Source organism: Callorhinus ursinus, unplaced genomic scaffold, assembly GCF_003265705.2.
Source record: "Callorhinus ursinus isolate GAN/ISIS: 27379988/994484 unplaced genomic scaffold, GSC_fseal_2.0 scaffold6, whole genome shotgun sequence".
Lineage (NCBI taxonomy): Eukaryota > Metazoa > Chordata > Mammalia > Carnivora > Otariidae > Callorhinus > Callorhinus ursinus.
In genome coordinates this window covers 15,425,948-15,498,036 of record NW_027397068.1, presented here as the reverse complement: position 1 = coordinate 15,498,036, position 72,089 = coordinate 15,425,948, and the positions used below count along the sequence as shown (strand labels likewise).

The window sequence follows — 72,089 nt, the reverse complement described above, 5'->3', positions numbered from 1 at the left end:
TCTCTAAAAAAACTGTCTACATTTTTTAAAAGTTATTTTAAAAAATCTGGACATACTTTAAGTATATTTCTGAATTTCTAAAAATCAAATTGCAGTATCATCAACAATGTGGACAAACTCTAACCTCAAAACAAACACAAATTGGCAGGTACTGTAAGCAAACAAAAGCCCAGTGTAATCCAATGTAAAATAGATTCTCCACTCATTGTAAAGTTTGTGTGTATATTTTAATCCAAAATAGGCACTACTCTTTTTGAGCCTGTTCTGATATATTAGGTATAGAAATAGCAGTAACTGACTTCCTTTTAGCAGCTGCAGTGGACATACTCTCACTTTGAGGGTATGGTGAGTTCCAGGAGATTTAACCAATAAATCTATACAGAAAATTGTGGTGAAAACTTTTTGCTGTAATAGTCTATAATCAAAGAACTTGGAGAGAAGATAGTTCTAAAAAGATGCATGGAAACTGAGTTTTATTTAATATCTGCTAAATGCCAGCCACAACCACCATACCTGCATATAAAGGCTAAAACTATGATTCTACTTTTTCTGTCCTCACTGCAACCCTCTTAAATAAGCATTGTTATCTTTATTGTACAGATTTAAAAAAAAAACAAAACTTCATTGAAGCTAAAGAATGTTTACAATTTCCTGCATTTTGTGGTGGTAGAACTATGATTTTACTCTGTATCTTGTGGCCTTTTACATATAGCAATATTAAAAGAACATTAATCTGTAAACTTTCTAGAAGACTGTATAACATAGATCTCATAGCAAAAGTCAACTTTATTCTAGTTCTGTCTTCTCAGATAAATATTGAAAAGGTGAAAAGTCATATAAGGCCAATTGACAATCTAAAATTGATATGGTCTTTCCTGATATGGTCTTTCTTGTCTCTGGAGGCTTTGGTTAAGGGTACCTGAAGAAAAAGAATGTCTTTAGATATCGCCTGATTCAGTGGCAAAAGTGGTAAGCCTTACTAGTCAACTCTAACATATCGATAATAATCTATGTCATCTCTTCACTTGAACCATTACTTGAGCATCCTAGGAACAGTGTTGGTTGAAGTAGTATTCCACAAATAGCCCAGAAAAAAAACCAAAATGATAGCCTCACAAATGAAATCCTATGGGAACTGTATAGCTCAAATTAATGAATTCTAAAGGCATTTAATTCTTTAAGCATTTTCTCTACCAAATAATTTTTTATATCTAGTTTTAATAGTAAAGCTAACCTAAATTATTTATTTAGTTAACTTGAGAAAACACTGCAAAAAAATTCTAATAAAAAACAAAAGTTTAATCTCAGGCATATGATGAAAAAGCAGCTGTGGTCTGAGGAAAAGAATATTTAGACAAGGCTTAGAGGTCTTGGGTTTGAATTCCCATTTATCCATTTACCAGCTGATTTTCACAGATAAATTATTTGTCCTTTTTGAACTTTGTTTCCCTCTATGAAAATGTAGATGATAAAACATTCCTTAAATGAAGCTTTTTGAAGTTTGCAACCCAATAGGATTTTTGTACATTTAGGTATATTTTTAGAGGTTGTATATTTCTTAAAATTTTACACAAATGTCTTAAAAGTATCAGAACACCTCCTAACAGTTTAAAAATTACCAAATTAGACTGTTTCAAAATAATTATAAAAAATTGACCTTAAAGGACTAGACTATAGTTCAGTGAACAATTGATTGTTAAATGTGAATCTGAACTCAGGACATTAGAATAAATTATTGCCTTTCAGATATTGTGCATATTCAAATAATCAGGTGTCCTGAAGCCATGCATTTCTCTACTTCACTTTCTTGTTTCTGTTTGTATAACTATTGTATTGTGTAACTGAGGGCAAGGTGATGTTTATCTGTATAGCCTGGCACAGAGTTGGTTGTTGATAAATGTTTATCAGAATAAACAGGAAAAAAGCAAACTGTTACCTACATTAATATGTATAATTAACACAAATACTAAATAATTAACACAATTAACTTATATGCAATGCTAACAAATTTGGCAGTTAATGAAAAGAAATGTACAAAAAACTTGCTAAAAATGAAATTTAAAATTATAAAAACTCAGAGCATTACTGTCAGGCACTTTGCAAATGCCTCACAAGCACTTAAGGCACAGCTGGTGAAGAGCACCAGACTCTCTGGAAATATTTATGTAACTTATAATTTCTCAAAATGATTTCTTGCAAAACAACAGGTTGGGACTCTGTGTGAAAGTTATTTTTTTCTTTAATAAACAAATAAATAAGAAAATTTGGGTTAAACAAGACAAAACTATGTCTTAAATGCAGGACTGCTGAATACTTCTATGTTAAAATGTCATGTGACTATCAAAACAACAGAATAGCCTTTCCTCAATATTTTTATTTTTTATAGGACTTTTCATCGTTAACATAGTGGGCTTTGTGTTTGTTGTTTGGGGAAGAACCTATTATTATTTCTCACAGCTAGAAAACACATGGAATGTAATTTGTACACTATCTAAAGAAATTATATAGAGTTGTCCTTTGTCACCCTGTCATGAGGAAACACTTGTAGCTAATGTACGCTCTAAAGGGAGATCTGTAAAAAGTATTGTAAATATTTTTTAAACTTTTTTTTTTTTTATAAATTATATACTTGCTGCCCAGAATATGGCAGATATAGTTCTAAGTATTGAGTATACACATATCTGTTAATCCCTCTGGTGCTTTTATTTTTTTATTTTTATTTTTTTAAGGATTTTATTTATTTACTTGAGAGAGAGAGCACATGAGAGGGGGGAGGGTCAGAGGGAGAAACAGACTCCCTGCTGAGCAGGGAGCCCGATGCAGGACTCGATCCCTGGACTCCAGGATCATGACCTGAGTTGAAGGCAGTCACTTAACCAACTGAGCCACTCAGGCGCCCCCTCTGGTGCTTTTAAAGCTTGCTTACTAGACTGTACTACATAAGGAAAAAAGAAATAATGAGCGTGAGAAGTGTTAAGAGTAGAACAGGCACAAAGCACTAACGAAGGCAGTGATAAGCCATGTCAGAAGAGAGGAGCTTGAGGAATTCTGGAGTCAGTGGAATCCTACTTGGTCAAACAGTGAGCCTTCCTATTCTAGGAAAATTGCAAGGGCTTAACTTTGTTTTGAGGTTGATGTTGTTACTGATTATTGAGCGTTTTGGTTCCTTGAGTCTCTGTGATAATGATCAGAAAGAGTTACTTAAATTGCTTTGATTCACAGGTAATTAAATGACTCTCTACCTCACTGTGTGCTATGAAAGATTACACAATTTATCTTGTCTAATAAGGCAGAAAAATAGTAGTGATATGCTATTACAGTGTTTTATTTTTTAGCACATAAATTAGTGCTAGAAAAAGACATGAAAGAAAAATATTTGAATGTGTAATATCTGCTTTTAAAGCAGTTTTGTTGAATGTTAATTCATCATGCTTTTCTCCACATTGCTCTATGGGTACTAGTTATGTGACTAGCCATGGATATATACATTGTTTATAGCAAATGAAATGGTGAGTTTGAGCTACTGTTTTTCCCTTGAGAAATAATATAGCTAAAGATTTTAGCCATTTCAGAAATCAGTGTTTTGCCTTAGTAATAATACTGTGTTTTTCAACACTGAGAAAGTGAAGGTTTGACAGTCTTTCTATCAACATAACTGAAAGGCTCATTGCCTGAATAAAGTTATCTATTTTGCCATTGTCCTTCAAAAATTGTGCTTTGTAAAGTTGTTTATTATATTTCAGTAAAAATACATTTTAGATGGATACAGATTCTGGTATCTAAACTCTAATAATTAAAGAGTATATATTCTAAATGTGGAAAATTTTTGAATATTTCTTTCACAGTAACTACCATAAACTTACTAATGGAAGAATCTTCCTACAGTTGTAGTTATTGATATCCAGTGTAGGTTGGTATCATGCTATGTAGACATAGTTATTTATAAAGTAAGTCACAAAGTGCTCACCTTAGGCTCACATTTAGGCAAGATTTTTTTTTAATTTTTTATTGTTATGTTAATCACCATACATTACATCATTAGTTTTTGATGTAGTGTTCCATGATTCATTGTCCGTGCCCAACACCCATTGCTCCACGCAGAATGTGCCCTCCACAATACCCATCACCAGGCTAACATATCCCCCCACCCCCTTCCCTCCAGAACCCTCCGTTTGTTTTTCAGAGTCCATCGTCTCTCATGGTTCGTCTCCCCCTCCGACTTACCCCCCTTCATTCTTCGCCTCCTGCTATCTTCTTCTTTTTTTTTTTTGTCTTAACATACATTGCATTATTTGATTCAGAAGTACAGATCTGTGATTCAACAGTCTTGCACAATTCATAGTGCTCACCATAGCACATACACTTCCCAATGTCTACACCCAGCCACCCCAGCCCTCCCACTCCCCACCACTCCAGCAACACTCAGTTTGTTTCCTGAGATTAAGAATTCCTCATATCAGTGAGGTCATATGATACATGTCTTTCTCTGATTGACTTATTTCACTCAGCATAACACCCTCCAGTTCCATCCACGTTGTTGCAAATGGCAAGATCTCATTCCTTTTTATGGCTGCATAATATTCCATTGTGTATATATACCACATCTTCTTTATCCATTCATCTGTCGATGGGCATCTTGGCTCTTTCCACAGTTTGGCTATTGTGGACATTGCTGCTATAAACATTGGGGTACATGTACCCCTTCGGGTCCCTACATTTGTATCTTTGTGGTAAATACCCAGTAGTGCAATTGCTGGATCGAACGGTAGCTCTAATTTCAACTGTTTGAGAAACCTCCATACTGTTTTCCAGAGGGGTTGCACCAGCTTGCATTCCCACCAACAGTGTAGGAGGGTTCCCCTTTCTCCACATCCCCGCCAACATCTGTCGTTCCCTGACTTGTTAATTTTAGCCATTCTGACGGGTGTGAGGTGGTATCTCATTGAGGTTTTGATTTGGATTTCCCTGATGCCGAGTGATGTTGAGCACTTTTTCATGTGCCTGTTGGCCATTTGGATGTCTTCTTTGGAGAAATGTCTGTTCATGTCTTCTGCCCATTTCTTGATTGGATTATTTGTTCTTTGGGTGTTGAGTTTGATAAGTTCTTTATAGATTTTGGATACTAGCCCTTTATCTGATATGTCGTTTGCAAATATTTTCTCCCATTCTGTCGGTTGTCTTTTGGTTTTGTGGACTGTTTCTTTTGCTGTGCAAAAGATTTTTATCTTGATGAAATCCCAATAGTTCATTTTTGCCCTTGCTTCCCTTGCCTTTGGTGATGTTTCTAGGAAGAAGTTCCTGCGGCTGAGGTCGAAGAGGTTGCTACCTGTGTTCTCCTTTAAGATTTTGATGGACTCCTGTTTCACATGTAGGTCTTTCAACCATTTGGAGTCTATTTTTGTGTGTGGTGTAAGGAAATGGTCCAGTTTCATTCTTCTGCATGTGCATGTCCAATTTTCCCAACACCATTTGTTGAAGAGACTGTCTTTTTTCTATTGGACATTCTTTCCTGCTTTGTTAAAGATGAGTTGACCATAGAGTTGAGGGTCCATTTCTGGGCTCTCTATTCTGTTCCATTGATCTATGTGTCTGTTTTTATGCCAGTACCATACTGTCTTGCTGATGACAGCTTTGTAATAGAGCTGGAAGTCTGGAATTCTGATGTCGCCAGCTTTGCTTTTCTTTTTCAATATTCCTCTGGCTATTCGGGGTCTCTTCTGGTTCCATACAAATTTTAGGATTATTTGTTCCATTTCCTTGAAAAAACTGGATGGTATTTTGATGGGGATTGCATTGAATGTGTAGATTGCTCTAGGTAGCAGTGACATCTTCACAATGTTTGTCCTTCCAATCCATGAGCATGGAACGTTTTTCCATTTCTTTGTGTCTTCTTCAATTTCTTTCATGAGTATTTTATAGTTTTCTGAGTACAGATCCTTTGCCTCTTTGGTTAAATTTATTCCTAGGTATCTTATGGTTTTGGGTGCAATTGTAAATGGGGTCAACTCCTTGATTTTTCTCTCTTCTGTCTTGTTGTTGGTGTATAGGAATGGCACTGATTTCTGTGCATTGATTTTATATCCTGCTACTTGACTGAATTCCTGTATGAGTTCTAGCAGTTTTGGGGTGGAGTCTTTTGCGTTTTCTTTTTTTTTTTTAAGATTTTATTTATTTATTTGAGAGGGAGAGAGAGAATGAGAGATAGAGAGCACGAGAGGGACGAGGGTAAGAGGGAGAGGCAGACTCCCCGCCGAGCAGGGATCCCGATGCGGGACTCGATCCGGGGACTCCAGGATCATGACCTGAGCGAAGGCAGTCGCTTAACCAACTGAGCCACCCAGGCGCCCCTCTTTTGCGTTTTCCACATACAATATCATATCATCTGCAAAGAGTGAGAGGGTGACTTCCTCTTTGCTGATTTGGATGCCTTTGATTTCTTTTTGTTGTCTGATTGCTGTGGCTAGGACTTCTAATAATATGTTGAATAGCAGTGGTGAGAGTGGACATCCCTGCCACGTTCCTGACCTTAGGGGAAAAGCTGAGAGCTTTTCCCCGTTGAGAATGATATTTGCTGTAGGTTTTTCATAGATGGCTTTTATGATATTGAGGTATGTACTCTCTTTCCCTATACTCGGAAGAGTTTTGATCAAGAAAGGATGCTGTATTTTGTCAAATGCTTTTTCTGCATCTATTGAGAGGATCATATGATATTTGTTCTTTCTTTTGTTAATATATTGTATCTTGTTGATTGATTTGCGGATGTTGAACCAACCTTGCAGCCCAGGGACAAATCCCACTTGGTCATAGTGAATAATCCTTTTAATGTACTGTTGGATCCTATTGGCTAGTATTTTGGTGAGAATTTTTGATCCATGTTCATCAAGGATATTGGTCTGTAATTCTCCTTTTTGATGGGGTCTTTGGTTTTGGGATCAAGGTAATGGTGGCCTCATAAAATGAGTTTGGAAGTTTTCCTTCCATTTCTATTTTTTGGAACAGTTTCAGGAGAATAGGTCTTAATTCTTCTTTAAATGTTTGGTCGAATTCCCCTGGGAAGCCATCTGGTCCTGGGCTTTTGTTTGTTGGGGGATTTTTATGACTGCTTCAATGTCCTTAGTGGTTATAGGTCTGTTCAGGTTTTCTATTTCTTCCTGGTTCAGTTTTGGTAGGTGATACAATACACCTATTTCTTCCAGGTTATCTAATTTGCTGGCATAGAGTTGCTCATAATATGTTCTTATAATTGTTTGTATTTCTTTGGTGTTGGTTGTGATCTCTCCTCTTTCATTCATGATTTTGTTGATTTGGGTCATTTCTTTTTTCTTTTTAATAAGTCTGGCCAGGGGTTTATCACTCTTGTTAATTCTTTCAAAGAACCAGCTCCTAGTTTCGTTGATCTGTTCTACTCTTCTTTTGGTTTCTATTTCATTGATTTCTGCTCTGATCTTTATTATTTCTCTTCTCCTGCTGGGTTTAGGCTTTATTTGCTTTTTTTTCTCTAGCTCCTTTAGGTGTAGGGTTAGGTTGTGTATTTGAGACCTTTCTTGTTTCTTGAGAAAGGCTTGTATTGCTATATACTTTCCTCTTAGGACTGACTTTGCTGTATCCCAAAGATTTTGAGCAGTTGTGTTTTCATTTTCATTGGTTTCCATGAATTTTTTAAATTCTTCTTTAATTTCCTGGTTGACCCATTCAGTCTTTAGTAGGATGCTCTTTAGCCTACATGTATTTGAGTTCTTTCCAACTTTCTTCTTGTGATTGAGTTCTAGTTTCAAAGCATTGTGGTCTGAAAATATGCAGGGAATAATCCCAATCTTTTGGTATGGGTTGAGACCTGATTTGTGACCTAGGATGTGATCAATTCTGGAGAATGTTCCATGGGCACTAGAGAAGAATGTGTATTCCGTTGCTTTGGGATGGAATGTTCTGAATATATCTGTGATGTCCATTTGGTCCAGTGTTTCTTTTAAAGTCTTTATTTCCTTGTTGATCTTTTGCTTAGATGATCTGTCCATTACAGTCAGGGGGGTGTTAAAGTCCCCCACTATTATTGTATTGTTGTCAATGTGTTTCTTTGCTTTTGTTATTAATTGGCTTATATAATTGGCTGCTCCCATGTTAGGGGCATAGATATTTACAATTGTTAGATCTTCTTGTTGGACAGACCCTTTAAGTAGGATATAGTGTCCTTCTTCATCTCTTATTACAGTCTTTGTTTTAAAATCTAGTTTGTCTGATATAAGGATTGCCACCCCAGCTTTCTTTTGGTGTCCATGAGCATGGTAAATGCTTTTCTACCCCCTCACTTTCAATGTGGGGGTGTTTTTGGGTCTAAAATGAGTCTCTTGCAGACAGCATATTGATGGGTCTTGTTTTTTAATCCAATGACAGCCTGTGTCTTTTGTTTTGGACATTGAGCCCATTTACATTCAGGGTAACCATTGAAAGGTATGAATTTAGTGCCATTGTATTGCCTATAAGGTGACTGTTACTGTATATTGTCTGTGTTCCTTTCTGATCTATGCTGCTTTTAGGCTCTCTCTTTGCTTTGAGGACCCCTTTCAATATTTCTTGTAGGTCTGGTTTTGTGTTTGCAAATTCCTTTAGTTTTTGTTTGTCCCGGAAGCTTTTTAACTCTCTTCAATTTTCAATGAGAGCTTAGCTGGATATAGTATTCTTGGCTGCGTATTTTTCTCATTTAGTGCTCTGAATATATCATGCCATTCCTTTCTGGCCTGCCAGGTCTCTGTGAATAGGTCTGTTGCCAATCTAATGTTTCTACCATTGTAGGTTACATATCTCTTCTCCTGAGCTGCTTTCCAGATTTTCTTTTTGTCTCTGAGACTCGTAAGTTTTACTATTAGATGTCGGCGTGTTGACCTATATTTACTGATTTTGAAAGGGGTTCTCTGTGCCTCCTGGATTTTGATGTCTGTTTCCTTCCCCACATTAGGGAAGTTCTCTGCTATAATTTGCTCCAATATCCCTTCTGCCCCTCTCTCTCTTTCTTCTTCTTCTGGGATCCCAATTATTCTAATGTTGTTTCATCTTATCGTATTGCTTGTCTCTCGAATTCTGCCCTCATGATCCAGTAGTTGTTTATCTCTCTTTTTCTCAGCCTCTTTATTTTCCATCAATTGGTCTTCTATATAGCTGATTCTCTCTTCTGCCTCATTTATCCTAGCAGTTAGTGCCCCCATTTTTTATTGCACCTCATTAATAGCCTTTTTGATTTCGACTTGGTTAGATTTTAGTTCTTTTATTTCTCCAGAAAGGGTTTCTCTAATAAATTACACTTTTTCAAGCCCAGCTAGTATTTTTAAAGTCATGATTCTGAACTCTAGGTCCCACATCGTACTAATGTCCGTATTGAGTAGGTCCCTGGCAGATGGTACTACCTCTTGTTCTTTTTGCTTAGGTTATTATTTTTTGTCTTGTCATTTTGTCCAGAGGAGAGTAGATGAATTAGAGAACAAAATGCTAACAGGTTAACAACGTCCCCAGCAAATATACTCTATACAAATCAGAAAAGACCTGAAACCAGGGGAAAAGAAAGGGAAAGAAATTAAAAAGAAAGAGAAAAAAAAAGAAAAAAAAAGATAAACAAAAACAGAACAAAAAAAAAACAGAATATGATCAAATATGATCAGGCTAGTGCATAGATCAGTGCCACACACTAGATTTTGGGCGTATTTTGGTCTGTTAGAAGAAAGTGTCTCCTAAAATTTTAAAGGAAGAAAGATTTCTGTATGTACAAAATAAGGGTTGATACAAAGAAGGATGGAAGATGAGTGTAAAGATGAAAATTATAAAAGATTTTATTAAAGGAATAGATCAGATAAGAAGTTGTTTGAAAAAAGAAAGAAGATTAAAATAAAGAAAAGAAAACAAAAGGGAGAGAATGTGATCAGGCAGGAGACTAGAACAAAGCCATACACTAGTGATTTATGGTATATTTTGATCTGTTAGAAGAAACTGTATCTCAAAATTTTAAAGAGAGAACAACTTACATATATATGCCAAAAATAAGGGTAACTACCATGAAGGGAAAAATATGACTTTAAAAATGAAAAATATATATATTTTTTAAAAAGGGATTGATAAGATGTTGGTTGAAAAAGGGAAAAAGAAAAATTCAAAAAAAAAAAGTTAAAAAAATTAACTTTGAAAAACTAATGAATCATGGTAAAGAGAGACTCCCGTCTCTCTGGTCTATGGCCTCAGTCCGTGCTCACCCGGCCTGTGACCGAGCATTCTATGTCTGGCACCTGACCCCGTGTGGAGTCTCCAAACCCAGCAGATCCCTGCAGTGCCCTCCCTCGCCGCTCCTTCCAGGGGAGGAAGGTGAGTCTTCCCGGCTCTGCCTCTTGTTGGGTCCCTGCTGGAGGAGCAGTGGCCCGACTGGGCCGCGGATCACAGTCTATGGCAACCCTGAGCTGAGAGCCCGCGCCTCGGCTCCATCTCTGCAGCCGGCTTCCCCGCTCTGATACCTGGGAGCTCTGCTGCACTCAGGTATCCCCGGTCTTTCTGTGACCTCGAGGGTCCTGAGACCACACTGTCCTGTGAGGGTTCCACCCCAAGCTTAGCCACTGGAGCGACGTCCCTCAGCCGAGCCAACTTCTAAAAGTTCCGAATTTGTGCTCTGCGGCTCTATCACTTGCCAGAAGTGGCCGACGGAGGCCCCCTCCCCCGCCGTCTATCCTCCCAAATATAGCCTCAAATTCACTTCTCCGCACATCCTACCTTCCAGTAAGTGGTCGCTTTTCTGTTCAGAGAGTTGTTGCTATTCTTTTCTTCGATCTCCTTTTGAGTTCGTTGATGTTCAGAATGGTTTGATCCCTGTTCAGCTGAATTCTTGAGACCAGACGAAATCCAGGTCTCCTACTCCTCCGCCATCTTGCTCCACCCCCTCCCTAGGCAAGATTTTCAAGTGAGTGTGGGTGTTTACTTTCAGATTGAGAAGAGTGAGTGGAATTTTACATATCGTTACAGAGGACAACTCCCATATTAACAAACATATACTGGTCAGAGATACACAGCCATCTAGGGCTACGTGATAACCTTGGCAAGGGAAGCTTTCTATGGAGAACAAGATAGAAAGATCCCACTTGGACACTAGGAAAATCATATACAGCTTGTAGACTAACTTCTTCCAATTAGGAAAACATTTTGATTGTAATGGGACAGACTTCTTTGTTGCTATTGCTGTTGTTACTCTCAGCCAAACCCTAATTCCAATAATTCATTTGCCATCAGAAGATGCTCATGATAGATGGTATATGGGGGAAACAATGGATATAAATAATGTGTAATTATGTGGGAAGTGTGTGATAATAGGAAGGAGGGTGAGGAGAAAGAAGTAGGAAGACTTGAAGACTGGAAATAAACAGATGTGTTCATTTTAGTGTTTGTCCTAAATAGAGATTATTAGTAACTGAATTTTCTTTGGATATTCTATATTTTCCTATGAAATACAATCTGTATTAATAAACTTATAGTTAGAATATTACAGTTACTAAAAGTTTTAAACACTGATTATGCATAGAAAAAATGAGGAAATTTAGCTTGTACTTCACTGGCTGGGTCCTGAAAGAGTCTCACCCTGGTTTCTTTGTTCTCTGTCACACTCTGCTGATGATGAAATGTATACATATTCTTCACTGGTTATAAAAAGGACAGTTCAAAAGGTGAATAAAGGGTCATTATAAACATTGAGTGAACAGTCAGGGAGAGCTTTACCTATATCACACATTTACCACTATCTGTATTAAAGTTCCTTAATGGAAGTGCATAATAGATTTAGTGCTACAGATTTTTAGAGAAAATTAAGCATGCAAAGAAGTATAGACTGTTGAGCAAACGTACATAACCTCCAGTAAAAGAGAAATTTATAATGTTGTACTATGAATTTTGCAGATCACAATGGTACATAAGAGGCTTGTGGTGATGTCACCCTGCGACCCTCAGTGAAAAGAACACTTCAGTAAAGAAGGTTGTGGATGATCATGTTTCTCTGTTGTGCATTGAATTGTGTCCTTACAAAGATTTATATATTGAAATACTAACAGTCACATTGGGAAGAGCATCCTTCGGTGATACCTCTTTTTTTTTCTTTTTTTTTTAAGTTAAGTCCAAACTCTACTTTGCCTACCAGTAATCTCAAAGCCTGGCCCCATCCCACCTCTGCAGTTGACTTTCTAGCATTCTTACCTTATTAGTCTCCTGGTCTCATATAAACAACTTGCATTTTTTAAAAAACAAGTCATGTTTTCCCTCTTTCCTTCATCACACTTTTACACCTCCTGTTTGTACTTGTGGAAGTGTTTTCCTCTCTTCTACTTTATCCTATTCATTCTTCAGATCTCAGTTCAAATGTTTTTTCCTTTAAGAGACATCCCTGCCCATGTAAGCTTGCCTTAGCAGTGCTCTTTCTGTGTTCCCCTTTAAGTACCCTTTACTTATCTATGTGAGAACACTTATTCATTTGCATTTTATTATCTATTTACTTGTCTATATTTTCTTCTATTATGTAAGTTTTTTGGAGTGTAAACTGTGTCTTTGTCATTATAGTCTCTCAAATATTTAGCCTTCTAGGCTAAATAGGCCCATAATAAGTACATGAAAAGTTACATATAAATGCATGAGTGATCAATAGAGTGATGCCAAACTTCTCATGGTAATTGGGTGCTCTTTGTTGGGCCAAATTAGCTTCATTATAAGGAAATTGTTATTTATGGTGAAGGATTTAAAAAGGCTATTGATATTTTCTAGAGGTAATGAAGTTTTTTGAGTGAAAATCTAACTGATATTTCAAAAGGCAAATCTTTGTATATGATATATATAAATTTAGAGTATATGGGAAAGTCTTTCTGAATGATTTGGTCTTACAGTTTGAACATACTTTGCATGAAGGTGACTACAAACTAATAAGCATACAAAAATTTTTGTTTTGACAACTGAAAATCACGGAGTAAATCTTATTTACTGCTACAGTGCTCTACCATATTATGTTATACTAATTAATAACTTTGAGAAATTTAGAGGCTTCAAATAATCTGATTTCCTGACGTGATAGAGTATAAATCCTGAACACTGTCAGTACCACAATAAAAACTTTAAAGTTTGCTCTAAATTAAGTTTAGGGAAAAAAAAAAAACATTTGATTAGGATTCAGTAAACCTCTACTTTAATCTTTATTATCACTAGTCATGTCTCACTCAGCCTTTCTGGACCTCAGATTCTCCATGTTCAAAATGGAGAAATCATGGGTTGTACCCATTTCATAAATCACTATGGAAAATCAGTGCAACAATATAAGTGAAAATCATGAAGAATGAAGTCATAAACAAATATAAGAGTTTTTATTGATGCTATTAGGCTAGGAAGCATCTATAGATAAGTCCTCTGAGATAGTAGAACATTATAGGAACAGATAGTAGAGATGGAAGATCTCATTTAACCATTTAGAAAGTGACAATTTGATAGTTTCCTTTTATGGAAGGAGCATGGAAGCAATATTAATAACATTCTTAAAAACATTCTCTCTCTTTCTGTGTCTCCCTCTGTCAAATAAATGAAATCTTTAAAAAAAAAAAGTGAAAACAACAGTATTCTTTTTTTTTTCTTCCTGTGAGACAGTTTTATTGTTGCTCCAGTCAGATTCCACCCTATCTACACACTGATTCTCCTGAGTTTTGGGGAGGCCGCCCCAGCAGGGCTGGGTCCCCCTCAGCCTCCCAAACCAGAGCCTGGTCATGGGATCTCTCTGAGGCAGGGGCTTTGGCCTTCTGGTTGCATCCAACATCTCTCTTGGGCCTGTCCATGCTCTGGGCTGGGCTGGCAACTTGGCTATTCCTCCAGTCCCCGCCCCGAGGCCGCGGGTGCCCGGGGTGGTGCGGCTGCCCACGTCAGTGGGGCTTGGGGACATGGCTGTCCACGTAGAAGTTCCTGGTGATTTTTGGCAACGTGAATTCGGCCCCTTCCAGCTCAGGAGTCAGCACGATTTGGCAGCCCAGCCGGGAGTTCTCCTGAAGAAGGGGGGCCATGTCCAGCATGTTGTCCTCCCTCTCAGCAGGAGGAGGCAGAAGGTCCAGGTGGTCCTCGTTCACGTACACGTGGCAGGTAGAGCACACCAGGGAAGCTTCACAGGCCCCTTCCAGGTCCATTCCATGGCGCTGCGCCAGGTGGAGAACATTGTCCCCCACTCTGCTGCTCACCGGAATCCGTAGGCCTGACCGGTCTATGAACACCATGTTCACCACGTCCCTGGGCCGCTCGGGGACGCCAGCTTCTTCTTCCCCCGCCGGGCACGAGCCTGTTGCTCAGAATCTTCTGGTTGTCACTAGTGCCGCCACCTCCCCCGACCCCTGAGAGTCCCCAGGCTGGCTCCACCAGGCTCCCCTGGTCGCCCACCAGAAACCCAGCACTCACACCTCCCCAGGCCACAGAGGCGGACAAAACAACAGTATTCTACAGTTCATAAAAGTCTACATATTTTAATTTTTTATATAATTTATGTTAAATGTTTTAGGAATACAAAAGTAGTATATATAATCTATTTATTTTATGCATCATGTTTTGGAGCTCCTCATAGGTAAGGAGTATATTTTAAGTACATTTCATTAGTGAGGAAAGTGAAGCTCAAATTTATTGAGACATACCAGATTCATGAAGAAAAGACATAAGTAGGACTAAACAGTTGGCCTTTTGTTTTTATAGCCCATGCTCTTGTCTGTACAACCCGTTAATTCTTTTACTAAAAGATAATTGCTGCATATTGACGTTAGATGACACAATGGACTTGGTGCTCAACAGCACTAAGAGTAGTGTGGCTGAGGATTAAGTCTCGTGATTTGTACCAAATGGCAGTCCTTTCACCTTTTGGACAGAGACTTTGTAGAGGTTGATATAGGCAGCTATGAATATTTAATATTTTTAATAAAACCAGTTGCTTTCCTTGCTCTCTCTATAATTTCATGAATGAGACTACCAGCAAAAATACTGGAAAACAAATAGTTTTCAGTATGTCAGACATTTGATACTCCCATCTAGATAAAGAGGAAGGAAAGGAGTTATACTTCCAGGCCCCAAAGCATGATCTGAGTAATCTGTTATTTCAATAAATCAGCAAATAAATAAAGTGTTTTAAGTTAAATATTCTATGTTGTTAGGTGTTTTAAAACCAAAACAGAACTTTCTTTAACACTTATTTTTTAACTATCACTGAATGTAATTCTGATTAAAGAATAGCCAATTCTTTTCAAGGACTATTGCTTGAGACCTTGAGGTCAAATCAAAGGTCATCAGTTTGGAGAAGTACCATTTGAAATCTCCTTATAAGCCTAAACTAGTGTTTCCTTATGCACCTACCAGTCACCTCCTTTCTTATTCCAGGCCCTTTGCATCAATGTTTCTGAGGTGGGAGGTGAGCAACTACAGTTTAAAGCTCTCCTAGGTGTTCCCAGTGCACACTTCCTGGAGAACCACTGACCAAGTAACAATAGTACATCACTAAAAGAGCACCTCATTTTGTTCTTTTGCAAATGATTTCCATTAGGACTATTTCAATAAGACTTTAAGGCTTCTTCTAATTTTCCCCAGACTAGTAATGGTTCGCAGTCTAAAATCCTCTTTATATTTACCTCTAGAATCTATCCACATTTCTAGTGAGGCAAAAATCTTCCTGGTAAGTATAAGCCTTTCTGTTTATCTTTTCAACTTTACCTGACAACCCATCAAAAAAGAAAAATGTTCCCTTGAATGAATGTCATAACTTACACACAGTCTAATACAGGATGAAATTTATATTAAAAAAAAAAACTATCTTTCTCCCTTAGATAACATTTTTTTCTCCTAAAAAATTGAGATTACAACAGGAAAGATGCATGTCTACCCATGGTAAAGGGTATATGTGAAATGATGTACTCTTATTTAGGTAATAATAGATTTACATGCATATACATTTTTATTTGTATCAGATATAATTCACACATTATTATATATTGCACCAGAGGCTTTTACCTTAAATTAAAACTCATAAATTTTGACTATGTTGCATTCTATTTTATTTACCTTTATTGGCATAAAAGTGTTGAATTTTTATACAATGCTCTTAAAGAGATGGAGCCCTCTACTTTCATTTGGACTCTCTTAAGGCTTTGAAATGTTTGTTTTCACTTGACTCATCCCATTGATAAAAGAGCAGAAAGATCCAGGAGAGTTATCAGTGACAGGTTACAGAGCTATTTATGAATATCAACCACTGACTCCACACTCAGAACCAAGTAGTAGAAGAATATGGAAATGTCTCTACTCTGTCGTGTCTGGTATTATTTCTAGACTGTTCCCAAAGAAAGCTTATTTTTGCTCTTGCCAAACCAGAACATTTATATTAGAAAATCACCTTCTATGCAAAGAAGCTATAACCAATATACTGCAGATTTCAAAAGGATGTAAATAGAGAATTTATAAAATTATCTATAGTAGTTCAGTTCAAAATTTTACCTTAGACATTCCTTACAAAATTGTACTTTTGTGCTTCAAATCCAACCCATGCTATAGTATTTAACCTTCCTACATTTGTGCTTCCACTCTCTGGCTATCCCCCAGGCTCTCACTCTTCCATCTGTTCATGGTACAGAGCACCGTGCCTCTCTCTCTAAACTTCTGTTTCCTTACTTGTATAACATCACCTATTAATTATTTAATAAGGTCTTCTAGTTTGATTATCTCTTTTGTGCTAAGTAAACAAGTTTTTTAAAGTGCCTCCTCAACTTGTTTTGAATGGACACTTCAAACTAGTTTTATTTTGCAAAATATTTCCTTGCTGAAGATCTGGAGGAGTGACTTCCAGTCTGTGAACACCAGAGTTACTGCCAAGTACTCTGAAGTCCGTACGTATACCAAAATATTTATAACATACATGTGGAATGACTTTGCAAATGTGTGCTAATGAAATGCATGTCATTAAAAATAGCAGCTATTAGGGGCGTATTTATTTAAGCCAGTAAAATATAAATATCACATGAGAGGTATCTACAAAATTTTCACCTAAAGTTTTTTGGAAGATACTTAACTGGAGAAGGCACACCTGAAATTCCAGTTACTTCATTCTCAAATAGAACTAATGTAGTCCTATTCTACCACCACTGCCCCCTGTCCCCAACCCCAGCTCTAAGTAGTTGATTCTTAGCTGAAACTTGAACTAAGTCTCTTCTTCAAAACACATCAGAGATCAATAATAATATGAAAGGACATCAGTGATTTTCCCCACTATATCAAGCAGATCAAGACTGGATATTTTCATATTCTCTCTTCTAGTGACAACACCACACAGGTCTTCTATTATTGATTCCTATTTTGACTCAAAAATCACAAAATTCCTGAGAATACAGAGAGTCTCTCCTATCAGAAGATAACAATTATTATTGGGATAATGTGGTAGATATCATCTTTCTTTAGGCTCTTAAGCATCACGATTGTCACAGTTGTTCTCAACCAAGGCTAACTGGTTTAGGCAAAAGCTACCTAAGACTTGCCCTCTCAAATCCTGCTCTGTACCAAGCAAGCGTTAGTTATGTTACCTAGTGACAAAAAGGACTTCAGACTTCCATTCCTGCCTACCCTATTTTCTGAGTCCAAAAATATCATCCTTTGAGAACAGAAGAGGGGGCGCCTGGGTGGCTCAGTCAGTTAAGCATCCGCCTTCAGCTCAGGTCATGATCCCAGGGTCCTGGCATCCAGCCCCAGGACTGGTCAGGCACCCCACTCAGCAGGGAATCTGCTTCTCCCTCTGCTTTTCCCCCCTGCTAGTGCATGCATGCTCTCCCTCTATCTCTTGTCTCTCAAATAAAAGCTTTTTTGGGGGGGCAGTTCCTTTTTTTATTTAAATTCAGTTAACATATAGTGTATTATTAGTTTCAGAGGTAGAGTTCAGGGATTCATCAGTTGCATAAAACACCCAGGGCTCATTCCATCACATGCCCTCCTTCATGCCCATCACCCAGTTACCCCATCCCCCCAACCCACCACCCCTCTAGCAAACCTCAGTTTGTTTCCTTTGCTTAAGAGTCTCTTATGGTTTGTCTCCCTCTCTGATTTCATCTGTTTTATTCTTCCCAGGTTTTTGTTTTGTTTTTACTAACCAGAATCATGCTGTATGTATTGTTCTTTGATGTGCTTGTTGGAGATGTTCTCAGCCTAGCACACTCCTTTTATCCATTATCTCTCTCTCTCAAATAAATAAAATCTTAAAAAAAAAAACTGAAGAGAAAAAAAAGCAATTTGTACCTTGGCATCAGTGATATTCTTGGGTTTATTAGATATCAGTAATAATTTGGGGGGTCACATGATGGGAGTCATATCATAAATAGCCTTAGGAAATTTGTTTCTATAGCTCTGGCTCCTGGATTTTTACATCAACATCCATCCAATGCTAATAGAACCGGTGCCATTAGAAAAGTCTAACTACCCTTAAAAGGGAAAATTGTTACAGAGAAACAGAGATATATGGAAATAGATCTTTTCCTTTGTTTTGCTAACTCCTCTTTCTCCACCTATATATTTTAACATTGAGAACGAAAAAGAATGTTACATTTGTAGTAGGAAAGCTTAATCCATTGACAGCCTTGTAGAAGATTTTGTTCTAGACATATTCCTTTAATTCAACATAGATTTTTTTTAAAATAAAATGTATGACATCAAAATAGAATGATTTCTTATGCTCAGATACTAATAATCTGATCAGGATCATTTCTTGCTAAATTGTTATTTGCTATCATGAATAAAACTGCATTGCATTTTGTGAATCGAATAATTAGAGACTCTGGTGTGTCATAATATGTAGTAATTACAGTACTTCCAAAGATTTGGTTACTCTTTTCCCTGAAGTCATGCTGCCTTTTCAGTCAAGTACAAAGTATCAAATTTTGGTCATGGCAAAACTATGATGAACATTATTAAGTGTTTGTAATTATTATTATTTTTTTCAGTCCATTGTATCTCAGGATATAAATATATGTAACAAAAAAATTAACTGAAATAAGTACTTTTTATTTTCCACTTTATATATCCCCACATGATTTCTGTGGTAGAGATCCAATTTCCACCTGGAAAAAAACTAAGGAAGAAAGTGGAAATGATTAAGGCAATGTCAGCAAACAAATAATGAATTTGGTTATTTTTTCCAACATTTAATTGATTCAGTGAAAACAATCCACACACTAATTGCTTCACCAAAATTAATAAATCACTTGAGGCAATCAGTTGCTTAGCTCTAAATTTCACTTTAATCCTAGGAAGGATGAACTGAGCCAGGAAACATACAATCCAGTCTTAATTAGTATTTTTTAGTTGAGAATTCCAAAGTAGTGTTTTACCAATAGAGCTTATTTTTTTGAAATATCTTACACATCATTATACACGATTTTAGGGAATAATCCCAAAGCATCTTAAAGTGTTTGCCAAATATTTTAAATAGTAAGTGTGAAAAAAAGCATAAACTTTAAAATTAGAGATCTAAAATAGTTGGTGTTATTTTTGACATATTAAATCAATATACCAGTTATTCTTCAGAATATTTTTTTTCTAAGAATATACTTGATTTTTCTAATAGCTACATTGTCTTCCATTAACTTCATTCATTCATTTAATGAACATTTACCTTCTGTAATTTTTCAGTTGTCCACTAGGTAGGCCCCTACAAGGGTTTCTTTCTTTTCTTTTTTCTTTTTTTTTTTAATTATGCACTTTTGTGACCAGCATTTCATATTTTAAGATGTTTGTTTCATTGGGATATATTTCCAAAATATTGACTTGAGAACATTCTATGCCTTTCTTTTCCAATAAATATTTCATAAGCTTTGGTATATATTATTTGGTCTCCAGAATAACTGAGCAGATTTACAACCCACTAACATGATTTAACATGTATGTGCCTCTACATGGCCTGGCAAACCAAGTTAATGATTTTTATTAGATTAACAGATGTAAAGTGAATCCTTAAAATTATTTTAACTCACATTATTATGCATGACTTTTATTATTAATGAAGGTTCTTTCTCTAAGTATATATATCTCCTTCACAATAAACGTTTTTTCTGTCCTTTGTAAAAATTTGTCCATAATGATTTATCTTTAGAAATATCTGTGTATGTATCAGTTCTTACAAATTTTTAGAATAAGTGTGTCATATTTTCCATTGTTATATTTTTTTATTACATTTAAGCTAAAGGTTGAATGATTCATGTTTATATGGCTGTATTAGTTATGACTTAGTTGATTTTATCTATTTCTTAAATACTCCTAAATTTTGTCTTGTCTTCTTTGTATTGCTTCTGTTTTGTCATTGTCAGAATAGCATTGGTCTACTTAAATATTATAATACCTTTGAAATTAAGATTTTGGAATTTTTTTAAATTCCTTGTTTAGTACCTATTCCGTGTAACTGCATCTTTAAAATGGTGTAATCTTCAGTAACAAATATTGTGGACTCTACCCTCAGGATTCACTTGATTCATTATTTTAGTATATTTCCATAAATTGCATAATCTGTATCCTGGTGGTATAATTCCTTTGTAAGCGCCTATTATGTGCCAAGTTATTTATTCATTGACTCTTCACAAGAGTATGAAGCATTCTTCAAAGTCAAATTTCATCTCTGTCAAAAAAAAATTCATCTCTGTCAGAGTCACCTAAAATGTTTCAACAAGGACCACTGAGTCAAAATCTCTGAGAATTTGAGGATTAGGCTGGAGGGATCTACTTTTTGTTTTGTTTTTGTTCTTAGTAACTTTTACTGGATTTTGTTTTCTTTTCTAGACCCCAAAGTCTGAGGACTGCTATTCTATAACACTATCTTAAACACTCATTCTAAGTATGAGGAAATAAAGTCTAAAAGGAGTTAAATGTCTTACCTAAAGCCACATGAATTTAGGAGCATGGAATCAAGATTACTCCAAGACTGATTATCTAACCTATAGTACCAACTCAACCCCCGAGGGGATGCCTAAAGAGACCTGAAGCTTTTTATTCTATCTGAGCTAAAATTAACTAGTTTGCTTTGGGTGCCTGGGTGGCTCAGATGGTTAAGCGTCTGCCTTTGGCTCAGGTCATGATCCCAGAGTCCTGGGATCGAGTCCCGCATTGGGCTCCCTGCGCCTTGGGAGCCTGCTTCTCCCTCTGCCTCTCTCTCTCTCTCTGTCTCTCATGAATAAATAAATAAAATCTTTAAAAAAATAAAATAAAATTAACTAGTTTGTTTTGATTCAACTGCTTATTAAGAACTAAAATTTGGGGAGTGCCTGAGTGGCTCAGTCAGTTAAGCATCTGCCTCTGGATTGGGCCCTGATCTCAGGGTGCTGGGATTGAGCCCTGCATCAGGCTCTCCACTCAGTGGCAAGTCTGTTTCTCCCTTTCCCTCTCCCTCAGTGATGTCTCTTTCTCTCTCTCTCAAATAAATAAATAAAATCTTTAAAGAAAAAAAAAGAACTAAAATTTGGGTTTTGAGTAGATCTTGCTGGCATTGAGGCTAAAAAGATGACAGTTCTAGTAAAAATAATTATTCATAGAACATATACTTTTAGAACTGTAAATATCACCATCATACAATCTATGAAACAAACTATATATCTAGGTCATAATTAGCATAATATTATACCCATTACTATATGCTTTGGTGGATATCTGGTAACAAAATAACATGAAAGTGCATGTTCCTACACACACACATCCCCCCAGCTTGAGAATTATTACTCCAACCTGATTCTTTTTAAATACATATTTTCACATATTTGATATAACAATGTCTATCTCTATGGAAATTCATAGTTATATCTTTAGAAAAGAAATCACGCATATTACAGAAAGAATTATAAAGTCTAACAAAATAGTTATTTTGCAATAGAGCAGCTTTGATTCTTTTTTTTTAAAGATTTTATTTATTTATTTGAGAGAGAGAGAGAATGAGAGAGAAAGCACATGAGATGGGGGGAGGGTCAGAGGGAGAAGCAGACTCCCTGCTGAGCAGGGAGCCCGATGCGGGACTCGATCCAGGGACTCCAGGATCATGACCTGAGCCGAAGGCAGTCGCTTAACCAACTGAGCCACCCAGGCGCCCTGAGCAACTTTGATTCTAATAAGTAGTATGAGGTAGGTAGGCAATTCTATAATTTATGGCCTGTGGCCAACATAAATAAAGAAATGCTATATTAACATAAATAAGTCTATAAACTAGAAGGTCCTTTATTACTTTGAGAGAAAAACCACAGAAATTTATAATTACATAATTTTTAATAAAATATAAGGGGCATAAAACAGGTTTGAACAAAAAAAAAACAACAAGAATCAGGGGCACCTGGGTGGCTCAGTTGGTTAAGCATCTGCCTTCGGCTCAGGTTACAATCACAGGGTCCTGCTTTTCCCTCTCCCTCCACCTTCCCAACCCGCTCATGCTTATTCTCTCTCACTCTCTCTCAAATAAATAAAAATCTTAAAAATAAATATTTGAAAAAAGAATCAGATTCATATATATATATATATATGTATATATATATATATATATATACATATACATATACATATATTTTAAGAGATTGAGAGGGCAGGGGCAGAGGGAGAATCTCAAGCAGGCTCCACGCCCAGTGCAGAGCCTATGCGACACAGGGCTGATCTCACAACCCTGAGATCACTACCTAAGCCGAAATCAAGGGTCTGACGCTTAACCCACTGAACCATCCAGGCACCCCTGGATTCACATAATTTTTTTTTTAATTTTTATTTATTCATGAGAGACAGAGAGAGAGAGAGAGGCAGAGGGAGAAGCAGGCTTCCCACCGAGCAGGGAGCCCGATGCGGGACTCGATCCCAGGACCCTGGGATCATGACCTGAGCCGAAGGCAGACGCTTAACCATCTGAGCCACCCAGGCTCCCGGATTCACATAATTTTTAAATAGGCGACAGGGAACTCTAACAATTTTGAACAAGAAGTAAATATTTTTAAAAATTCTAATGATATATCAGAATCAATAAAAATGGGAGTGAGAGTAAATATGGTAGAGGATCAAGAAAACAGAAGGGAAGTAAAAATTAGACAAAAGGCAGGTAAGAGAAATATGTAGATTATCATCATAAAACTTTGTATTGTACAAAATGAGTGATAACAGTAGATAGGCCAGGGGTCCTGTCTGTGAGCAGAACAGAAGTTAAGCATAGCGGAGTTCACAGTGATCAGCCCATATGTGGAGATGGCCAGCATCATGAGGACACCTTGGGATGTCTCTAGCACTGTGAACAGGGCCTACTTAGGTACTGGCAGTGGTAAATTAGGTAGGAAGTAGGAAGTTAAGGGAAAAAGTCAGGGAGGTTCAATTTAATTTTCCTAGCCAAAAAATTCCTCAAGCAGAGCTACTTTAAAGATTGGTATCTCACTCTGACCCAGTGAAGTAGAGACATAAGAAGAACCACACACTGAGATAAAAACAAGAAAGGGGGGAAACATACAGTTAGAATAATAAGTTCTCAGGTATGTATGAAGAAAGTTGCAGTTGCAGGTGGTGGGCCTCTGAGGGTTATTACTTACTGCCTTAAAAAAATGGTAGCTGATTCTTTTCACAGGTGCTTATTTTTTATCCTTAAATTATAAAAGCATCATTTGTCATAGAACTGAGAAGGCAGTGAATGAAGAGATACAATTTTGTATATTGTAGTGACCTTGACTAGAACTTTATTATCTCTAAAATTGTATGGAATCAATCACATAGTATATAGCTATGAAATCATACCTTGTTTGTAGGTATACAAGGATATATAAGTGATTGAATGAAATCAGTCATGTGACCAGAGGATCATCACATGGAACATCTACAATTTTAAAATAATAATTTATTAATTTTCACCTCTATGTCTAATGCTTATTTTCCTGTGACTAAGAAGGAAACACAAAGTATAGAGACATAGAGCTCAGTTCTGTACTTAGATACAGAACTGTATCTCTGTACATACCTGAACTGGAAATTTTGCTCCTCACTCCCTTGAGCAAACTGCTTAACTTCTATATTTCTATGTCCTCATCTACAAATTTGAGGATATTTATAGTACAGAACTCAAGAGGTTGTAGAGAAAATTTAATACGAGAATATATTGAACATATTAAGCATTCACTAAATGTTAGCTATTATTATTAAGAAGGTCAAAAGGATCTACAAAGCTTGAGCTTGTGCTTTATCAGAAAATCTCTCTGGAATGGAATCATTACCATGCCATTTCTCTCTCAATATGACGACCTCTTCATATTATAAACCCCACAGAAACCAGCCTCTCTGTAAATAGCACATAGAACTGACAAAAGTACCAAAAATGTTTTTTATTGAGGTCAATTTTAGGGGAAAATTAGATAAAACAATGAATTCAGCATGTATTTAAAAGTCCCTGAAGAAACCAACCATCTATATTTGAAAGCTTTGCTTTTAAATTAGATGATATTCCAAAAATGTTTTGGACAGAAACAGCAGAATCCGTCCTTCCCCCATCTCTGCATTTCTTTACCTGAAATTCAACAATTATCTTCACAACTGCTTGACTTGTTGAACTGGATGTCAGAAAATATGTTCTAAACTTCATTACCAGGCTAATATTGCATTGCTGTTGACAAAAACAGTAAAGATTGATTTCTTGAATGATATAAAAATAGATCATTTCATTATCTTTTTAACACCTTTTTGGGGGATTGATACAAAATAAACTGCACTTATACAGTTTTCTAAGTTTTCATATATGTATAAATCATATTATCACAATCTATGTAATTAATATTTCTAACACCCCCTAAAAATGTCTCTTTGTAATACCTCTCCCTCATCCCTCCAGGCCCACCCCCATCCTAAGCAACCACTGATCACTATCTGTCACTTTATGATACTTTTTAATGACACTTTCTGTCATAGTTTGCTTTTTCTAGGATGTTATATAAATGCAAGCATATAGTGTGTACTTTATTTCCCTACTTGATTCATTAAGTGTAATTCATACTGTTGTGTGTATTAATATTTTGTTCTCTGTTGCTGAAAAATGCATCCCATTGTACGGACATAACAATTTGTTTATACATGCATCTGAGGATGATGAACATTTGAGTTGTTTCTAATTTTCAGCTGTGAAAATTAAGGCTACTATGACACTTGTAGAAAAATCTTTGTATGAACGTTTGCTTTCATTTTTCTTGGGTAAAAATCTAGAAGTGGAATGTCTGGGTCAAGTGGTAGGTTCTCGTTTAATTTTTTTAAGAAACTGTCAAACCTGTTTTCCAGGTATTTGTACAATTGAACATTTCTCTCAATAGCATACATATGAGAATTCCAGTGCCTCCATATCTGCATCAACATTTCAAATGGTCATACTTTAAAATTTTAGACTACTAATATATGTGTAATAGTATCTCATTGTGCCTTTTAATAGGCTTTATTCTTTTAGAGGAGTTTTGGGTTTACATCAAAATTGAGCAGAAAATACAGACCACCACCATATGTTCCCTTCCATTCCCTACACACAGCCCCCCACATTGTGAGCATTCCCCAACAAAATAGTACATTTGTTACAATCAGTAGACTTTTTGACACATCATTATTACCCAAAGTCCTTAATTTATATTATGATTCACTCGTGGTGTTGTACATTCTGTGGGTTTAGACAAATGGGTAATGATCTTTATCTATCATGGTATCATACAAAATATTTTCACTGCTTTAAAACTCCTCTGTGCTCTGCCTATACATCCCTCTCCCCCACCCACAAGCCCTATCTATCAATGATTTTTTTTATTGTCTCCATACTTTTGGAGACACATAGACACATCCTTTTCTAGAATGTCATATAGTTAAAATCTTACAGTATGTAGCCTCTTTGGATCGGCTTCTTTCATTTAGTAATAAACATTTAGGGTTCTTCCATACCTTTTCATAGCTTTATAGCTCATTTTTTAAGTGCTAAATAATATGCCATAATATTCCATAATATGTCTGGATGTACCAATTTATTCACTTACTGAAGGACATCTTGGTTGCTTCCGAGTTTTGGCAATTATGAATATGGCTGCTTATTGTGGTTTTAACTTGTTTTACTGAAATGATGAATCATGCTGAATACTAATTATGTGTTTGTCATATATATATTTTTGACATGTTTATTTAAATTTTCCCTTTTTTGTTAACAGCTTGATTGAAGCATATATTGTACTAACATAAAATTCACCTATTTTAACTTGTATTGTCCAATGAAAGAGTTGTTCAGTGATCATCAGGAGAGAGTTCCAGTACATTTTTATTGCTCCCAAAAGTGCCCTCATACCCAGTGACAGTTGATTGCTGCTCCCATCCCCCGTCCCAGAATCTGTTCCCCTCCCTAATTATTCTGGTTTCTTAATGCATATAAGATTTGCTTCATCTAGAAATTTCATATAAATGGACTCATATAAATTATATTTTTTCCTCTGGTTTATTTCTCTTGCTGTAAAATTTTTGAGGCTTATGAATGTTATAGGGTATGTTGTCCCTTTTTATTTCTGAAAAGTATCCCATTATATACTTCATTTTTTTTATCCATTCACCAGTATTATCCTTTTGGCTAGATGCTGATTTCAGCTGTTTTGAATAATGTTGCTATGAAGATAAACAGACAAATCTTTGGATGTAAGATTCCAGTTTTCCTTGGTAAATACATAGGAGTGGGTTCCTGGTTCATAGAGTAAGTATATACTCATCATTCAAAACAAACAAACAAACAAAAAAAAACCTGTTTTCCAAAAATGGCAGTACCACTTTACATTCCCTCCCCAGCAAGGTATAAGGGTACTGCTTTCTCTACTACATTGGCAACACCTGGTATTGATAGTTTATATCACTATAATTATTCTATAGAGGTGTATATTGGTATTTCATTGTAATTTTAATTTGTATTCCCTAATGTTTAAGGATGTTGAGCATCCTTTCATGTTCTTTTTAGATATCCATACATCTTATTTTATAAAATGTCTATTCAAATTACTTTCCCATTTTATAAATTCACTTGGTGATGCTGTATAATTGATTTTATGTCTTTCTGGATATAGTTTGCTAATATTTATTAAACTAGTGAAACATCAGCACCTGGACTTTTTGTGGAAACATTTTATTTACTAATCCAATTTCTTTACTTGTTATAAGTTTATTGATGTTTTTACTTCTCCTTGAATAAACTACAGAGATTTTGACTTTTCCAGATATTTGTCCATTTAATTGAAGTTGTCTAATTTTGAGGCATAAAGCTCTAACTTTTCATTTTTGCAGGGTCTGTAATGATGTTCTATACACTTCATTTGTCTCTGTGTATATATATGTGTGTATATATATTCTAAGGTTTTATATACACACATTCCTAGAGGGTCTAGCTAAATTTGAATTTTACTCATTTTCAAAGAATCAGTTTTTTGTTTTATCAATATTTTTATTGATATTTGTTGATTTTTTTGATCACCTAAAATGTATTTAGGTTTGTTTTATATCTTAGCATTTGGTCTATCCTGGAGAATAGTCTATATGCTTTTTAAAAGAATATATATTTGCTATTATTGGTTCAAATATGAAATTCCACTTAATACAAATTGTTTTATAGTATTGTTCAAAACTTCTTTATTACTGATTTTCTTTCTAATTGTTATCTAAATCACTGACAGGGGAATAATGAAATCTCCAACAATTGTTGAATTGTCTATTTCTCTTTTCAAATTCGTCAACTTTTCCTTAACCTTGTTTGGGGTCTGTTCTTTGGTACATATTTTTTGTATTTCTTATGCATATCCAATGTATAAATAAACTTTTAGCCATTTTGAAATGTCCCCTTTTTTCTACTAATAAATCTTTTCTGAGATCTACATTTTCTAATATTAATATAGTCACTCCAGCCCTCTTAAAATTCTGTTTACATGGCCCATCTTTTTGCATTCCTTTACTTTGATTTTTGTGTATCATTGACCTTTTTGTGTCCCCTATTGATAGCATAGCCATGTCTTTTTTTCTTAGCCATTTTTCCAATATCTACCTTTTGATTAGAATGTTTGGTCCATTCATGTTTAATGTAATCACTTATGTGGTTTGATTTACATCAACCATTTTGCTATTTGTTTTCTGTATTCTTCCTACTTATTTCTTTTTCTTTATTCATTTGTAAAATATTTTTAGTGTACAATTGCAATTCCACTGATAACTTTTAAAAGATTTATTCTTATATTTAATGTCCAGTATCTTGAAAAACATGTTTTATATATATTTTGTACTTTTTTTTCTTTATTTAGAAAAAGAGTGTCTGTGAGAGAGTTGGGATGTGGCAGCAGAGGGAGAGGGGAGAATCTTAGGCTTCATACCCAGTGTAAAGCCCCATGTGGGGCTCCATCTCTCGACCCTGAAATCATAACCTGAGCCGAAATTGAGTCAGTTGCTCAACTAACTGAGCTACCCAGGCGTTCCCATTTTCTACTTTATTAAAGTTCTTTCAAGCAACCTCTCTTGTTAGTTCACTCTGGCTGGAATTGGAAGTCTATTCATTAGGTTTTATTTGTATGTTAAACATAGTAGTTACAAAAATTTCATGTTGAAAAGGAGTTTCCCACATTTTATTCACATCATTGTAGGATAGGGAAACCTCACCAAAAAATTGATTCCTTTATCCTTCCTTTTTATACAGTAATAGTTATATGTGTGCTATCTAAAGATATTAGAGATCTTGTCATGCAGTTTTATAGTTTTTCTTTCAACTGTCATACATGTTTAATATATATATATGTATGTAATATTTACCCTTTGTAATTCTCTCCTTTATTTCTTTCTCCTCTCTATCCCTTCCTTCTGATCTCTTTATCTTCCAAATTAAGTTTCTCTCTGGCATCATTTCCCTTCCATCAGAAGAACTTCTTTTAGTATTTCTTTTGGAACCTTTTCGCTGGTGACAAATTCTGTAAGTTTTCCATTATGTGTCTTTTAGTTGGTGTTTTTAAACCATTTGTATTTAATTATTATATAATTATGATTTTTTAATTGTATCATTTGTTTTCTCTTTGCTTCCTGTATTTTCTGTTTCTCAGTTTCCCTTTCCTGCCATCTTTTGCGTTCTTTCAATATTCTTTAGTATTTCATTTCCATTTACCTATCATGTTTTTTAACTAATTCTTTTTTTCTAGTATACATTTGTTCCCCTGAATATAGAATTCTAAATTGTCACTTTTTTCTTTTAGCATTTTTTTAAATGTTAGCATATTTCCTTTTGTCCCCATAGTTTCTGATTAGGGAAAAAAAAATCACAGTCATTTGTATCATTGATCCTTTATATGTTTAATTCGTCTTGTTTTCTGATTGATTTTTAAGAATTTTTCTGTATTTTTGTTTTTCATCATTTTTATTATGATCCATCTGGGGAGGGAATGCTTTGACCTTATTCAGTTGTATATCTCTAATCTTCTTGAATCTCTTATTTGTCTTTCACCAGAACTGGGAAGTTTTTACTCATATTTCTTCATTTTTTCCCATCACCACACTCTTCCTCCTTACCTTCTAACTCCCTAATGACAAAAGAGTTGGGTTTTTTATTGTATTGTGTCACAGGGTCCTTATTTCTCTTATTTATATTCAACTTCAGAGTCTTTATCATCTTTATTCTGCTATTGAATTAATCCAGTGAATTTTATATTCTTGTAAATGCATTTTTAATTCTAAAATTTTTATTTATTTAATCTTTATGTTATCTGTTTCTCTGCTGAGATTTTCTATCTTTCTATTTATTTTAAGTGGGTTCACCCTTACTTCTTTGAGCATGGTCATAATAAAAGCCTTCAAGTCCATTAGTGATAGTTTCAACATTAGTACCAACTTTGCATGTCTTTTTTTTTTTTTTTTTTTTGGTTGAAATTATCCTGGTTGTTTGTATGCCAAAACTTCTAAATTGTGTAATAGAAATTTTGGATGCTATGTATGAGATGCTGGCTCTTTGTTTAAATCATATTTTTTTCTTTTGTCTGTTTTTGTTATGACAGGGAATCTATCAGATTAGATTCAGTCTGAAAGTTCTAACCTCCCTTCTGTAGTGTGCAGTTTTAATGTCAATTCAGTTTTCAAGATGTTTATATATGTTTATGTGTATGTTTATCTGTTACACAGATCAACCTCATGTGCCCACTAGTGGTCAGTCTCAGTCTTATGTGGTGATCTACCATATGGTTCAGTTGTCAAAGCCTATTTATATTCTTTTGGGCCAGATTCATTCATGCAAGGCTCTGAGGTAAACCCAGGAGATTTTACACAACTTTATGAGATTGTTGAGTTTTCACCACCAACATTATCTAGTTCCATAGAAGCTTCCCTTCCCAGTCCTTTGGCCAGAAAGCTGGTGCTTTGGATTTTCTACTCTGTTGCTCATTTCTTATAAATGAGGCTGCATATAGAGCTAAAAAGAGAAGGACAAAGAGAGAAAAAAGGGCAACAAGAATTCAATCCAAGATCTTAAGGCGGCAATGCAACTGGATAGATAGAAGGATTCCCCTTCAGGGTTTTCATGCCTTCCAGTTGATGCTGACTTCACCTCCCAGCCCCAGCAAGATTCTTGAGGGCTGAGTCAAGAGGAATGGATGAAGAGGGAAAATCCCACAGAATTTTCTCCATTCTATTCAATTCTTAAAACAGAGAGGGATTCTTTGAGGATTTTTTCTGTTCTTATTTAGTGCCTGCCTCTGAATTTCATGCTACCTTTGAGTCTAGGCTGGGTGATACCAGAGGAACAAAACTCACCACTGATTTGTTAGTACTTAAGATTATGATGTCTTTCCCAGTTTTCCTGCTCACATATTTACCTCAAGGTCCTTAGATAGCTGTTGCATACAAATTGTCCAGGGTTTGATTTCATTCAGTGAGAGAACAGGATGCAGTGAGCTTCTTCCATATATGGAACTGGGTGGAACTCCTTTAGGTTCCAAAACTTGAACACTTTGATACTTTTTAAAGAAGTCTTCCTCAATCTAATCCTTGAAATAAGAATATTTAGAATATAATATAAATATAATATGATATATATATATATTTAGAATATATTCCCCCTCATACTGTCAGTTGTTGGGGTTAATAGTATACTTTTTTTTTATTCTTTTACTAAGGATGAGGAGTGCTGGGGGTAGTGAGGATAGAGCATATGCTCCCTGGATGGTACGGAAGACATAGTAGAATTTCCAAAGCTAAAGGGAAAGAAAAACATACTTTATGTATGACCCAGAGATAATACAAATATCCCTATCTTGTAGGGGTTTGGTTTCTTGACTCCACACTCAGATGACTGCCCTAAAGGAAAATCATAGAGAGAAACTTTATGGAAAAATATTTCACTGAGAATGTTAATAATGAATTCAAAGTCTAGGGGACTGAGCTGCTAGAGCTTCCCATGATAGGGTTTTTCCAGTGGTACTTATCTTTTGAATTTAGCATTCTTTATTTATAATATACATCAAAATTCTAAATATGTCTATTATTTGATCATATAATTCATTATAGTGGTTTAAATATATACATATATTATACACACACCCACATAATGTATACAGTTTTTTCTTCCACATCATTAACCCAAAGAGAAGTTGTCAGAGTTCTGAAGTGAAAAAAGTTTCAGAAATATGTGTTTACATTTTTCCTTTTTAGAGATTCACAATGAACATTATTATTGTAAGTGCTCAGAGAAATTATTCAGTACAGAAAGCTATTAAACTTTGTTGAACCCAGCACCTCCCAATCCTATTATATCAGAAAAGTTTTTTGTTTATTTTGTGTGTTTGTTTTCTTGTCATCTAACACAATAAATTTAAAGAAACCAGTGTTTCCTGGAACACACTTGAGAATGACCGTTCCATTGTAATTCAGGAGATTCCATCTTTAACCTGATCATTTATATTAATTTATGAACAACCGAAAAATAATATTCCATCAGGTAGTTTGAACAGATGTTACCATATCCATTGTTTCCCTAAAATTATGAGAAAAAAATGGGAAAAATTATGAGAAATAAAAAAATGAGAAAAGAGGCAGATTCTTGTAATTTATAAGTACCTCGCTATAAACTGTTTTTTGTTTTTTTTTAATTTTATTTATTTATTCATGAGAGACAGAGACAGAGAGAGAGAGAGAGAGGCAGAGGGAGAAGCAGGCTCCCAAGGAGTAGGGAGCCCGATGCGGGACTCGATCCCAGGACCCTGGGATCATGACCTGAGCCGAAGGCAGATGCTTAACCATCTGAGCCACCCAGGCGCCCCTCGATATAAACTGTTAACAAGTCATGAAACTAATTAAGGAGTAAAAGCATTAAATTTAACCACTTACGATAATATTAAGAAGGGGGCATAAGTAAATGTTTCTTTTGAAATTCAAACTTAAAGAAAAAAATACTAGAAATACTGTTCAAATGGCAAAAAGAAAAAATAATCACTCAAACTCCTAAATCAGTGTTTATTAATTATTTGAAATATATTTATTTATAACTATAACTTATCCCCAATTTATATTGTTAAAGAAAAGTGGACATTGATCACTAAATGCTACCGTATCAATAAAAAAAAATGTGCTCTGAATTTTTGTTTGTTAGGCAGAAAGACACATTGCTGAAAAAATTTATAGAATGGCTCCTTCATGAGCTTAAAAGGGGAAGTTCATTGTGATCATGCTAACATGGATGCACCCGAGATAATGTAGAACAAATATACACATCCCTTGTGACATTGACTAAGACAAAGTCCATTGTCATTGGTCAGGAAAGTCTTCAGTCGGATCCAGTGAGAGTCTATCATATATGTGTTACTTGAGGTTTATGATCATTATCAACATCAGATGTGGGTCACTTCAAATTCACAGTTGTTATTCAATTTTAGCTGGTTAGAACCAGTTTTAGTGAGTTAGAACACATGATTTTGATATCTCCTAGGGAAATGCTGCTTCATATAAAAAGTCCTTTGACAGCCCTTCTTGGTTTCCTACCTTCTTAAATGAAGAGATGGATGCAAAAACATAAGCAGACTATTAGCTTTATAATTTGTATCACTATACTAGTATTAGGTGTCAGTGTCACATAATTCAATCTTTTTTGATACAGAATCATCTCATACATAAATATACAGGATGTTAAGTATGCCTCAGCATACTAAACACTGATATAATTGACAAGAGCATTAATTAGGAATGAAGATAGAAATAGCATAATTAGTATTTGTAGAGTACTTTTTTATTTTATTTTTATTTTATTTTAAATATCGGTATAGTTAACATACAGTGATATATTAGTTTCAGGTATATGGTATAGTGATTCAACAGTTTCATACATCCCCCAGTGCTCATCACAAGTGCACTCCTTAATCCATTAGGATTAATCCTTAATCCAATCTCTTAGTTAAGAGTCTGTTTCTTGGTTTTTCTCTCTCTCTGTCTCTTTCTCTCTTCCTTTGCTCATTTTTTTTTGTTTGTTTCTTAAATTCCACGTATGAGTGAAATTGTGGTATTTGTCTTTCTGACTTACTTTGCTTAGCCTTTTACTCTTTATCTCCATCCATGTTGTTGCAAATGGCAAGATTTCATTTTTTTTGGTTCAATAATATTCCATTGTGTGTGTGTGTGTGTGTGTGTGTGTGTGTGTGTGTGTGTACACACAATACACTACATCTTATTTCTCCATTTATCTATCAATGGATGCTTGGGCAGCTTCCATAATTGGGGTATTGTAAATAATGTTGCTGTGAACAGGGGTACGTGTATCCCTTTGAATTGGTGTTTTTGTATTTTTTTTTAGTAAATACCCAGTAGTCCAATTACTGGATTGTAAGGTAGTTCTATTTTAAACTTTTTGAGGAAGCTCCAACTGTTTTCCACAGTGGTTACACCAGTTTGCATTCCCACCAACAGTGCAAGAGGGTTCCTTTTTCTCCACATCCTTTCTAACACTTGTCTTTTATTGTTGTTGTTGCTATTTATTTTAGCCATTCTGATCAGGTGTGAGGTGCTATCTCCTTGTGGTTTTGATTTGTATTTCTTTCGTGATTAGTGGTATTGAGCATCTTTTCATGTGTCTGTCGACCATCCATATGTCTTCTTTAGAGAAATGTCTGTTCATGTGTTTGCCCATTTTTAATTGGATTATTTGTGGGGGGTTTGGCGTTGAGTTTTATTAGTTCTTTATTTATTTTGGATACTAATCCTTTATGACTTTGACACTTTTGAAGAGTGCTAATTAGATTATAGGATCCCCCTCAATTGGGATCTGTTTTTTTCCCATACTTAAACTGGAGTTGTGAATTTGCAGGAAAAATTTTTGTAAAGGCAAAGTGCTCTTCTCATTGCCTCATACCACAGGATACATGTTTTAAGATGGCTTACTGAAAATGTTGCTTTGATCATTGATTCAGGTAGTGTCTGGCAAGCTTCTTCCTGTAAAGTTTCTGTTTTCTCTTCCCATATGCACCCTAAAATCTGTTCTATTAATCTTGTCTACAGCAACTATTACCGTGCTATTCTACTGGTGATTTTCTAATTCTTTTATCCCTCTGTATTTATTATTTGGAATTTGTCTGTAAGAAAGATGTGTTCTTTCTTTCTCTCCTTTTTCTTTCTTTCTTTCAGTATTATTTATCAGTATGGACTCATGGGTATTTATTTGATTCTTTGGGTTATAATCTAATACTTTCATTATTTATTTTGTTGTCCATATTATTCCAACTCTGACCATTGGGAACTCTTTCAGAACAATTCCTTGGTCCCCATATCCTTTACACATGATCCAATACTTTATTGTTTTATTGTTATGTGTGTGTGTGTGTGTGTGTGTGTGTGTGCATGTGTGTGTTTAAGCATTTCCTTACCTTATGGAACTATAAGTATTTGGCCTGTTTTCGATTTGTCATGAAGCATGTATCCAAACACAGCTGAAAGTATTAGCTACAGAGCAAATGCCATACTGTTTTAGTAAATAATTAAAGAAATGTTATAGTGTAGCAACATTGCATCCAGCAAGTTAAGGTTCTTTTGCTGAGTTTATATGACAGCAACACTTCCATTTGTGATGATTATTATAGTAATAAAATATTTTGTATGCCACATTATAGTTGGAAAACATTATCTCTGATTCCTCTTGGGATTTCTGCACTTTGATGGGCACATTATTTTTATAAAATTATAAGGAGATTTTAGATATTAGGAACCATAGAGTTTTAAATCCTCAAAATAGGATACAAAACCATTTCTCAATGGGAGACAGTTCCTCTTTTTCTAATGAAAACATTGTGTGGCAATATTACCCCTATAAAAATACACAAAATTAGAAGGACCTTTACAAGAAAAAAAATGGTATATCTTAAAAGGATACTTTTCAGGTTTCTGGGAACTATACGGTAAAAGTATTGAGTTTTTAGAGGGAAAAATGTAGTTAGTCTAATCAGTGCAGTGATATAGTTCTGATAAATTGCTTTAGGTTAAACAGTATTATCAGGTACTTCCAGTGATGTCATAGCATCAGCAACATTATACATTACAGAAAACTTGTCATTCTCTGTGACTGAGGTTGTTATTTTGTATGTACAGGGATCATTGTAATGCCATTTTCACCCCTTTAACAATTTTAACCATAATAGTTTTATTTTTCCCAAAAACTGATTGCTGACTAATTCAAGGTATATTTTTAGAGGTAATATTATTAATTATGGTTCAATCAAATACAAAAAATAATTTCTATAGATGAACCTCACCATAAATGCTGCTAATACTATTTTAGTGGAATATCCTAGGACTTCCCCAATTTTCTGTGGGAAAAGGACTATACCTACCAGTTAATTAAAGTTTCTACTCAGTTATACTCTTGTTGAATCTAAAACAACACACTATCTAAATAGTTTATCCTAGCATTACATATTTAGAAAAATAATAATGTAAATTATCAAAGGAATTAAAATACACATAAGTAGCCCTATTTAAAGGTATTGATATTGACCTGTTGTTCCCAAGTAAAGCTACTTTATATTGTTTATGATACTAAAATTGTGTTGAGTTTTTTTCACAAGTCTGATACCAATACTGCCCTGCACACACATGCACACACACTTAGAGACATATTTATATTAAAATATATTTATTTATTATTAAGATTTATATTCTGAGATTCACTGCAAGGAATTGTCTTATGTGATTATGGGGGCTGCCCAATCAAATCCAAAATCAGTAAAGCAGGTAGTCAGAAGAGGAGGTTATGATAGTATAGCATTCCACTGGTGCAGACCAATGGTATTATCCACAGATGGAATTTCTTCTTCCTTGGGAAAGCTTTCAAGGCTTTCTCCTAAGTAAGGCAAGCCCACCCAGATTATCTAAAATAATTCCTCTTACAAAAAGTAAACTGTTTAGGACTATAATTGAATCTGAAAAATCCTTTTTCATCAATACACAAATAATGTGATTGAAAGACTAGAGACTATAGCCTAGTCAGGTTGACACATCAAAAAAGATATCATAGCCATTAACTTAATTGATAGTTCAACCTCCTCTTCTCTTAAATTTTTTAAAATTTTAATTATAGCATTAGCAATAAAGAAAAAAATAACATGAATATTTAAAACATTGTTTTTTCTTCCCCCAAATTATTGAATTTTTCTTATTTTAAAATTATATGAGCATATTAATCTCTTCCTACCATTCAGCATTCAAGTAGAGTTATAATTAGTGGATATATAAAAAGGTGGGGTTTTCTCAAAGGGATATTGGTTTTAAGTATTAAGACCCCATGTTTAATATAGAGCAGACAGATAAAGGATTAATCTATTACAAAGGAAAGTTATAAGGAGTGAGTGACATAGAAACATTGTCAGTGGAAGAGGTAGAAACATTAGTCATTGAAATTCAAGACTTTAAATAATATAAAAAATATAGAAATCTATGTGGCATATATAGAATTATTTGGAAGGTGTTTCCTTATTAAACTTCAGTGTATTACACTTTATTCATAATTTATTTTCTGTGACAACACTACAAATGTCTAAGAATCTTACATAAGATCAGAAATGCAATATTTAGAACAAACATGTATCTATGATTTCTCGCTAGGTCCTAATCTAAGTATGACTTAGACTTTTTTAAATCAGTTTTTTTAAATTTACATTACCCCTAAAGTGTGATTGAGAAAGCACTTTAACAGATTATTTCTTAAATAGAATAGGAAAAATTTTATACTTATTTGAAAACAGAATGCCTAAAACAAATCATGGACAAAGGTGCAGGCCAATACTTTGGTAATTCTCCCTTTAACACCTTGAAGGCTACTTTCCAGAACACTTTCCAACCAGGGATCTCTAGTTCTTTCATTTTCCACTGAGCACCTTAGCTGACATTCTTCTGGTTCTCTAGGTGAAGTAATATCTGCTTCAACTTCCTGACCAAAGGTTAATCTGTATAGGTAAGTAGAGGAAAGGCTCAATTAGAGACCACATTTACATCTTTTCTTGAAATTTCCTCTTATTAACACCTAACCGTAAATTATCTTCATCATGAATACCTGCAGTGCTTGTTAAAAATCTAATTTCGTAGGTTCCAACCCAGGAACAGACTTTCCATAGTGGGACATAGGAAATCAACATGATAGAACAAGCATTCCTGAATATTCTCCTGTGCACTTAATTTTGAGAACAACTACCTTTAGGTAAATTATTTTATAACATAGGACTTCAAATGTTTAAACTTTTACAAAATACTTCTTTCTCTGGAATGCATTTTTTACTATTCTTCGGGAAAATAATAAGAAACTAATCATTTAAAAGTACACATCAACTAGTTTAGATCATTCAAATTAATCACCCAGAGAAGGCTTCCTACCTCCCCTGTCAATTGAACAACTTACTTAAGGAGCTCTGTCAGATACAATCCGCTTTACTTTACTTTGTCCCCTGCTGATATCTTTTACAGGGGATTGCCAACACGCTGAGTGCCTGAGGGATCTAAACTCAGATTACAAAAGGAAACCCTGAATGCATGCTCTTGAAAGGTAGACTTCTATGGGCTACAATGCCAAGTGTTTAGGAGTGTGTCAAATAACAGTGACAGCACCTTGCAACTATTTCACTTTATGAGGTATTTTTAATGCTCACCTTCAGGAAAAGATTCTCATGGACAGATAACAAATATTAAGAACTCACTGAAGATCATAGCACAAAGCTCTGTTCCATATGCATACAGCAGCCAAAATTCCAAGTCCAGTTATGACCTAGAGAGGAGAGGATAATTCAAATAATGTTTTCTCCCAACCCAACCCCCAATGTTTTACTTTACTCTTGCTAAGGATCCTTTATAGAACATTTAGATGCTATTTCTATAACTACAGAGCAAGATCTACCCCTCACATGGAGGTAAATGTCCAGGCTCTTTTGCTAGTATGTCAGGAATTTAAGACTTAAACCAGAAACTTTCATTTGTTTTCTTGCTGTTTGAAGACTGAAGCCAACAAACATGCTAACAAAATACAATACAGCAGGCTGAGGAGTCTATTCAGAAACTTATCTGAAAAAAAATAAAAAGAAACTTATCTGAGAATGATACGTAACTGAATTTTAAAATTTGCAGACACCTAAATTAAAAAAAAAAAAAAGGGTGCCTGGGTGGCTCTGTTGGTTAAGCGACTGCCTTCGGCTCAGGTCATGATCCTGGAGTCCCGGAATCTAGTCCCACATCGGGCTCCCTGCTTAGTGGGGAGTCTGCTTCTCCCTCTGACCCTCCCCCCTCTCATTCTCTCTCTCTCTGTCATTCTTTTTCTCTCAAAAATAAATACAATTTAAAAAAATAAAATAAAATAAAATTTGCTGACACCCACTGCCTGCTCATAAAACAGACATGGTGAGCTCCATTGGGAACTGTGACAGTAGCCAGACTTTTCTTCCCATTCCACTACTGAACTCAAATTGTAGAGGCTTATCCCTGGAAGATTTGCATAGTCCCATCAAAACCACTCAGCCCACAGTACCTATAAAGTAATTTGGATAAAATCATCTCTCATTCGGAGAGATGTGTGGCAAACAAAACAAACAAGAAGGTCTTCATTCCTGCTGACTTAAATGAGAGTCCTCTCCCCACCAGCTCATTTGCAAGGCTTTTAATTTTTGACTCTACCGAGTAGCTTTCAGCGAGCTCACATACTCCCTCTACATTAACTACTACTGTTAAGCAGATTCAATATTCAATTAAATTCAATACTCTCAAAGACACAGATGGAGGCATAAAAATAATTTTAAAATGTTCTTAAGGAACTTATTCATAAAATTGTGTGAAGGAAGACAAAGTAATTATGAAGGTAATGTAATGGCATACGTAGGTGTCTCAAAAGAAGGGGAAAATTACCAATGAGGTTCAAAGCCAGATTATGAGTCTCAAGTCTTCCCTGGCCTCCTTAAGGTAACCAGGAAACTACTATCTTGGAAAATAGTAAATACATGGAATGCTTAAATTTGGAGTAAAGAGGATTTTAACATACTGATTTTAACATATTCATACCAAGTCATAGCACATCAATTTTGAGAATATCGCATCTGTTTGAACTTGGTGAAATAACTTAGTCTCTCAAGTTATGGAGGCAGCACAGTCCAGAGTTTAAGAGGGTGTAAAGTGGCATAAACCGCAATATTACTATGAGTTACATAAAGTAATTACTATATGACTTGAGCTAATTACTTTCCTTTGAACTGTCAGTTTCCACATTATTAAAAGGGTGAAACAATAAGTACCTAATTTTCAAGATTGAGATGACTGAGTAAAGACATAGTATCTAAGGTTTGTTTTAGATGTTTAATACACAAGTAAGTGTGTACACACACGCAGTCCTTAGGAAGCTTGGCATTTGCCATCCTTATATTTGGCAAGCATTAACCACTCTGAATTTGTCATCAGGAAAACCTCTTAATCTCAGAGCAAAAAATATTGGGACAAGAATATATTTTTGCCCTAGACTGAGTCACAAATTCAGATGCCTATCATATACTTGCAAATAATGGAAAGGAATATGATGGGCCACAAACGAATGTTTATTCCCATTTTTCTTGAAATCTAGTCTATGAATCTTCTTTTTTCTTTCCTTTTGGACAAAGACATAGGTACAGACAATATTTCCATAGTATAAGAAGAGCAACGAATAAAGACAACAGTAAGTGGCAACTGTCACTCTTCTGTGATGTCAGGAGGATGACAAACAGTGTTGAAATTGTTGATTTGGGCAGTTTATGTCCCTTCGAAAGAGAATAGCTGTTACTCAGATCTTGACAACTCTTGTCATATGGAAATTCAGATACTATGTTAGTAGATTTTTCAAAAGGTGTACAAGGTGAAATCTGATTTTTTTTTTTAAATAAAATCTGCTGGTTGAAATGTTGAGTTAAAACAAAACAAAAACCCATTCACACTCATTCTACTGAACAAACATGTCTGTGAAATTACTCATATAACCTCAGTCTTCTTGTTCTGTTTGATGTAACCATAAATGTATGTGTTCCTTTCTTGTCTGTTCATGTTACTGGTGAAGGCGAATGGCAGTAGGCAACCCCTGAGACTTTTTTTTTCAAATCCCCGCCATCGCTTTCTCTCATTATCCCAGATAGAAATCAGAGGAGTGGTGTTATCACATGTTTGGCATCATCAGTGAAAACTTGGACACTATTTATAATTTAGTCTAATAATTCTAAACTGTAGATCATATTAAAACTACTCGTTTTCTGATTTAATTAGTTATGAAACTACTTCAAGTGTCTGATTTAATTAGTTACAAGTGGGTCTAGGGCATCATTATTTTAAAGCTTTCTAGAAAATTCTAATACGCGGAGTTACCAGTAACTGCTCTAGTTTGGCTTATCTTTTACACATAAGGAAATTGAAGATATGAGGAAATGATATAGCTACTATGTACTAATTTCACACCATGCCTCACATGTGTGCTAAGTGCTGATGTTAGTATATAGCTGCTAAAGGGGGTCCCTGTTCATTTAGACCTTCGTTACCAGACATTGTGGATTTGTTTTCTACTGTAGGCCTTTTAGCTTTGTACAAATTATACAACAGACCAAAACAAAGCAACTACTGGGGTCAAGGACTTTATCTTCTGTTATCTCAGAACCAAAATTTCAACCCATAGGTTCCATCTGAGACTATAATCAATGGATTTATTTTGTCAGTTGAAACACTAACATGCTGTAGAAATCACCACAAAGTACATCTTCTGTTGGGTGACACCTGTAGTGGTCCCATTGAATCAAGTTGTTTTGTATTTAAAGTGCTCCACCTCTTATTTAATGTGACAGGTGATTGAGACTATTAGTTTTCTTTTCAGCAGACTCATAAGAGCAAAAGTAAAACCATGGTCTCATTAGAAGGAAATATATAACACCAGCATATAATCCAGACTCCGCAAGGACCACAAATTTGCATAGGCACTTAGAATAGTACCTCACACTAAATATGTTACAATTATACTCGTATTATTATTATCTGTAGAATTTTGTCATAGACTGTTTTAGAATGGTTCATACAGAGTGAAATTTATTTATTTTTTAAAGATTTTATTTATTTATTCATGAGAGAGAGAGAGGCAGAGGGAGAAGCAGGGTCCCCGCTGAGCTGGGAGCTCAATGTGGGACTTGATCCCAGTACCCTGGGATCATAACCTGAGCTGAAGGCAGACACTTAACGGACTAAGCCACCCAAGCACCCTGGAGAGTGAATTTTATTAGTTGATATTGTTTTATATGAGTTTGGAACAGAGGTCAGCAAACTTTTTTTTTTTTTAATGTCCAGATAGTAAATATTTTAGGCTTTGCAGGCCAGATGGTCTCTGTTGCAACTATGTAACTCTACCATTGTAGTGGGAAAGCAGCTATAAACAAAATGTAAACAAATGGGCATGGCTGTGTCCCAAAAAATTTTATTTATTACAGTAGGCTTCAGGCTGCTGGATGGAGTGGATCCATGGATCATAATTTGCCAACCCCTACTATAGTGGGTAATAATAAATGCTACCCAATTTTTGAATATTGATCTAGTTATAAATAGATATGCTTCCCTAACAACTGCAAGGATCCTCATATAACTCAAAATGAAAGTAAATCTAGGCAATATGCATAATTAGTTAGGTAGAATGATTAAATCAAATATATTTAAAATATTTGATGAGTTGCTAGAGTAGTGCTAGAGAAGCTAAACTCTATAAGAAGTTTCTAAAAATCTCTTTTCTATGATAATTTATGTATTCACTGTTTAAAAAAAAAGATCTAACCCAGCATTTTTTATTCTGATGATTCAAATTAGACAAAAATTTTTGAAAACTCAGACATACTATACTACAGTGGGTGCTCGTTAAAATCATCTCATTTCTCTTGATCCCTACCCTAGCTATTAATTTGATCAATTTCTAATAAGATTTCATTGAGACTGGGATTCATACTTCGTCAGTTTCTCAATTTTATGATGAGACATTAATCCTTATGCAAATTATACCATTTCTACCTTTACTGGATAATAAATGCCACTGCATGTACACCTGTCTACATAGCCCCCTACTGAATAGATGTAACAGCTACTTAGGACCTTGCTACTCAGTGATTCATGGGCCAACAGCATTTATGTCATCTGGGATATTGTTAGAAAAGCAAAATACTGAATCAGAATCATATGTGCATTAAAGTTCAAAAACTACTGCTTAGGACACATACAAAATATGCTCTCAGGTACTCAGTGGAAATCTGAGGTGACTTTATGATCTTATAATGTTTATTTTAATTAGGAATTTACCCTAAGGGTGCCCCTGCAAGTAGGGATTTCAACCTTGGCTAGGACTACAAAACAAATCCGACCAAATGGGGAAAATGTTCTTTAGCCAAGGAAATCAGAATATGCAATTGAAAATGTTTACTTTTCAACTGACAGCTCTTATATCCTATTGAGAGAATCTTCAAACTCATGTAGTTATTATGTGGTAAGTTAGCCCAAGGGTTGTTGTTACTTTTTATGCTAACAACTGGAATGTGACCATTCCAGAGGTATAAACTGCCCAGTGATAGAAGTGTTGACCTTAAAATGAGAAGACAAGAGTGGAATATGGAGGCCACATTTATAGGACTTTAGAGAATCCATTATGTTCACCTGAAGAGTCAATACAGTAACACTTTCATCTCAGAGAATAAGGAAGAGTTAACTCTCCTTTTCAGAACCCTGACAGCATTTTAGTATATTATTCCTCAAAGTGCACTGCTTTGGTCCTGACCCATATTCCCATTGAATTACACCTTAACATTAGGAGACTGGCGTGCTTTTACTGTAGACCAAGGGTCCCCAGAACAGGTGGTTGTACACTTCCCAATAGGTGTACAAGGTGATCCATAGGGAGCAGAATGGCAATATTGAAATTTTATATCTAATTTCTCCATATTTCAGTTCTCTTTCTGTACTACTTAATACAATTGTGTGCATTAATAATTAAATTAATATTGAATAAATATTCATATATTCGAGATTCAGAGTCTCTCTTTCGTTTTACTTAGAGTAGTATACGTTCAGGGCACCTGGGTGACTCAGTCCGTTAAGCTTCTGCCTTTGGCTCAGGTCATGATCCTGGGGTCCTGAGATCAAGCCCTGCGTTGGACTCTGCTCAGCAGGGAGTCTGCTTCTCCCTCTGCCACTCCCCTTTCTCATGCTCTCTTTACACTCTCGCTTGTGCTCTCTCTCATAAATAAATAGAATCTTTAAAAAAGAAAAGAGTAGTATATGTTCACAATATGGAAACATTTAGAGTAGAAAACCAGGAAAGCTCCAAGATGATAATCTATCAGAATTTTTTCGTGTAGTTGTGAATCTGTATATATAATATGTATGTAAGAATAAATTTCAAAGACATTTCTTAGCAAAATTGATCAATATTTTGATACTGTTTCATTTAGTAATCTATATTTTAGGAGAGAATTATTTTATTATAGAATGTATAGAGAGCCATAGACATTATATAGTATAAGAAACTGGATTCATAATTTTTACTATAAAATACCAAAAATATTTCTTATTTATTTTTTTAAAAATTTATTTATTTATTTATTTATTTATTTATTTATTTATTTGACAGAGAGAGAGAGCGTGCGCACAAGTAGGCTGAGCAGCAGGCAAAGAGTGCGGGAGAAGCAGACTCTCTGCTGAGCGGAGAGCCTGATGTGACGCTCAATCCCAGGACCCTGGGATCATAACCTGAGCTGAAGGTGGATGCTTAACTGACTGAGCCACCCAGGCACCCTTAAAGGCCCTTATTTCTATGAGCAGCCAAGTCAACATATAGATCTTAAGGGAGTAAATTGTAGTTATTTTCACACACAAAGAAGACTTGTATTTCAACTCGCTTTGGCTTCTATAATCCTCACTATATGCTTATTTTTTATTATATATTAACTCAACATAGTAGTCTTCAATTTATTTTTCCTATGTTTCTATCTTAGCTGCCAATTTCACATGTAAATTGAGTAGCTTTAAAAGAAATTTCAGCCTTAACCCTCCTAGCTTCTATAAATGTTAAACTACTTGCCAAACTGAAGTCAGCCATTGCCTTAAATCTGTACCTTCTGAATATTTAGCAGGATTACATATTTTTAATGTTTGAATTTAATGGAAGTAAAAACATGCTTTTAAGTAAAACACAGAAGTGCTACTTTGCACTCTGAAGAATAGGACAGTCATGAAACATAATTCTGATCAATTTCAACCGACTGCATCCTTGTTGGTCTGTGTTAATTAGCATTAAAGATAACTTTCATACTTCTTCATAATATTGATTCCTCTAAAAAAATGAGGCTGATCAATAGTCCTGTTCAATACTTGTATGTCAGTCCCAGAGAAACATGCCTATGCTTTACTTTCAAAACAGCAAATGTATTTACCACCTCATAATCTTTTATTTGTAAAAGCACCTATAGTTTCAAAGTACATTAATAAGTTTTTAGAAATTAAAAAATCTATTATGACAAGAGTTTGACTAGGATCAAACCAAAGGTAAATGACTTTTCACCGACTAATCCTGTCTGAACACTAACACCTAAAGATCCCACTGAAACATTAAAGACTAGGATCATACTGGCTGTTTGCCTAATTTTGAAACTTTTTAATATAGTGTAAATTATAAAAAAGTCATGATAAGCATATTGGTCTGAATTATTTTGGCTTTAGTTTTCATTTTTTTTCTTTATACCCCTTGCTTCATTTTAGACTCTTAATTTGTTACCTAATTATCTATTAATAAGGAATATACTCATAAAATAAAGGTTGATACTATATTTAAATACATATATATATATTCATAAATGTAGTTTTATACAAATAAAACACTATAGATTTTAATGGATTTTGTAAGATAATTTTTAATTATTTCTAGATGAAGTAACAACCTGGGAGTTGCAAAACCTAAGTTTGGATCCACTACTAATTAATGACATAACTTTGGGTATGAATGTCAGTTAGATTTCTGGACTTCAGTTTCATCATGCATCAAAAGGAGATGAAACCAATCTTATGGATTTTCAATAATTTCTGAGTTGCAAAATCATTTGAAATTCTTACCAATAATTTCACAAAATGAGCAGTGTTTGATAATTAAGTTAATTAAATCTTCCAATTGGGCTTAATGCAAATTTAATTTCAGTGTGCATATACATATGTATATATGTATGTATGTGTCTGTATACCATTAAAATTTATTTTTAAATTTTGAACTTGATTTTACAAGGTTTGCCAATGTCTCATTGTACCAAAGTGACACTATTTCATTCTATGTCTTCTCTAAGCTAAAGAAGGTATTGTTTGATATGTAAGCATTCCGAGACTTCAATATAAATCTAACAAAAGGAATATTTTTTCTTTCTTTATACTTTCCATTAATTAGAGCGCTTAACATGAAGAATTGTCCCTGAAAACAAAAATAGTAGTAAGTAAAATTTTAAAAACATAACAATAATGGTTTTATAGCCATTATTGGAAGGATTGCCTCTCAAAAAGAGAAAAACTTGGGCGCCTGGGTGGCTCAGATGGTTAAGAATCTGCCTTCGGCTCAGGTCATGATCCCAGAGTCCTGGGATCGAGTCCCGCATCAGGCTCCCTGCTCAGCGGGAGCCTGCTTCTCCCTCTGCTTCTCTCTCTCCCTCTCCCTCTGTCTCTCATGAATAAATAAATAAAATCTTTAAAAAAAGAGAAAAACTTATTTCAAATGAATATTTTTATATAGTTATGTAGACAAAACCTATGTTCTCATTTGAGGACATAATGAGGAAGTAATTCTTAGTAAAGAGAAACACAAGTTCCAAAAGAAAGAATCTCTTGGGGTACCTGGATGGTTAAGCATCTGCATTCGACTCAGGTATTGACCCCAGGGTCCTGAGTCTCATGTTGGGCTCCCTGCCCAGCGGAAACTCTGCTTCTCCCTCTCCCTATGCCCCTCACCCGTGCTTGTGCACGTGCTCTCTCTCTCAAATAAAATCTTTAAAAAAAAAATAAACTCCTAAAATGTGTTCCTAAAATATTCCTAAAGATATCCAAATTTGCCATACCACTCTCTTCATAGAAGACTTTAAATTTTAGTATGAACAAAGAGTAAGATGAAAAAAAATAATAATATTGAGATTCCATATTTATTTGCTTAATAATGTAATCAGTGCACATGAAATTTTCTAACTAAACTAAACTTGCAGAGGTCTGTAATTTGCCACAAGTCATTTACCATTGACCCATATAGCAGCAGTAGCTCTTTTACAAAATGCTGTGTGATGCGTAGGACACTTCAGTAATGCTAATTGTGAGGAGAAAAATGAGTAGTGATAAATCCAACAGAATCTCCAAACAGTAGATTTCTTTGTGTAACTCATGGTTTCAACATTAAAATAGAAGAGTAATTTTATTTTGTATTATATAGTTTAAAATTGGCCCAGCTATACTCAGTAACTAATGATTTGCTAGGAAATACTCAGGTAGCTTTATTGTAATTTGGAAATTTATGATTGCTTTTGAGAAAAAGTAATGTGCAGTTTTTAAATACTTATACAATTATAAGGTCAAAAACTTGTAAGTAGAAAGTGTTTCAGATAATAACTATAAACCTACATGAATAGTTTCTAATTTTTAACTATTATCAAAATAACCACATGAATACATTCATTCAAATAATTTGCAGTTTTTCACCAAAAAAAAAAAAGTCAAACTTGCTTGATGGTTTGCTGGTTATTCATCTGAAGTGTCTAGAAACATCTATTAAAATGGTAGATGTTGGACATGTTGTCACAGGCTTTTTACGCTTGCACAGAGTAGAAAATACAACTTAAATAAACCTATGCTTTGTATGAAGTCTGTAATAAACTGTGAACATAGATTTATTTGTAATTTGGTCATTTGTGATACATTTTAAATAGTATTAGAGACTTAGTGCATACTTTTGCTCATATGACCTCGTGTGTGTGTGTGTGTGTACACACTGAGAAACTTTCAGGTTCTCACAAAATTATGAAAAAAATCTTGATTCAGGTTTTTTAATTTTATTTATTTTTTTAACTTGGCATTTTCCAGCAATTACTACTTTTTTACTTTGCAGAGACACTGGTAAGACATTAATTGGAATTTACTATGAAAAGTCCTGGGGGATTCTTCAGTTGAACACTTCTTTTACCCATACTGAACAAAGATGTTTGAAATTGTTGATGCTGAATTCAGTGTTCATCCCTTTTCTATTTCAAATTATCTTTATGTTTCTTAAAGCTTACTAGTTTTGCAGTGAAATCTGCTTAAAGACTCACATCACTAAATTAGAGTTAAAAAATCTAAGAAGATAAGTTCTAATAAACGAAAGCTGTAAACTGTATTATACGTAGCTCTTTGTGTTCCCAATATGTCTAACTTACTGCAGTGGATTAGGTTGTAGTTATAGGAACACAATTACTGGACCATGGCATGGCTTGTTTGGTGAGCTCAGACATCTTATCTGTTTGAATTACTCCACAGTCACTCTAATCAATTCAGCTGTGAGCAGTGGTTAAATATGACTGGAAAAAAATCAACCATGAAACAGTCAATTTAGAGACTGCCTAAAAAATACACACATCCTGTGGGGAAAATAGACTCTAATGATAATAAAAAAAGTGAATAAAACAGCTTAAAATAAGTTGAGATGAAATAGAATTTATTTTAACACTTGAAATACTCTATTTTTGGGTGTAAGGACCAGTTTCTCAAAATAATATGGACCTTTCTCTAATCCAACTGCCACTTTCTTTCTTTATGAATTTTTTGTAGAAATGATAGAGATAAGTCATAATTTCTACAGAAATTCTCTCTAGAAATATCTTCTATTTACAGCATCTATTTACTCCATTTTTCATTCAGAGAGTAATGAAACACACAATCCTCTGCTAAGTTTGCTGTGGAAAATCCCATTGCATCTCAAAGCAGTAATCTTTCTAGTCAAAAGATAACATTTTTAAAGGTTGAATTGGACCCCTGTGTTTTCCTTAACTAGACACCTGAGAATGAAAAACACAACTGTCGAGATATCTCCTAGCTGGCATTACAGGAAAGTTAATCCATTTACTTAATAGTGTGATGTTCTGCTAGCTGCAAGCCAGAAAACACTAATAAAACACTTCAGTTCATTATTTAAATGCCTGTATTCTCCCCCAACCCCCCAAAAAGTATGTCCAGTGCAGTTTTAGGGTTCTTGAGGGAGAAAGCCATTTTCTTAGCAACTGGTAGGTAAAGAAACATTACAGATTAGGTAATTGTAGCTACAAGCAAAATACAAAATTAATATCCTGAAATATGATAAACATGTATAAATGATTTTTTTAAGATACAATATTTCAAGTAGATCCTACATAATTAACTGAATTTGTTTAGAATCTAAAGACACATGTCAACAGATAAGTGACCAAATTTCAAAGAACTAGGCTCAGAAGTAAAAAAGTTTACAGGACTTCAGACTAAGATTGATATTGTCATTATAGAACATTCCTCCACTTTAAAACCAGATAATATATATGAAGACTAATTAATGGATGGTTATTAATTTTATACAGCTATCCCTAAAAACTAGATGAGACTCTAAAGACTCAACAAAACTTTCAAGATAGGATAGTTTTTCATTTTTTCTTTTCCATCAAATGACTTTAGAATGAAAATCTACTCTGTATGTGTATAGGTCTATGTATACACTTGCTTGAACACACTTATATTAATAAGTAACATATAATTAATATGTGTTAAGAATCTTTTGTGCTAATGCAGTGACCTGCTGTCATCAGTCTTCTCAAGTACTATTCAAAAATTTGCTTTGGTTTTTCAAAAATCAATGAAGAAATGAGAAATGTTTCTTAAACAGTAGGGGCTGACATAGTGTTCTTTATTGAGCATCACCTGACATAACTAGATAAAAAGAACAATGAAGTGATCTTGTGGTAAGGGCTAAAACAACTGAAAAATATTTACTGTTCCTATTAAAAATGAATTAACCCAAACAGACAGCCTTTTAATTGAAATCTTTATCACATTTCCTTTCTATTTAAATGCAAATGTAAAATCCTTTACACACTAATAGAAATCAGAAACTAAAAAGTGAACTACAACTTACATGATACAGTAAACTAAAATAAGTTCAGGTCCAATGTAACATATGGAACACTAAAGGCATTAAAACAACTTTTATAGAATTCTGTAAAATATTACCATTTTGAGAATTTCTAAAGTAATTACCTATTTCAAGCATCATTTTATTTATTTATTTATTTATTTATTTATTTTTAAGGATTTTATTTATTTATTTGACAGAGAGAGACACAGCGAGAGCAGGAACACAAGCAGGGGGAGTGGGAGAGGGAGAAGCAGGTCTCCTGCTGAGCAGGGAGCCCAATGTGGGACTCGATCCCAGGACCCTGGGATCATGACCTGAGCCGAAGGCAGACGCTCAACCCACTGAGCCACCCACGCGCCCTCTTCTTCAATTTCTTTCATGCTATAAAATTTATAGTATCTTGTTCTTGTTTCATGCATATAATACCTTCTGTTTTCTCTCTGAGACCATTAATGATTTTATTTTCTTAATCCTTTAATCATCTCTGATTTCTCCATGTTTTTAAATATATTTTATTTATTTTTTTATGTTAGAGGGTTTCTGTGCACACTTATTAATATCTGATTTTCTTCTAAAGCTACAAAAGAGCTTATTATAAGCTCTTTGCCGTCATCAGGCTCACCTTTGGGCTTCACTGTAAGGGTGATCTTTTGGGGCCATTTCATCTTAATATAGACATTTATGTCTTCTCTGTTTGGCTGTTCAGATTCTCCAGAGAAGGCTTTATCTGAGTACCCTAAAGGCAATCTTTGAAGGGAGAAAGTTTGTATCTCTGCCTTGATGTATAAATATTCACTTATTTGAATATTATTAGGTATAAAATTCCTGCCCTCATAGTGCAATTGCTGGGTCATAGGGTAGCTCTATTTTTAACGTCTTGAGGAACCTCCATACTGTTTTCCAGAATGGCTGCACCAGCTTGCATTCCCACCAACAGTGTAAGAGGGTTCCCTTTTCTCCACATCCTTGCCAACATTTGTTTCTTGCTTTGTTAATCTTTGCCATTCTCATTGGTGTAAGGTGGTAGAACTACCCTACGACCCATCAATTGCACTACTAGGTATTTACCCCAAAGATACAGATGTCGTGAAAAGAAGGGACACATACACCCCAATGTTCATAGCAGCAATGTCCAAAATAGCCAAACTGTGGAAGGAGCTGAGATGCCCTTCAACAGATGAATGGATAAAGAAGATGTGGTACATACATACAATGGAATATTATTCAGCCATCAGAAAGGATGAATACCCACCATTTACATCGACATGAATGGAACTGGAGGGGATTATGCTAAGTGAAGTAAGTCAAGCAGAGAAAGACAATTATCATATTGTTTCATTCATATGTGGAACATAAGCAATAGCACGGAGGACCATAGGGGAAGGGAGGGAAATCTGAAGGGGGAGAAATCAGAGAGGGAGACAAACCATGAGAGACTGTGGATCCCAGGAAACAAACCGAGGGTTTCAGAGATGAGGGGGTAACAAGGAGAGTATTAAGGAGGGCATGTGTTGTGATGTGCACTGGGTATTATATGTAACTAATGAATCATTGAACACTACATCAAAAACTAATGATGTACTATACAGTGGGTAACTGAACATAATAAAAAAAAAAAAAATTCCTGCCCTCAACTCTTGCTAGTGTTCCCCTTTCTAAAGTAGGCTCTTTGCTTTACAGACTAAGTCATCAGTCTTCTTTGGAGATGAGGAAGAGTCATTGTTGCAGGTTTGGTTTCTGGGAAGGAGGCTCTGAGTGAATCAGTGTGATGATTGAGTATTAAGGCAAACCCTTGGGTTCAGTATCTGCAGACAGGAGGGGAAGAGATACGATGTAGTCCCACAGACAGACTCAGCTGACCCGCACAGCTGTGAAACTAAAACAGGCCTTCGGAGTTGATCCTGTTTGTGCTTAAAGAGCTACTAGGCCTTTATCATCCTGCATTGATTAGCCATTAGATATAGGCCACCCTGAGTCAGGCTGAGACCTTGGATAAGATGGCCTTCTGAAGGGGCTAACACCTGAAGTCCGCTTGCAGCACCACTCACAGCAGTCTGATGACAAGTTTTTCATTGAAAGGGAATGTGGACCGTTCATTAGAATACCCAGCGGCACAAGCATTCACAAGAACTGCATGGGGGACTAGACGGGGGCTCCGACTACTACTTCAACAAACTTTAATACAATTCTGGTTTCTTTTTCATGTTTTTTTGTTTGTTTGTTTTGTTTTGTTTTCCTCACTTCAAGAGGCATCCAGTGCTGCCAATCTCTACACCTTTTCATGGTTCTTGTGTAAATTGTGTTACTCAACTTTTCCCACTACCAGTTTAGGATTCAGGTCTCTTGGATGTGCTGAGTCAGTCACATGCCTCTGTCACCATTCCAGATTCCGGAAAGTTCGTTGTTGTTTTGTTTTTCCCTGTTTTCTTCACCCTTGTAGGTATAAGACTTTTTGAAAATCCTTCTCTCTCTTTGCAGTAGAAAGCAAAAATTAATGGGGGGTTCAACCCATCATCTTTACATATGTCCCTGGCCTCTCACTCTCAATATGGTAAGTTTTGTGTTTCCCTCTACCTCACCTTTTGCTTAAGGTTTAAGCAAAAGTTTACTCTGCATTTTCATTATTATAGACAATTCTCTTGCCCTATACCTAGAGGAATCAAGAGGGAATCATTTTCTTAATTATCTTAAAGTTTTATCTAAGTTCTCTCAGTTTTTATCTAATAGTCTCTAATTATGTCTTCATAAGTATTTTTCTACATATTAAAAAGAAAAGATGTTTTTACCCTCTCCACATGGCACATTGTTTTAAGCTATTTTAAAGTAGTCATTATAGGTGGATAGAGAGATACTCTTCGTTCCCAACTTGGGTCCATCTACATTATTATTTTCTTATTATGATGGGATCTGAACAGAAACCAGTCCAGGTAGGTAGATAGGACTTTTCTCTCATAAAAAATTCTGTGTATAGTATAAAATTTGTAGTTTTACAAGTACATTTTAAAGAAGGAAGTAATGTGGATGTCCTCGAGCCCCTGTCCCTATGTAATACCATAATATATATTAAAGGTCTCAGTATAAAATAAACAGCATTTGCATTTTTGCTCAAAAATTTACCTTCTTAATTTTTTTTTTTTTTGTTTACCTTCCTGCACTTGATGCTTGAGGTAAATATCTTTAGATGTCCTTGGTCTTCAAATTTCTAAACACATCTGAAAGGACACCTGGGTGGCTCAGTCGATTAAGAGTCTGCCTTCAGCTCAGGCCATGATCCCAGAGTCCTGGGATCAAGTCCTGTGTCAGGGTCCTGCTTAGTGCGGAGCCTGCTTCTCCCTCTGCCTGACACTCCCCCTGCTTGTGCGCTCTCTCTCTTTCTGAAAAATAAAGAAATAAAATCTTTTAAAAAATAGACATATCTGAAGCTGTTAATAAGTAAAGATCTATAATATATATTTGTGCAGTGAGTGAATACATGCCCTACACTAAGTTTTGTCCTTTAAATAATTTCTCTATTGGGTATGCCATTTCCTTCCTACATCTCAGTTTTGAAAAATATATATATATATATATATATAAAAAAAAACATTTGGAAAAGAGAGATTATAATTCAGTTACCGTAACACTAATGCTGCTGCTGAATGCTATGAAAAGGAACATTTATCATTTGTCACAAAATAACAATGTTAGGATCTATTTTAGTAATCCACAGACCATAGAAACAACCTAGTACAGTTCTTGGGTTCACTTGCTTAGGTCAATCCTGTGAATTAATGTATGCAGCACAAGTGCCTGTGTGAAAAGAGCAAACTGTGCCCAGTGATGGGAAGGCACTTCACTCATTATAATAGTAACTACACAGGGTGAATTATATATCACACAGGGTGATATAAGCTGACATATAGAGGGATATACCTATATATAAGTAAGCTAAAGCTGACATTTTTTTCTGCTTCCTGGAAATCTAATAAATGCTGAATAAGCCTTTTATTTGATCTTCTTTTAATGCAAGTGTCAGCTGTTCAGTATAGGAGCTGATAGAAGAAAAAAAAATCAAACTCCATCCCCCACAACACTTGTCTCTAAAGGTTCCTTTCTAGTAAATGGCAGTCTATTAAGGTTCTTCCTAGACTTAATCAAAGTGTTGTACAGAAAGATCTGCCTCTGTGTGAACAGCTCTCTAGTCTCTCGGTGAGAGCCCAGGTCTCTAATTTTGTAGCTGGCCTAGTCCTGCGAAACCCACAGTCTGCACAGTGTGTGGCTTCTCGCTCCCTGTGGTTCTTAGTGGCAACAGGAAGTTGGGGGAGAGAGAGGCTGCAGTGCCAGGCCTGCAGGCAGGGATGCTGTCAAGATTGCCTTTCTCTCTTCTCTGCAAATAAGGGGCTAAATCCAATTGACACACACTGAGGTAAACAGGCAGTGACATATTTGTAGACAAATTGTCATACTGTAGATTATTCACAAAACAAATTGTTTTTGATTTGTACTCATAGATGGGGGGGGTGGGGAGAAAAGTCTGCCAGCACTAACAGCTGCTCCCTTTTCAAAGGAAACAAGCATTTAATGAAAAAGTGAATTTAAAAATAATGTTCTACTGTTGCTAAAATTCCTTAGGGGAAATGTTAAACACTGCTCAAAACTAAAGGAAAAGATACTGTTTCAAGTCCATTTGGAAATATCCTAGTTTCCCTAGGGAATGTAATAAGTCTGTAGTTCTTGGAATCATTTGAACTTTCTTATTGTTGAGAGGATATTTTTAAATAATTATAAAATAATAGAATAAATGTCCAGACTCTTTTCTCATTTATAAAGCATTTAATAGTTTCTTTACAATAAGATTTGAGCTTAAAAAATTATGTCCTCTCCCACATGTGTTCCCTGTGGATCTTTTAGAATCACCTGGGAGGCAGTACCGAAACTGCTAACAGGGAGAACTTAATGGATTCCACCACCATCTTTAAGACCAGGTCAGCTTTCACCCATTATTCTTATTTCAGTGCCAATATCACCTTTTATGGTATCCTCCTATCTTCAGAAAATCAGTCTGTATTGATATCATTGATTACAAACAACCTCCAGTACCCTGTTACCTAATCCCAGATCCTTCTTCCTATTTCCACTACTTTTAGGCAGCTTCTTAATTCTACAGTTCTCTCCTGGATTTTCCCAAGGGAAATTCCATTCCCTACATTTTATATCTTTTGGTTTGGCTGCAAGGGGTCAACTAACTAATCTTAGGAATCGATTTGAACCTATTAACTGTTCATGGTTGAGAGAGGGTAACTTGGAAGCAGTATGTATGTAGGCTGAACATTTTACATTTTAAACATTTTTTTTAAATGAAAAACAAACATATTTTTGGCTAGTCTGACCTGTCAGCGCTACTCTAGTCATGCTTTACAGGCTGCCACCTAGCTTAATGTAATCTACCACTTTATAGAACTAATTTTGCCTCAGGGTGTCTCTCTCCTTTACTCTCTTATATTGTTATAAATATATATATATATACATAATATATATATATACACATATGTGTATAGCTGTGAACATTCTTTGGGTCTAATCAGATAAACCAAATATGGAAAATATAGTTACTATTTTGTAACTTATGTCTCCTCTTTTAGCATTGCTATTTAAAATCCATCTTTTCTCAATTTTTCTTAATCCCATTTCCCTCTTCAATGGCATTATGACTGAACACTTCAATTTATCTATAATCATTGCTTTGTATAATTTATGCTACATAGTATTTGTTGTCTTGAATTATTTAATACTTTAAAACATTGAGGGTATATATCTCACATAATGTTTTCCCCTAAAGAAAGGAACTTATATGCTATTTAAAAGTATTTCAAATGTTAATTTCCTTCTACATTTATTTTTATTATCTTCAATATTTGATCCCAAATGTGTTGCCTAATGTTTTAGTCTCTGGCAAATAATTAAGAACATAATGTTTGTCAAAATACGTCAGAATCAGAGGGAGCCCTGTAAAAATTTGAAGTTTTTTTTTTTTTAATTTTGACAGTGATTGCATAATTTCAAAAACAAACAAACAAAAATGGCTTCACTGTACTTCTGGTCTCTCCTCGTACACTCTCAATTATTATCTACTCTCAGACAGTAATCCTTCCCCTCAAAATATTTCAGTATTTTAAAGCCATTTTTATCTTCTATTAGGAAGGTATTTCAAGAGAAAAAATAATAGTCATTCACTGCATGTATAATGACTTAAAGATTAATTTATGAAAAAGCAACCGAGTGATAGGATTTCTTTTCACTGCACTCTGTCCAGAGCACTGTCCCAACCTGCCCTAGAAGCTGCTTCCACCAGGCATTTCATCTCCCACCCCATGCCTGCCAACTAAGCGGTCTAACTGCCATTTCTGAGATAAATAGAGGGGGAGTAGAAAGGAATCTCACAGTTTCTCAGCAAATAGAACATCTTTAGCTTTTGGTTTTCCAAATGTGATTCAATGCCAACATAATGACTGTCACTGCTTGAAGAGGTAACAGAAATGAATAAAACAAGATTCTTGAGATGTGCAGAGTCTAAGGAGAGAATCAAAAATGGAAGTACAATTGGGGTACCTGGGTGGTGCAGTGGGTTAAGCGTCTGACTCTTGGTTTTATCTCAGGTTGTGATCTCAGGGTCGTGAGATCAAGCCCTGCAATGGGCTCTGTGCTCAGGGTGGAGTCTGCTTGAGATTCTCTCTCCCTACCCCTCCCACTTGTGCTTTCTCTCTCTCTCTCTCAATGAAATAAATAAAAAAATCTTAAAAAAAAAGAAATGGAAGCACAAATAATGATGTCAACATAATAATAAAGTTCTATACAAAATGCTACAGCCACAAAGAGGTAGAGTAAAACAGTCTTTTGGAGGTGAGAATGTGGGGAAGGCTTCACCAAGAAGATGACATTTAGAGTGGTGTCGGACAGGAAGACCTCCATATACTGCTTGCCCAGAGACTTAGGATAAAAAAGAGCATGGTGTGTTCAAGAACAGCGTGGGGATTGGTGGATTTGGCTTATAGAAAGCATTGTGGTATCTCAGAGAATGAGCAGAAGCCAAGCTAAGCTTCTTGCACAAGCTATACATAAAATTTTTGGAATTAAATTCTACAGAGTTTGAATTCTATAATAATATAGCTGAGGAGATGTAATCTTGCATTATCCAACTGGAATCAGGAAAAATTTGGAGAGGCAGTTTAGGATAATGTTTAAGTATCGAGCTTTGAAATCAAACAGCTGGATTTGAGGAATGGCTCCATCACTTACTAGTTGTTTAGGTAATTGATTTAAAAATTTTAAGCCTCAATTTCTTATCTACAAAATAACAAGAATAATAATATTTACCCTAAGGGGTCTTGTAGGAATCAGTGAAATAATAGAATCTGGTAATACTCTGAATATGGTAAGTGTTCAATAAATAATAACTATTATTCTTCATCTCCATAGAAAAAAGTGCAGAACAAGGTCATTACATTGTAGAGCTCTGTTTTGTCATCAGCCAAGTTTTCACTTAAGTCGATTTTGTCTGCTGATGTCAAAGGAGCAGCAGGTTAGCCAGGGGTGCAGGTCAGAACAGAAGGTGCATACACCTGCCCAGCCACTAAATGAATCTGTCTTTGTGGGACAGGTGTTGGCAAGCAGGCTCAGTAGCAAGAAATCGAGAAGGTAGAATGCTCACATCTGAGGCTCAGTGCGCTCTCTCACTCTCTGGCTGTCACTCGCGTTCTATCACGTGCTCACTCACTCTTGCTCTTCATTCTTAGCCACTCACCTCCAATTAAATAGTTTCCAAATTGAACTCATTTTCTAACCCCTACCTCACTTCTGCAACACCCAAACAACTCAGATCAAATTAAGGAATTAAAATCACCAATACATATTGACCATTAAATCCTATTGCTTCTACTTTCAAATACTTTCTCCCCCTCTAACTCTATTCCAGTGTTGAACCACCAATGCTCTCATTTGGGTTATTTCAGTATATTACTAACCCTCTGTATCTTCTCTAATCTTTATAGAACTGGTAGAATTTGTCATTTTTTTCATAGCACAAACATGACCATGTTATTTTACCTCATGATCTGACCCCTAACTATTTAGCACCATCAACATCTCTCCCCAGCTTGACTCCCTTCAGTCTCCCACAATATATTCTCTGATTTACAGCAATGTGTATTGACTTAGGAAGGTAAACGTTTGTGAATTTGAATCTCAGATCAACCATCACTAACTATATAATTATGTAAAAAACATATTATTCCTCTCTGAACTTCAGTTATGGTATATGTAAAATAGTGATAATATCTTCATTGAAATAGTTTGTGTTTATGGTTAATATTAAGAAGTACCTAGAAAAATTTCTGGCATCTTGTAGACTTCTATAATATCTGCTGTACTAATGAATAAGTGAAACAATGAGTGGTACCTAAAATTAATAACTCAAATTTTTATTACCTTTACTCCTATCTTTGCCTGGGATGCCCTCTACCATCTTGGACAACTAATATAATTATACTCTTAAGGCTCATGTGACTCTGAATTATTCTCTTATTTCCCCAAGTACAATAAACACTTTAGTCCACTATTTCTTTCTTTTCCTTTTTTTATGTTCAGGTAGCCACTGTATAGTACATAATTAGGACTTAATGCAGCATTCAATGATTCATTAGTTAAGTATAACACCCAGTGCCCATCACAGCATATGCCGTCCTCAATACCCATCACCTTATTACCCCCTTCTTCCTCTCCCCTCCCCTCTGAAACCCCCAGATTGTTTCTCGTGGTCCATAGTTTCTCATGGTTCATCTCCCTCTCTGATTTCTCCCCCTCTGGACTTCCCTCCCTTCCCCTATCGTCCTCCATGCTATTGCTTATGTTACACATATGAGTGAAACCATATGATAATTGTCTTTCTCTGTTTGACTTACTTCACTTAGTATAATCCCCTCCAGTTCCATCCATGTTGATGCAAATGGTGGTTGGTATAGCCACTCTAGAAAACAGGATGGAGGTTCCTCAAGATGTTAAGAATAGAGCTACCCTATGACCCAGCAATTGCACTACTGGGTATTTACCCCCAAAATACAGATGTGGTGAAAAGGGGCACATGCACCCCAATGTTCATAGCAGCAATGTCCACAATAGCCAAACTGTGGAAGGAGCCGAGATGCCCTTCAAAAGATGAGTGGATAAAGAAGATGTGGTCCATATACATAATGGAATATTATTCAGCCATCAGAAATGTTGAATAGTCCACTATTTCTTACTCTGCTATATGGGGCCATCTCTAGTGAGGAGTTCAAGCAATTTAACCAGTCTTACATTTGCCTAAATTATTTTAAAATAAATCAACATCTTTTGTAGGCCCTTTAGGGTAGTATTAAAAACAAATTTTGAAATTAAATTTTGGTGAGATCTAAAGAAGATATGTAAGTTACGTTGTTCTGTGGGTTACCTCTTACCCAAGCATGGGGCCAAGGGCAGTGTCTCAGTTGCCCTACTCAAAGAAGCACTGTGTCTAGTTTTAATCTCACTCATTCTTGTCATACTCTAGAATTCTTTATTTCCTAAACGGTTATTACCTCTTGTAAGTTCATGAAAGGCAGAGGATTTTTTTTTTAATTTGTGTATTCAAAGCATGGTTCTTAAGCCAAATTGAAATAGATTGACTTGCCTCTGCTATAAATAGAGAGGAGACAACACTGATAGCATAGCTGTAAGCATGTCAGGGAGTTTTACAAGAAGTAATGGGTAGACATCCCAGTGGGGCTGGGGTCAGAGAGGTTAACATGGAGACAAGAAGTTTAGAAGAAAATTATATGAACCAGGAAGACTGGATGATTAACTGTGCTCTCCAATGTGGATTTGAGACCTGGGCTACCTAGGTTCAAATCCTAGCTCTTCTGAATGTTTAGTTCTGTGATCTTGGGAAAATTATTTAATTACTCTGTACTTCAGTTTCTTAAACTGTCCCAGCCACAGAAGGTTGTAATAATGATTATATGAAATGATACGTATGAATAGTTTATAGCAGTATTCCATAAATGTTAGTTTTACTGAGAAAGGTTAGTAGCAAAATATCATTTAGAGAGCTAGTGTTAAAAGTCTTAGAGGAATTAAAAGTAATGTTATTAAAAAGAGTGTTTTAACAAAAGGAACAAAGCAAAAACTCAGTCAATCATGAGAACTAAGTTTCCAAGGTCACTGGTTTTGGATAAGAACAAGAAAAAAAGTGCTAATGAATGCTGGATCTAATCTGGGACAGGACCAAAATTACATGCAGGGACTATGAAGGGAAAATTGTCAAATGGTACTTGGAATGAGAAGTGAAAGATGAAGTGACACGGCCCTCGAAAGGCCTTTAGATGATTTGGAAGTATAGTCTGACTTTATAAACTCATTTGGGAAAAAAATGATGCTCTGAATTTCAAACAACTTATAAGTGAATGTTTAAAAATAATTTCACCTTAAAGTTGTCTGTTTTATCTCATTTAACATGATAAAATTACTTACTTTCTGTTTTCATCTTTTAGAGATAAAATGAATTCCAGCAGACTTGAAATATCCAGGTGATGATTTAAATTGCTAAAAGGTACTGAACATTTAAATTATGCATTCATGATAGTCAATATTCCACACCAGTCAGAGCAATACATGAGGTCAAACTGGCCATAGAAGCCTTCAGGTTTTTATTCCTTTATGACACCGGGCTGGATCATCTTTTGCCCTCTCACCTTCTCTCTCAGTTAGAGGCTATAACACCATACTAGATTATCTCCCATTTCTTCCTAATTGTGACCATCAAAATAAAACATTATAAAGTTATGTACAAGGAGCCAGCTGAGTGTTAAAACTATTCACATTTGCCCACAACACTGTCAGAGAACTCTCAAAGGCAGTATGACCTCCCTTCCAAGGGTGGGAAGGATGAAGGGATCACCTAGTCATGCTTTTGTGCTGTGGCCACCCAAATTTCTAGTGGCTTGGAGGAGCAAAGCAAAAGAGAGAAAATGAGAGAATGAAAGTAGCCACACATAATTAGAGTGATTAGACCCTTTTACTTCCTGCAGTAATTCAAAAGAGAGATTCCTGTAAGCGATCAGTACCCTAAGTCAGACCTAAGAGGAGAGTTTGAGTTTAGAAGGAGAGTAGTAACGGGATAAGTGGTAAGAAAGTTAACTTCTGTCCGAATAGCACTTCACATTTGTCTCAGACCTTCCCTTATTTTATCTTGTCAGCAAAGTGACAACTATAATTTGTCTATAACTCAAAATGTCACTCTTCTTTCTCTGATTTAATAAAATATATCAAATAATGAAAAACAAATAGCTTGCTTTTATCATTTTCCAAAATTAAAAGTTATCTAAAACATTTTCATTATATTTTTGTTTTGTACTTTAGGAAGTTTTAATTCTGTAAGTGAAGCACTTAATGATTTAAAGTATCAACTCTAAAATTAACCATCTTTTTCCTTGAGGAGAAGAGGTGAGTCAATGGAGTAGTTAGTTTATGAGTTAATAATAGAGTCTACACTTTAGAATTAATGAAAGAAAAGAAATTACTTACTGATCCATATAAAGCAGAATTGTCCTAAAATAAGCAATAAAGCAGTGGCATAACCACAGAAAGGACCAAAATAAGGTTTTTAATGCACACTGTTCATTCTCTTCTTTTCATTGCTTCTATATCTTTATACTTGGATTAATTTTTTTGACATTACTAAACATGCACTATTTGCATTTAAATTCTAAATGTGGCATCTTGACACTTTCAGAGGACACTTACAATGAAAGTCACATAAGTTAGCTAAACTAATTAATGTATATCAATTTTTCTTGATATCCTTCATTTCCCACCCCATCTCCTTGATGGTTAGTTATAGCATTAAAATATTGATCTTTCTTCATGGTTCATATCCAAAGACATTTATGCACTTAATTTGCTTTTCACATTCTCATTTTAAAGGATTTATGGTAGGATGAAGTGGGAACACATGGTAACTTCCACCAGCCTGGAGTACCAGCTGGTGGTGCTTGGTTGTTAAATAATCACCCAGCTTTGCTTTTGTCATCTGGAGAAAAGAAGGATTAATAATACATTTAAAATGAGAATTTTAAAAATAATAATAATGAGCATAATGTCCTTGATAATACCTTACAGAGGAGTGAGGTTAATCATCACTGAAGATTTTTCATCTTCTCTACAGATTGCTTAACCTGACTAACAACCAAGAATAAATTTGCACAACAGTTTAGCAGGTGGACTAAAAAAAATACTGGTAGGAGGAGATGAGGTCATTAGAATGCATGTTAAGAGTGACTAAGGGCAGTGTACTGGAACACACCCACTTGAATTAAATGCTGTGGGTATTTTTATAACCTTTGCTGGGTTACTAACTAAAAGAATACAAGTTTCATTTCTTTTGTTATTGGATATTGGCTTTCTTTCCTTGCTCGTATTTTTCCAGAAGTTATATTAATTCAGATAATAGTACCACAGTTGTTTGAATAAAAGTTTACAAAGCATTTCCAAAAGTACCCCCACAAACTGATAAGAACAATGTCATCAATATTCAGTTTTACAAATAAGGCAGCCAAGGCATAGGAAAGTATTTCAGCAACAACTACAGAGTCAGTTAAAAAGCAGAGTCAAGATAGAATACAGTCTTTTGAAACAAACCTCACTTTGATAACACTGGCCAATGGGGAACAGAGCTAGAGACATGGATCAGTTGCATATTAATTTCAAATGGCCTATGATTTTTTTCATTTCTCTTAAATGTCATGACCCTTATCCATGCTCCATGCATATCCATCCTATAAATCATTCTGTTAATTAGCCTATGTGGTTGTCAGTTCATAATTAACAGACTCCTTTTTGTTGTTTTTTTCCCTAGTCATGACAGTAGTCATTGGGTGCGGCCACATATGGGCAGAGCTGCATTCTACACTACTTTGTACAAGACAGTGGTTCACTTGCCTCACCAATTTATTAAATAGGCAACATAATTTTCATGTAAAAACAGTCCTGTAAAGGCATTTCTACCACAATTCCTAGCTATAAACATAGAACCAATGAATAAATAAAGCAATAAAAGTGAATTCAGCATCACCAACAACAAAATTCTCTTCAAGGAAAGGAGGAATAATTACCCAAAATGTAAAGAACGATTGTAAAATCAGTGATATTAAACTAAGGGAGGATGAAAAGTAGATATATATCATAGTAGGAACAGGACACTGGAAGTTGCTGACCAAAATACTGAAAACGAGGAAGCAAATATAAAAATATATAAGACTAATCTGAACACAAAAATATTTGCTATATCAGTATTTGTGAGATTCAGTTGTTTTGAAAAAAATGAATACTCTCATACTTAACCAAAAATATAGATTCCAACCTCTTCCATATGCTATATAACTACTTGAAAGTTAATGAAAAAAATAACTACTTGGTAAATGCAAATCAAAACAAATAATGAAAGTAATGCATCAAATTTAATATAAAAAGTATAAAATGAAGCAAAGAGAACTTATAACAATAAACTACAAAAAGCTACAATGGGTAATTATTAAAGTGTATGTATGGATCAGAATTCATAAAACAAGTTTCTGTAAATACAAAACTAAATTTTTTTAGGAAACAAATCAATTTTAAAAAACTTAAACTTAGTCCATTTCTGCTTATGTAGACACAAACAAATAAAAATACTGACAATATTGGGACGCCTAGGTGGCTCAGTCGGTTAAGCGTCTGCCTTCGGCTCAGGTCATGATCCCAGGGTCCTGGGATCGAGTCCTGCATCGGGCTCCCTGCTCAGTGGGGAGCCTGCTTCTCCCTCTGCCTGCCACTCCCCCTGCTTGTGCTCTTTCTGTCTCTCTCTCTCTCTGACAAATAAATAAATAAAATGTTTAAAAAAAATACTGACAATATTAATAGCACCTAGAATACTGTAAAGAGGTATAAAATTCTCTTTATCTTATTCTTGATCTTTTTACACACACATACATACATACACACATACCTTCAAATATATTTCCTGCCCTGAATATGAACAGTGTGCTCTCATTTCTCATGCTCGTGAAACATGGAAACGGACCCTGGTAATTCTCATTTTTCAAGAAATTCTATAAAAATAGAAATAATATATACCATATTTTCTGGCCATAATACAATTAAATTACAGGTTAGTTTTTATGAACCCTAATGTGAACTATGGTCTTTGAATGGTAAAGGGTTGTCAATGTAAATTTATTAATAATTAACTAATTAATTATTAATTAATTAAGGACCATACCAGTCTGCTGGGACATAGAAATAAGGGGGAGGCTATGCATGTGTGGGGGCAGCGGATATGTGGGAAATCTCTGTACCTCCCTCTCAGTCGTGCTCTAAACCTAAAACTGCTCTAAAAAATAAAGTCTATTAAAAAATTAATAATGAGGGCACCTGGGTGGCTCAGTAGGTTAAGCGTCTGCCTTCAGCTCAGGTCATGATCCCAGCGTCCTGGGATCGAGCCCGCATTGGGCTCCCTGCTCAGTGGGGAGTCTGCTCCCTCTACCCCTCCCTCCTGTTTGTGCTCCCTCTCTCAAATAAATAAGTTTTAAAAAATTAATAATCAAATCCCAACAACCTTACATTTACCAAAAATCCAAACAAAAACAAGAACATCCAAACTTCTCTTTTAAAAAATTCCTGTTGGCAGAGTGAAAAGCAATACCTAAGTTGCTCACTGTCTAAAAAGAAATATAATGAAAATACTGTGTGTCAGTATCTGTGAGGACAATTACAGAACTTTTCAGATGAAGCCCTATGTCCTAAACACTTTTATTTTCTAAATAAATATTTAAAATAACAGACTTAAGTCTTCAACTCTAAATGATAGTGAGAGATAGCCAAAATAAATGTAAGGGAAGATGGAAAAACTATAATTACAGATGAAAACAGAAATAAATTAGTTATAAAAAGGATTTAATAAATACAAAATAATAAAATAGGAAATCTTTAAAAACTTAAGAAAAAAGTCGTGATTATAAAAGCACACAATTAAAACTGAAAATGACCAAAGAAGAATAAAAGGACATTGAAATACTTATAAGATGATAATTCGTTAAATACTGTTCAAATAAATTTGACACTCTTGGATGAAGCAAATAATATTCTGAAAAACTACATTATTCATGTCCACTATAGCATCAAAAATTGCTGGTTCATCAAAAGTGAACCAGTACAACCATGAAAAATCACAAATTAGGAGGAGATATTTGCAATGCATATTATTAAGACTTTATAAAAAATTTACAAATCCACATGGAAAAAAGCTGATAACCTAATAGAAATATAAGCAGAAGACTCGAGAATTACCTTGTAAGGAGAGTATCCTGATGATGAGTGAACATATTGTTCAGCACCATTAGTCATCAGGGAAATACCCAGTTAAACGACAATAAATTACAAATATGCACCAGAAGACTGTTTGTTGGCAAAGAGGTACGGCAACCAGAACTCTCATAAGCTGCTGCTAGAAGTATAAATGAGTACAACCACTTGCAAACACTGTCAACATGTATTAAAGTTGAAGATAGGCAAATCCTACAAACCAGTATTTCTCTTCCTATATAGACACACAACAGAGATAGGTAAATATGTCCTCCCAAAGATATATACAAAAATATTCATAGCCATTTTATTCAAGATAAGCAAAAGCTGGAAACAACTTAAATGTCCATAAACTGTATAATACATAAATAAAGTGTAGTCAGTTCATAAAGTAAGAATGATGAACTAATGCTTCTATACATGGTGAAAAAAAGGAAAATAATAACTGCTTCTAGCAAAATCTTGGATCAATCCCATTGAAAATAAGGATCAGAAAAAGCCAGACATTATATGACTTCAATTATATAAAGTTCAAAAGCAGGAAAAAACTTTCTATGGTGATAGAAATCAGAATAGTGGTTACCTTTGGGGGCATAAAGAATGAATGGAAGATGGAGAAAAAAAGACTTCTGAAGTGTTGATAATGTTTCATACATTCATCTGGGTTATGCATATATGGTGTTTAACTTATAAAAATGCTTCCAGTTGTTGCAAAGATTTTTGTTCTTTAATTCAATGTTTTGTTTTGTTTTGTTTTTCCCAGAACCAAATTTGAAAGAAGGCTTTTAAAACTTTAACACAACAATAGAAGGATAGCTAAAATTTATGGTTAGGTAATTTTCTTTTTCTTTTTTTGTTTAAGATTTTATTTATTTGAGAGAGAGAGAGAACAAACCTGGGGAAAGGCAGAGGGAGAGAGAGAAGCAGGCTCCCCATTGAGCAGAGAGCCCAATGCAGGGCTCGATCCCAGGACCCTAGGATGATGACCTCAGCAAACGGCAGATGCTTAGTTGACTGAGCCACCCAGGCAAACCTGATTAGGTAATTTTCAAAGGAAAATAAACAAATGGTTCTTTTGGAAGAAAAATTAATATAATAATATATAATTAATATTATAATAAGATACCATTTGTTAAGTATTTGAAGATAAAGAATAATAGCATATCAAGGTTTCACGAGGCTGTGGTGGAATGACATTCTAATATATGGCTGTAAAAGATCACAACATTTGTTAAGAACAATTTGGCAATTTATTTAAACCAAACAATGAACGACTTTTTTTTTTTTTAAGATTTTATTGTTAGGTAAGCTCTACGCCCAATGTGGGACTCGAATTTCCAATCCAGAGATCAAGAGTTGCATGCTCTACTGGCTGAGCCAGCAGGAGCCCCAGAAAAACTTTAAATGTCCATATTCTTGAACTAATTATTTAATCCTTAGCTTTTTATCCAAAGATCAATTCAAATAAACAAAGATGTTAACACAAGATCTATGTAAGAGAAAAATCCAATAGATTATGATATAACATGCATACTTTTCAAACATTAAAAACATGTTGACAATAATATTTAATAACACTGGAAAATGATGAAAAATGTCATTGTCGTAAGTTGTAAGATGACATGTATGATAGGAATCTTATTTCTGGGAGAAAAATGTATGCATATCTGCATACACTGTACCGAAAAGAACTTATAAGTATCCCAAAATTATAATTATCTCTGATTAATTTTCGATATTATTAATTTGTGTATTAAACAGAAAATAATTTTATCTAAAACACATATTAGTGCAGCCAGGTTTAAGTGTAAAAATATTCAAGGTCCTAAAATCCTGGGTCCATCGCTTCTCAACCTTTTGGCTAAGATCAAGTATAAAATCCTGGGTCCCTGTTCACCCTGCAATTTTAGAATGGCGAGGATATATTTGAGCATTCACTGATCTTACTTTTTATGGTATTGTTACTGTATATTTCCAGTGCTTAACTGGAGGATTTGGCATGTGGAACACTGGCTAGGTTTCAGTACCCACTCATCCCGTACACTGGGTGTTCTGTTGGGCACACTCAGCGTAGCCATCTCCAGTAGTCTCATTATGTCTTTATGACCATGCAAGTCCATTGCATGATTTTCTATTGAGATTTTGATGTTCTGAACAGCCACCATTGTCACTAACCCAGAACTGCAATCAATCATAATTTATTATAACCTTGAACTCACTTCCAAATATAGATTAAACATTTTTCAACTATCTGTGAGTGATATCTCAGAGTAAAACCTATGAGACAACCTTGGATACATTCCTTTGGTTAGTGACAGTGTCTTTCTCAGTCAAAAGAGCATTGAGATTATTTAGGAAGTCAGCTCTATTTTAATAAATGACTCTTACTGGTCTTCCTAGTCCTTGAATTCATATATGATGACTATGCCACACACTCTGACTTCTATACACATTCCTTGTCATATTAAAAAGTAAGGAATGGAAATTAACACTTATTAATCACCAACCTCATGTCAAGCACAATGGTGGACACCTCATTATGTAAAAATATTTCATTCTTATAATGACTCCTGAGAGGTGGGAAAAATCATTTTTTACTGAAGATGGAAAAATAAAACTCAGAAAGTTAGGGAACTTCAAAACGACAAAAAATAGTATGTGGCAGAACTGGTATTTGAATATTTATGCCTAACTCCAAAGATCCTGATATTCTAGGTGTGCTATAGTGGATAAACCTGTATGTGCTGAGGACCTAAAACTTCCATTGGGAGGCAGCACAGTATAATAATCAGGAAATTAGGCTGAGGAGTCAGACAACCCATCTGAATGCTAATTTCAATGCATTGGCTATATGACTAGAGTAAGGAAAGTTATTTAACATCTCTTAGCACTACTGTCTGGGTATAAAAGTAGTTTATACCCTATCAGATTATTATGAGGATTAAATTAATTAATCTAATTTTTGAAATTAATTGAGAAGAATTTAGTTCGTGATGCTTGGTAAGCATTTAATAATTAACTTTACCTCCACTTTTGTTTCATTCTTCTTCTTATTATTAAATGTTCATTTTCAAGATGAGCAGTACTCTGCTTTATTTTGAAAGAAGATGAAATCATCTTGTGATTTGCTCTAAAGATAGGGAATTCAATAGACACATTTACTGAAATATGTTTCTATCGATAACTATAAATGTTACAAACTACTGCTGAATTTTTTCCTCATGCTTCTTGCTGTACTTATTTATGCTTGCAGGAGGTATGAAGTAGTGGAGGCTTACCAAACCTTTATGTTTTACCAATTTTAATTTTATTCCTACAAATTAAAAAGATGCCAGGTAGTAATAACATTGGTCTAATAAATTCTCTATTTTAGATCTATATAAAAAGATAAGTATATATTACTAAAATAGATATTTCTGAACAGAGAGGGTTTTTTTTAAAGTTTAGAGTCAAATTCAGTTAATAATTTCTGAAGAATATTAGAAATAAAAATATTCAGAACCAAGTTACACATTAATATCAAACTTGTATGGATGAGTGACTTTGTAGAAATTTTGAGAATCCTTCAGTACTGAAACTTTTGCCTCTACTTTTGAAAATTTAATCTTTCATTCGAACAGGACTCAAATTTGATTTTTTTAACTCCAAATGTATAGTAATATATTTCCACAATATAGTTCCACAATTTCTTACCTTGTATTAAATGAAGGAAATTAGAAAAGCATTTTATGTCTCCTCACAATACGGATTTGTTGATATTTAAAAGTTATTAATCATTTCAAAATTATTTCACTTCCCAAATGCATATGGCTATTAAAAAGAATACTGATATCCTGTCTCATCTATAAGATATATTTTCTTTCTTCTTAGTTATCGTGGTTACATTTTCTTTTCTTGAGGTACTTTTTCTTTAAAGATCACTTGAGACATTTTCTATTTGAATGAATGCATTTGAGTGGAAAACAATAAAAGCCGCAGAAAATTAGAGTGAGTCTAAAGTGAAGAGACTGGCTCATTTTTTTCTCCTTATCTTTGCTTAACATAAACTTGGTAAAGAATCATTTAGTGTATCTGTGGCCATTTACAAAAGATAAAGATTTCTTACAATTATGTTTCCTTAGAATTAGAATTTATGGCATTATGCCTATAATGTGGTTCAAAGTCCTTTGAGAAGCCTATTATAGAAACAAATATAAAAATTATTCATTTGTTCATTTAGCAAATATTTATGCAAAACCTACCATGAGCCAGGGTATTTCTTGGCTCTGGGACAGCAAAGAACATGATACCTGTTCTTCCAGCACTTTTGTACAAGGTGAGATGGGCAGATATTCAATAAGTAACAAGTTAGAAAAAAAGGAAGTCAACAAAATAAGCTCAGATTGCAGTTAGTTTTATGAAGAAACTGATATTGTTTGAGCTTAAAGGAGGAAAATAACTGTAGATTGCTGCAGTGGTCAGGGTTACTTGAATTGAGATCTGAGATGTAAGAAACAAGAGGAGCCTGATACTTGGAAGATCCAGTTTAGAGTATTCAAGACATTAAGAAAGATCCTCTGAAGTAGAAAAGAAAGAAAATATGATTATAGTATAGTGTACTATAGTGTCTGAGTGATAGAAAGAATATACTGTGGTCAAAACAGATTCCTAGACAAAGTGTTTGGATATCAGGTCTTGTAAAGACCTGTGGGATTTTCATCGTAGAGTTTCAGCAGCATACACTAGATGTAATTTTCCTTTTAAAAAGATCACTCTAGCTTCTCATTTGAGAATGGGTTCTATTGAAGAAAAGGGGAATTGGGGAATTCTATTATTGTGGTTGTGCAGGTGAGAAAGATAGTGATTTAACCCATGGAGTTTGCAAAGGAGATGGAGATAAGTGGATAGGTATGAGCTATAATTTGGATAGAACCCACGGTGAATGGAATTTCAAGGTCTGAGTGATATAGAGGACTCAAATATGACTCAGTTCTGAGTAATTGGGTAGTTATACTGTCAGCTACTGAAGTAGGGAGGAAGAGTTTGGAGCAACTAGTGATCTCTTACTATATCAATAATCTTCATTATCATCACCTTCCTTATTTCATATTTATTTTCTAGCCAAGTAGAGAGATGTTGTTTGATCAAATTAATATATGTTGTTAATTCCCATTACTAAGAATTAGCTGGATAGAGGAAGTTCTCTAAAGAACCTTCTGTTAGGAAGCTATTACAGTGTTCTCTTCAAGGCATAATAATCAGTACAAGCAATTTAGAAAAATCTCAAGTTTTACAAACATCCAGATTGGTAGACTGCAAGAGTGTTTATTAATAACTGAACTCTAAAGAGAATATTAATAAAACAATGTAATATATTAAATAAGTAAAAAGAAAAATTAAAATCCCTCCCTCCCCTTCCTCTTTGCATAATTTTATTTAAGCCATGGTCCTTGTTTTAGTTATCTAATGCTGCATTACTGATAAATTACTAAATCTCAAAATTTAGCAATGTAAAGTGACAGCAGTCATTAGCTTTGCTCATAAATCTGCACTTTCTGCAGGGCTTGACAGAATGGCTTTCTACTTGATGCAGCATCCGCAGGGATGAATTAAGTGAGGCTGAAGGATTCACTTCCCAAGGTGGCTCTCTCACATAGCTGCCACATTGGTGTTGGCTGTCAGCTGGGAGCTCAGAGATGGTGTTATCTGGGTGCCTCAGTTCTTCACATGAGCCTTTGCATAGGTCTGCATGTGTGTCTTCACAAATTGATTTCAGTGAGCAAGTGTTCCATAAGACCCAATGAACGCTGCAAGACTTAGAAGTCTCAAAACATTCTTGCAGTATTCTTCTGGCCAAACAGCTCACTGAGGACAGCCCAGATTCAAGGAAAAGGAAATTGGACTCCACCTCTCAGAAGTTGCAAATAATGTATGGTCATCTTTAATTTACCACAAACCATCTTAATAATTCCACAGTGCTGCTAATAAGTAAATAAATGAGTGTATTTTAAAAATTTCATTTTGCTGCACTGCCTTCTTGCACTAGTTGCTTATTAGGGGCATTCCCAGTGAACTTTTTGTGGGTGCTAATGAGTATGCTTATGGGCCATTGAAGATTTGAAAAAGGAAATCCATACATGCAGATAAACTATAAGCAGGTGATTATGACAAACCAAGTTTTCAAGTAGAATTTCCATTACAGTGATTCAATGCTAGAAAACCAATTGAAATGCCAAATAATGTTTAGTTGAGTTGTGTCCTCAGATAACATTTTTCTAATTGCAGTTCTTGCTTTGGAGAACAGCAATTAGAAAATTACATATGCCGAGAAAAGAGACCCAGAAAAGGCCTTGAGATTCTGGCTCACCATTGTTAATGAAGTCATACAATCTGTCTTTACTTATTAAGCAGAGAACAGCTGAAAAGTAAGGCCCATTTAAAATGAAATTACAGAAAGGCAGAAAAGACTTTGATAAATATATTTGAAAGAGTAGTATTTTTTCACCTGTTCATGTGGTGAACATCTGTGGTTTTTTGGCAATTCGTGTTTTCACTCTAAAAGAATCTCCTAGTTCAAAGACTCATCCTCCCTTGTATCCATTTCTTTGAAGTGTTCCCTTGGATCCCTTAAACTATGGGTAGCCAAATGATTTTGGCATGTGGGATATAGATTCATTACAAATGGAGTCTCAGGATTCAATATTTTATCTTTTAGCTTGTCACTACCTGCTTAGAATTTTAACCAGGTTGTTTGACCACTTAGCCTTGCAGTTAAGCAGAAATGCCACTTTCACAGGCAAAACAATAGTTAGTGTAACATGAGAGTCTTTTCACATGAAAAGAAATGGAAAAAAAAGGTAGTGAGATTGTTAACTGAGGGTGATAATAGATAATAGACCCTAAAGGCATGCATGCTGGTAGAGTAAGGTTTTCTGATATGCTAAAATGAAAATGATTATACTACCTAATTTTGGAGATTGTCTATAGTGAAATGCAGCTTGCTCTTTGAGACTTAGTTTTAGGAATAAGTTTAAAACCC

General features: G+C 35.0%; 1 pseudogene; it reads right to left on the bottom strand.

The window, feature by feature from the left end:
• Window positions 1-13,907: 13,907 nt before the first annotated feature.
• On the bottom strand, window positions 13,908-67,236 carry LOC112819429 (ferredoxin-2, mitochondrial-like; annotated as a pseudogene).
• Between the last annotated feature and the right edge of the window lie 4,853 nt (window positions 67,237-72,089).